Here is a 70,987-nt window from a genome sequence, read left to right on the forward strand (position 1 = left end):
GTAAGTGTCCAATAAAAACAGAGGGATCCTTTAGGACTGGTTGTTGTTGTTGTTGGGAGGTGTTTTATTTTGTTTTGTTTTGCACAAACAATTGTCAAGGTGCTACTAAATGTGTTTGAAATTTGGGGTGGGACTCAGACCAAGGAATGGGTCAGGAGAAGCGTCACCGCACCATGGAAGCAAATAGGTCAAATGGAGGGCTGGGGTCGGTCCCTTCCCTCCTTGGCATTGTTATTTGTTGGCAAGTCAGCTTCATAGGATCATAGAATCATAGGATCCTTGAGCTGGAAGGGACCCCAAGGGTCATCCAGTCCAACCTCTTGTCATCCTTTTCTCTATATTTAAGGAGGAGGATGGAAGCCCACCTTGTTCATGCAAGCAGCAGATAAAGGAGGCCTTGTGGTACCCAAAGGACAGGGCACTACAACTCACTTTGCCTTGATGCGTGCCCTGACTATGGGGACTTCATTCTTATTGGGGCGTGCGGTTGCAGCTGGTGGATCCCATATTAATGGGGTGGTTAAAGTCTCCCGGGTTGAAAGGAGCTACTCATGGTGTTGGAACCTGCTCTCTCACGCTCCCCCTCCAAGTAAAATATGCTATCTGGGGCATTCTGGGAGCGGTAGTCCCCCCAAAAGCATTTTCCTCAAGCTGTGCATGGAATCACACAACATTATTCTCTTGTGTCAATTCTTTCATGTACAGCAACGACCTGAACTTCCACGGTTTGAAGTGTCCACCGATTCCAGAATTTGGTCAGCTCTGAAGCCCAGCGAACCGGTAAATCTAGAAAGGGGAAGAGGGACAGTTTGGAGGGAGAACATCCCCATTTATTTATTTTAAACAAGTTCTCTAGAGCACTGGTGCTTCACTATGGGCAAAGCATTCCAGGATTCCATAGGATGAGGCTACACCACTTAAGTACATTATTTCCACAGTGTGTATGCACCCCTTGTAAAGCTACAGACCCCAGGACTCGACAGGATGGAGCTGCATCACTTAAAGTGGTGTCAAACTGCATTATTTTGACCAGAGAAAGGAGAGCAGACAGAGGGTTGACAGCACTGGCCTCTGGAGTCTCCCATAATAATGCCCAGATATAGGATGGGGGCACCTGGCTTAAGGAGAGACTTATATGTGTGAAAGGGATCTGGGAGTCCAAGTAGACCACAAGTTGAACATGAGTCAACAGTGTGATGCGGCAGCTAACAAGACCAATGCAATTTTAGGCTGCATCAATTATAGAATTAATAGAATTAGTGTCTAAATCAAGGGAAGCAACAATGCCACTCTATTCTGTTTTGGTCAGGCTTCTCCTGGAATAATATTGTCTACAGTTCTGGGCACCAGAATTCAAAAAGGACATGGAGAAAGAAACTGTAGCCTTGTGTCCAAAGGAGGGAGGCTAAAGTGGTGAAGGGTCTGGAAACCATGAATCCCTATGAGGAGAGACTCAGGGAGCTGGGGATGTTTAACCTGGAGAAGAGACGGTTAAGAGGTGATATGAGAGCCCTGTTTAAGTATTTGAAGGGATGTCATAGTGAGGAGGGAGCAAGCTTGTTTTCTGCTGATCTAGAGAATAGGACTGAAAGCAATGGATGCAAGGTCCAAGAAAAGAGATTCCAGCTGAACATTAGGAGGAACTTCCTGAGAGTAAGGACTATTCAACAGTCCTGTTTAAGTAGAATCATACAATTATAGAATCACAGTGTTGGAGGAGACCCCAAGAAGGGCCTTCCAGTCCAACCCCCTTCTGCTGACATGCAGGAACTCCCAGTCAAAGCATCCCCATGGACAGATGGCCATCCAGCCTCTGCTTAAAGACCTCCAAGGAAGGAGACTCCATCAAAATCTCTAAGGAAGTGTATTCCACTGTCAAACAACTCTTACTGTCAATGAGTTTCTCCTAATGTTGAGATGGAATCTCAATAATAACATTTTTTTACTTATATTGCCCTGCCTTCCCTACGGATCGAGGCGGGGTTACAACCCAATAAAAAACCATACAGATACAATAAATGAAATACAGTAATTTCCAATAAATACATCATGTCTGCAATAGTGATATCACTTAAAAATAACTTATTGATATACAGGGGTTTTACACAGAGTCATCATTGAGGGTTAGTGGCTGAATATCCTAAACAGGTTCGGATGGATAGGCCTGCCGGAAGAGCTCCGTCTTGACTGCCTTCTTAAAAGTGTCTAAAGTGGTAATAAGACGGATCTCTTCCAGCAGACCATCCCACAGTTTAGGGGCAGCGGCAGTGAAGGTTCTTTGGGAAGTCCTAATCAATCTAGTTGTTTGCGTTTCCAATAAATTCTTCCCAGATATCCTGAGAGTGCGGGCGGATTATGTAGGGAGCAACGTTCCCGCAAGTAACTTGGGCCCAAGCCATGTAGGGCTTTAAAGGTAATAACTGTAGTTTGCATCCATTGGGTCCTGTTCTCTGGAGCAGCAGAAAACAAGCTTGCTCCCTCCTCAATATGACACACATTCAAATATTTAAACAGGGCTATCATATCACCTCTTAACCATCATGTTGAGGATGGAGGGAACTTGTTTTCTGCTGCTCCAGAGACTAGAACATGGAAGAAAGGATTCAAGCTATAGGAAAAGAGATGCCACCTTTTCCACATTTTCTCCCGCTGTTGGATCTGTTCAACAGTGGAGCGGCCTCTCCATCTTCAGAGGCCTTTAAACAGGTTGGATGGGACTCTTTGAAGAATGCATTCACTCTGTATATCTGCATGGCAGGGAGTTGGACCGGATGGGCCCTGAGCCCCTGAAGATCCCTTCCGAAGGGCTTGCAAAGATGGGGATGCCGCGGCTTTTTTGACGGAGCGTCCCATCTATAGTCCAGTCTTTCCTACCTGTGGCATCGCTAGGGAGGGGCAAGGGGCACGGACCACATCAGGTGGCACTTGAAGAGGGGGTGACACCACTGCCCCCCAAACTTTTGCATGTTGGCAGAAATAGGCTGTGGCAATCGCCTGCATCTCTTTAAACGTATTGAAAATATGGGGTGAGTGGCTGAATGCCAGTGAGAGAAGAAAAGAGACGCTCCAGGTTTTGTTTTGTTTTTTAAAAAAACCAATACATTTCAAATTTTAAAAATCTTAATTTAAAAAAATATATATATTAAAAAAACCAAATTCTCTAAAAAACATGACTTTTTATTAAATGTTCACTTTAACCACATGAAAGTATGTATATGTAAATACATTTATTCTGTGCATATGATGTTGTGATGAGTAGACAAGCGGAATAAAATTTAGGCGTGAAATGGCCTGTCATTGAGGAATGAATGGGTTCAAGTGGGTTCACTCCAGTTGCAGTTAGCAATTGCAGAAACAACTCGTATCTTAAGAATCAACAACTTCATCATAAGCAGTTTTCTTCTTCTTTCTGATGCATGAGAGAGAGGAGAAGTTCGAGAGGACAGTGGTTTGCCAGGCAGTTTAAAAAAAGACAAAAAGCTTTGGGTCATCTAATTCCAGATGTTTTGGAAGAAGATAAAATATCATTAATATATGAAGACACTCTGGTGTTCTTCCTGACATGCCAGTCTTATGGAGTCATGTTTGATTCGGTCATTTGGGCATGGAGTTGTGGCTGGTGGGTCTCATATCAATGGGGTGGTTAAACTCTCCTGGGTTTAAAGGAGCTATTCATGGGGTTGGGACCTCCCCTCTCACAGTAAAATATGCTATCTGGGGCATTCTGGGAGCTGTAGTCTCCAAACAACCATTTCCCCCCAAGCTGTGCATGGGTCCACACAACATTAATCTCTTGTGTCAATTGAAGGAAGGACAGCAGCCACCTCCTGAACGCATACGGTTTGAAGAGTTCATCAGTTCCACGCTTTGGTCATCTCCGAAGGCCAGCGACCCAGTAAATCTAGAAAGGGGAAGAGGGACAGTTTGGAAAGAGAACATCCCCATTTTCTTTTTATAAGCTCTTTAGCCTTTTCAGCCCAAGAGTGTTGGTGTGTCATCGTACTACACATCCCAGCATCCCACAGAATTAATAGAATTAGTGTCTAGATCAAGAGAAGCAACAATGCTGCTCTAATCTGTATTGGTCAGGCTTTACCTGGAATAAGACTGTGTCCAGTTCTGGGCACCACAATTCAAAAAGGATGTGGACAAACTCGAGTGTGTCCAAGGGGGGGGGGGGTCTAAAATGGTGAAGGGTCTGGAAACCATGGAGCCCTATGAGGAACAACTCAGGCAGCTGGGGATGTTCAGCCTGAATAAGAGAAGGTTAAGGGGTTATATGATAGCCCTGTTTAAATATTTGAAGGGTTGTCACATTCAGGAGGGAGGAAGCTTCTTTTCTGCTGCTCCAAAGAATAGGACACAATGGAGCTATGAATGCAAAGTACAGAAAAAGAAATTCCACCTCAACATTAGGAAGAACTTCCTGAGAGTAAGGGCTGTTTGACAGTGGAACTCACTCCTTCCTCGGAGTGTAGTGGAGTCTCCTTCCTTGGAGGTCTTTAAGCAGAGGCTAGATGGCCATCTGTCGGAGATGCTTTGATTGAGAGTTCCTGCATGGCAGAATGAGGTTGGACTGGATGGCCCATGCAGACTCTTCCAACTCTATGATTCTATGATTCTATGTTCCCTCGGAGTGTAGTGGAGTCTCCCTCCTTGGAGGTCTTCAAACAGAGGCTGGCTGGCCATCTGTCAATAGGGATGCTTTGACTGAGAGTTCCTGCATGGCAGAATGGAGTTGGACTGGATGGCCCTTCTTGGAGTCTCTTCCAACTCTATGATCTTATGATTCTATGGTTCTATGTCAGTGGGGGAAATGAATCCACTCTGGGTTTTAGTTCAAGCTTCAAGCTGCCTAAGCTATTGGCCCCATTTGGGGGAATAGCGTTCAAGACCTAGGAGCGCTTTTTGAAAGTTCAGACCGGAGGCTGGAGAGGGGTGTCCCCAGCACCCCGGCATCGAAGCCATTGGTCATCTGGGTTCCCTCCATGAGCTCTTTGACCCTTGTGAACCTGGGCTGCATTTTGTGTGGGACTTTAATTTGCCCTTTTAAAAACTAGCCGTGGGCCTTGTCCAAAGCACTCCTCCTTAATGCCTGTTCCTCTTGCAGGACTCAGTTGCAGAAGAGAGACCTTGGAATGGGACTTCCTTCTACCAGAAACTGCAACGTTTGAGAGAGGTATGTGAAGAGGTTGCAAATGCCAGGTGGCCATTTCCAAGGAATCACTTGCCATGAACAAAAGTAAAAACTATTTTGTGGGTTCTGGATGTCACTGTGGATTTGAGATGTTACTGCACACTTATTTCATGTTTGTCCGTATACATTTTCAGTGCAGAGGAATCTAAAGGTAAATGGAAAGGCAGGGATCAATTCAGGATCCCTTGACCAGACATCAGTACATTCAGCCCTCCGCATCTGCAGCTTTGACTTTTGCAGATTTGATTATTCACAGATTTGAATTAATATGTTCTCTCTAGGAATTTCTAGGTCCTCCAGCACAACTCTGTGGTCAACTTTAAGCACAAGTCACAGTGAAGGATGTAGAGCAGTGGTTCCCAACCTGTGGGTCGGGACCCCTTTGGGGGTCGAACGACCCTTTCACAGGGGTCGCCTAAGACCATTGGAAAACACATATTTGCATGTAGCAATGAAAATAATTGTATGGTTGGGGGTCGCCACAACATGAGGAACTGTATTAAAGAGTCACGGCATTAGAAAGGTTGGGAACCACTGATGTAGAGATTCCTAGAGAGAACACTTCTTGCAGGTCCTCCAGCGCAATTCATTGGTCAACTTCCAGCAGATATTGATCCCAAGCATGCGCTGGAGGACCTAGAGATTCCTAGAGAGGTGTTCTCTCAGGTGTGTGTGTGTGTGTGTGTGTGTGTGTGTGGTTTTTCCACTTTCATGGGGGTCCTGTGCCCCTAAACCCCAAAGAATGTGGAGGGACCACTGTATTAATAATTTATTTTCATTTAAGGAAGTAGATCTGCATTTCTCAATGCAAGGCTTTCTCTAACCAATCTGCCCCTGGCCTTTTGAGGTCCATGGTCTCTCTAACGTTTCTTTCTCCTGCAGGAAATGATTTCAAAACTAAATGCCAGGGAGGCGATTGGGACCGCATAGATGTTTCCTAGTCTTGACGCAGGTATGGGGTCTCCGAATGGGTCTAAACACCAGTGCATTCTCACTGTATGCTCCTTTGGGCTTTTGCTGGCTTTTGCCAGTGGCCCTTGCTTCTGCATCCACTTGTTCCATTCTTTTTCTGGCAGTTTCTTGGATCAGCACTGTGGATCTATCTAGGGCCACATCCGCACTGCAGAAATAATCCAGTTTGACACCGCATTATCTGCCGTGGAATCTGGGAACTGTAGTTTGCTGTGGCACCGGGGGTCTCTGGCGGAGAAGGCTAAATGTCTCACAAAACTACAAATCCCAAGATTCCTTAGCATTGTGTCATGGCAGTTAAAGTGGTGAGGTTTATCAGACGCAAGTTTTGGACCCTCATTTCTGCTAAGGAAGTGAAATGAACGTTGCGAATTGACCTTATAACGCGATGGTTTGCCACATTGTTTGCTTTTCCATCATTCCCCCGAAGCGTGATGTTAGTGCTATACAAGGCGATTTGCATGATGCGAAACCATGCACAGCGGATCTGTTTACTACACCAGCGCCTTTCTTTTATATCGAACATTTTGCATCAAAATCTTTGCGCATGCCCTTTGGAGGTTTTGGTGGTTTCGTGACCTTTGTGCTTCCGGGGGAGCAAGGGGGTCCCCCCCATCTCTAGAATCCTATTTAGCGGAGGGGAGGGGGAGAAGGAAAGAGCCAAAGGAAAAAGGGGAATCTTGATGCAAAGGGTGACAGAAGGCAAAAGGGGAAATCTGGGTGGCTTTAGGACTGCAAAGGGCTGTCATAGGGAGGTGGGGGGGATGGAGAAAGTGATGGAGGAGGAGGAGGAGGAGGAGGAGGAGGAGGAGGAGGAGGAGGAGGAGGGAGGAGCTGTGGGAAGGAGGGAGCCATGGAGGGCATCCTATAATGGAGCAGGAGAAGGAGGATGAAGGAGCCAGGGCAGAGAGGGGTGAGGGTCGGAAGGAAGGAAGGAGGAGGAGGAGGAGGAGGAGGAGGAGGATTGCCCAGGGAAATAGGGCTGTGGGGCCAGGCTGGGGGATGTAGGGAAATGGATGCAGCAGAAGCAACCTCTTTTGACAATTTATGCGCATGATTTTTTGGGTGCTTGCTTTCCTCTTGCTCCTGGAACTTAAGAGCCATTGTTGTTGTTGTTGTTGTTATTGTTTGTGTTATATGCAGATGCTACAGTCAGAATGCCTGCGCTGCATTTCCCTTTTATTCCCAATTGATTGCATGGGTCAGTTGGAATTGACAGGTCTCTCTCTCTCAGCCTCAGTGGAAGGTAATGGCAAAGCTCCTCTGAGAGAATGTAGCAAGAGGACAAGGGTCAGTTCAGGCCAGGTCAAAGGCAAAGTCAAAGGCAGGGCACCAACGCAGCTCCCATCAGGAACTTCCCTCCCTTTAAAAAAAAATTATTTTTGGCAAAATGTGCGCATGTTTTGTTTTGTTTTTTCTTGAGGAATATATATATTCTTGCCCTTTGCAACATTTTCCCTTTGCTGGAAGTCAGCAAATGAAAGGGAAAGGGAACAAGCTGCCAGCCACGTTATATAGAGACTTTTTTTCCTTGGAGAATCCATCCTAAAATGCGAATGTTACAATCGAATGTTACGTTTGTTGCTGTTGTCAATTAGGCAATTGGCAAAACGATACATGCTTTTGCAAGGAATGCAGGGATAGCTCTGAAGTGCTTTTAAAGTCATAAAAGAATGCATGACAATCGCATCCTTTTCTGGTATTTACGAGGTGACGAATTTATTATTATTATTATTATTATTATTATTATTACATGTGCAAGAGGCATTCTGGGGTGGCAAGGAATGGGGGATACAGGATGCATTAACTTGCATTTTGGGGTTGAAAATGGGGCCAAGGGCAGATCATAAGAGGTGTGTTTGACAAAATGAGCATGCTTTGGGGCATTTTGTGCCTGGCTCTTTAACAAAAAGGAGGGGGGAAGGGTTAGGGTTAGAAGGGGCTGGACTGGATGGCCCTTTGGGGTCCCTTCCATTTCTAGGGTCCTATTTATGCCTTCAGAAAAGAAGAAGGGGCTGGGCTGGATGACCCTTTGGGGTCCCTTCCATCTCTCTGGCATCCTGTGTACTCCTTCAGGGCAGAAGAAGGGGCTGGATTGGATGGCCCTTGGGAGTCCCTTGCATAGATTAGATTTACCTATAGGTACAGACCCCACTCCCCCCCCCCACATATACATATACCTATACATAAACATATAGAACACGCACACACACACACATATATATACACACACACACACATACACACACATATACCCATATATATATATATATGTATGTATTCACACACACACACACACACACACACACACCTCTTTATAAATACAGGCAGACAAGACAGATATACATGTATAAACACATATATGTCAGAGACACATACTAATAAACATCTCTCTGCATATTCACAGTATCCACAATAGCTGATAACACACACGCGTTTTTATATTCACATGTACTCCTTCAGGACAGAAGAAGGGGCTGGACTGGATGACCCTTTGAGGTCCCTCCCATCTCTCTGGCATCCTATGTATTCCTTCAGAAGAAAAGGGGACTTGATGACCCTTTAGGGTCCCCTTCATTTATAGCATCCTATGTATTCCTCCATCACACTTCAAGGCAAAACACACACACACACACATATATGCACATTTGCATTTGCGCAAAGAATGTATCTCTGCACATATTCACTCAGAACACACATTTATTTATATATATATATATATACACTCAAAACCCCCTCCCCCGGGGTTGCCCTGAAAAAGGAAGGCCACCGGAAGGGAATGGGGTGAAAAAGCAGCTCAGCATCATGGGAACTTTGCAATCAGTAACTTTGCGTCGCATTGCGTTACTCCCTACCACACCAAACCATTTCTCAAGGATAACGGGAGACAACTGCTGGACTTTCCTTTTTCCCCGTAATGCCCAAAAAGGGGAGGAATGATGCTAAAACTACGGAAGCGTTGCACAACGGGCTCCCATAGAAATGAATGACGTCTGGAAGAACATCGTGTTATCGCTTTATTGCGCAATGTTGGTTGCACAAAAGTGACTCTTTGGGCAGGAAAAGTTGCCAAAAACTCGCGTCTGATAAACTCCGGTGTCAAACAGGATCATTTGTACAGTGAGGATGGAACCTAAAACGCTACCAGCATCTGGCTTAAGTGCTGATGTAGCAAAGCCATCCATTGTGCTTACCAAAAAGTTAGTTCCATTGAGGCAGGAGAATTATCTAGAAAGGACTGCTTTCTTATGAAAATGATGCTCTCCCAGACCAGGCACAATCTTTATCCAGCCTCAATTATCCCTCATTTTCACTTGCTTTTACAATGTCCCAGTTTCTCTCTCTGCCGTCCAATTTCTCCCTTCGTCCTCGGTTTACTTCCAGTCCCAGGATCCTGGCAACCTCCTGACCTGACCATAAGAGCTGCCCAAGAGTGGGATAGACTGCTTCAGCAGCTGGTGGACTCTCTTCCCTTGGAGGTCTTTAAAAAGAAGTTGGATGGGCAAGAATGCCTTGTGGACTCCTGGGTGGCGGAGGGTTGGAGTAGATGACCCTTGGGACCCCTTCCAACCCCACGATCCTGGCAACTTCCTTCTTAGTGCAAAAGTACCATTTCACTGAGGAGCTTTTTTAGTGTAAGAAAAGTAGAATGGACTGCTTTGGAAACATGGTACTCTCCATCTTTGGAGGTCTTTAGGAGAGGTTGGATGGGCATCTTTCAGGGATGCTTTAGTTGTGTGTTCCTTCATGGCAAAAGGGGGTGAACTGGATGACCCTTGGGGTCCCTTCCAATCCCATGATTCTCACAAATTCCTGACCATAAGAGCTGCCCAAGAGTGGGATAGACTGCTTCGGCAGCTAGTGGACTCTCTTCCCTTGGAGGTCTTTAAAGAGAGGTTGGGTGGGCATCTCTCAAGAGTGCCTTGTGGACTCTCAGATGGCGGGGGGTTGGAAAAGATGACCCTTGGGGTCCCTTCCAACTCTGTGACTCTGCAGTTAGAAAGAAAGAGGGCTAAACAGGGCAGAAGGACATTGCTGGAGAGTGGGGAGAGTCCCCAGATTGTGTGCCAGCCCCTCAGCAACAACCCAGTATCCCTTCCATACTATGCAGAGCTGCTCTAGCGTGATCCACAGCCTTGTCACAGGATAAAATGGTGCGCAGAGGGAGTGATGTTGACCAGAGTCTGACGTGGGGCTGAGAGAGGCTTTGGCGTGCAAAGAACGTGAAGGCCTGTTGTTCCACCGCTCCGTGCAAATATTGACACAAGTGAGACAGGGGACAGTCCTTATCTTTGTTGTCCCTTGGCATTCCTCGAATCCTAGATTTCTCTGGATAAGGCCAGGCTTATGAGGCTCAGCGTAGCCATGTTCGTCTCAAGAACCAGGAGAGATATCTCCAGGTCTAAAGGACCCAGTGGGTCGGGAAGGAAATGGCTGGAAAATGGCTCCTTTCCCTGACCATAAACATTAACTGGATGCAGTCAGAGAGGAAGGTAGTGGCGGGCCGATCTAATGTGGCCGGGAAACAGCAGAGTCGGACTCCATCTGCACTGCAGAATTGATGCATTTTAATACTGTTTTAACTGCCATGGCTTGATGCAATGAAATTCTGGGATTATGTAGCTTTGGGAAATATTTAGCCTTCTCTGGCTGTGTCCACACTGAAGAATTAATACAGTTTGGCACCCCTTTAACTGCTGTGGCTCCATGCTATGGAGTTCTGGGATTTGTAGCTTTGTGAGATATTTAGCCTTAGCTGCATTTGTGCTACAGAATTAATGCAATTTGTTATGGCTCAATGCTATGCAGTTTTGGGATTCATAGCTTTATGAGGAATTTAATCTTCTCTGCCAGAGAGCTCTGGCGCCACAGGAAAACTACAGATCCCAGGATTGCACAGGCTGGAGCCATGGCAGTAAAAATGGTGCCAAAGTGTTGTTGTTGTTTGTTAATTGAATGATGCCCTCTATGCAACAATGGCTATTGCGTAACATGTTGTGTATCACATTAAATGACATTGCAAAGGGTGTCTCCTTGGTTTAAGGTTTGGCCCTCAAAGCTGAAGGGTGGATTGGTCCTCTTCCAGAAACCCTACAACTGAGCCACCTTCCCATTCTTCTCTTTTCTTTGCAGATTTTGACGCCCGAGGACCACAAGGAAAATGCACAGACAGCCATTGACAGAGTTTTCATTTAGAGAGAGCCCACATTGCACAGTTATACCAGTTTGATGCCATTTTAACTGCTGGGGTTCTCACCAATGGAATCCTGGGATTGGTAGTTTTGTTGAGGAACTTTGCATTCTTTGCTAGTGACTCCTAGAAAAGGCTATGGCTTGGGGGAGCACTCTAGACAGGTTGACCAGATGTCCTCCTTTTCCAGGACATGTCCTACATGTCAATCTGCAGTCCAAGGGGAATTTCAAAATATCCTCCATTCTGAGCACAACTGACAAGCCTGAATTGATGTTTATATGAATGTTTAGCTTTATCTTGGAGCTTTTATTTTGTAATACCTGCCATTTTTTCCCCTTGAATGCCCTACATTTTGCAGTGCATTGTCCTCCTTTCCAGTGAGGTGGACCTCTGGTCCCCCTGACTCTAGAGAAGTCTAAGTACCCTATGAACTGCAAATCCCAGGATCCTCTAGTTTTAAATGGTACCCATCTCCTGTAATGCATAGTCTAGATGCAGAAGCACAGCAGAGCCATTTATTTCCTTCTTTAATTCATGGCTCACAGTATTTGGAACAAAATCTCGGGAGCAAGGAATGCCATTTGGCAGCGGGATCGTTTTCTTCATAACCTTTACCTGTCATTAAGGCAATGTCAGCTACAAATAAAAATGTTTTCTTTTAACAAAATGGAGGTGTGATTGCGTGGAAGAGAAGTGTTCTTGTTGCTTTTCTCCAACCTGGTGCCCTGAACACGAGTGGGAATCATCTGTCCCTCCAGATGTTCTTGGGCTGCAATTCCCAATGGACCTGGGTCTACTGTTCTGTCCTCCTAAATCAATATCCTCCTAAATGAAGTCATAGTGCCACTCTGTTCTGCTTTGGTCAGGCCTCACCTGGAATAACGCTGTGTCCAGTTCTGGGCACCACAATTCAAAAAGGACATTGAGAAACTGTGTCCAAAGGAGGGCAACTAAAATGGTGAAGGGTCTGGAAACCATGAAGCCCTTTGAGGAGAGTGTTAGGGAGCTGGGGATGTTTAGCCTGGAGAAAAGAAGGTTAATAGGTGATATGATAGCCCTGTTTAAATATTTGAAGGGATGCCATATTGAGGAGGGAGGAAGCTTGTTTTCTGCTGCTCCAGAGAATAGGAGACAATGGAGCAATGGATGCAAGCTCCAGGAAAAGAGATTCCTCCTAAACATTAGGAGGAACTACCTGATGGTCAGAGCTGTTGGCCAGTGGAAGATAATGCCTTAAAGTGTGGAGACATCTCCTTCTTTGAGATCTTTAAGCAGAGGCTGGATGGCCCTCTCTCAGGGATGCTTTGATTGAGAGTTCCTGCATGGCAGAAGAATGGGGTTGGGCTGGATCAGGGCCCTTCTTGGGGTCCCTTCCAACTTTGTGTCAGAGTGAGGACCAGAATCCTGGACAATCAATCAGTCAGCTTGTTTATTGAAACAACAGGACTTTATTGAAGGTTCCAAGATCAGCGATGTCACATCACTCAGCTTCTAAGCTGAGACTGACCCCTCCCAGCCAAAGCAATGCATAAGTTTCCCCCGAAGCCAAAGCACTCCACCCCTAGCAAAAGCCCGCACAACAGGACCCCTCCTTCCCAGCACTAGTTCCCATCCTCCATCCCAATCCCCTGAGAAACGAAACTGCATTCCAAGTCTCTGCAGGCCAGCTTCCCAAGGACACTAGATAACTCACACCTGGTCCAGCCTCGTATCTCTACAAGCTATGCGAAGCGCAACCCATCCCCCCAGCATCCACAGTAGAATACATCTGGTAGACTACTGCAAGATTCTAACAGATGCCCATCTGCCTTCCTTTGTGTGTTTGGAGGAGGGCAGGACTGCCGTCCAATTTCCCCATAAAACATCTCCTACGAATGTCACAACCAAGATGCCAGCCCAGGTGTGTTTGTGTGTGTTTGTGTGAACTGTGCCCCTGACACAGTGCTGCAACACAAGGCTCCCTTTGGTCATCTTGGCTTCCAGGGAAGCCTTATGGGCTCTAAGACCAGGCTGACCAAACACCGTCCTCCTTTTCCAGGACACATCCCCACATTTCCAGGAGGAATTCCAAAATGTGCTCCATTTTGAGCAGGACTAAGAACCAATCTTGCCAAGAATCCCTTGTGATAGGGTCACCATAAGTCAGAAATGATTTGAATGCACACAACAACAAGAAGAAGAAGTATGAATTTGCCAAGTTTATATGAGTATCTTTAGCTTTTATATGGTCATGTCCTCCATTTTTCTAGGATGTCCAACATTTTGAGGTGCCTTGTCCTCCTTTGCGGTTAACATATCTGGTCACCTGTCTAAGGCCTATATTTTTTGATGGATCCTCTGCAGAAACTGGATTTAAAGTGAAAACAACCCACTAAAGTGAGTGGTTTTTCACATGACGTTCAGTATTAAACTGAACAGAAAGTAAAACATAATGCGACATTAAAAGGACTTTATCGCACACAGGAAAACTGGTGGCAAATTGGTTAAATCCCATGCAGAAACAGGATTTAAAAGTCTGCAAAACACCTGCAAAAGCGGATTGTTTTTCAGATGACGTTGATGTCAATAAGAAATAACGTGACATTAATCCGAACGGAAAGTCAACAAAACCGACTCCTTTTAACTTTCGGGGAACATCTGAAAGTAAAAAGGAGAAGGGTTTCATCAACTTCCCGTTCGAATTAACATCGTGTTGTTTCTCACTGACACAAAATTTGTCTGAAAAGCAACCCGCTTTTGTGGGTGTTTTGCAGACCTTTAAACCCTGTTTCTGCAAAGGATTTAACCCATTTGCCCCCAATTTTTCCTGTGTGATAAAGTCCTTTCACAGCCAGGCACAGAAATGGGGGAAATACCAGGTAATTCTGAGCCCCTTCCTGGGCCAAATGGTAGGGCCAGCCCCACTTTGGTTCGCCAGCCACTTCTGAACATGGGCCTCATTCCCACTACCTTTTAAACCAGACTGGAATTGGTTTCAACCAGTTCAAATGACCCTGGCTCCCACTTAATCTGAATCGCTGAGGCCATTCCAAGAGGAGCGCAGTGTGCTAGAACCATTTAACCTGCGTCTTTTTGACACTGATTTTTTCGATAAATCGAATCTGCGCATTTGTGAACCACATGTGGATCGGAATCAATTTAAATTTCCCCTTCGGGAATGAATCCTTGAATCGATTCACTCATGAATGGGAACCACAAGTGAATTATTTTAGAGCAAAAAATGCGATCGGGGCAAATGTAGTGGGAACCATGCTCCGCTATTGCATTGATCCATCGATTCCGATTGCACACTGATTTTATCTGCAAGTGGGAATGGGACCAAGGAGGTCCCTTCTCTTTGGTGGAGCACGAAGACCCTTTATGTCTGCTTTCCCAATCTCTCCATTCCTGGGTCTCTCCTTGCCCCTCGCTTACTCCCATGGCCAAGTTCCTTCCATCCGCTTCCCTTCACCCCAAAGCCAAGGGGGTCACCTTGGTGCCAAATGGAAAAATCCCAGAGGTAGATTCACTTCGACTGGACAGCGGGACCGGCGTCAAAGAGATCCCTCTGGTCTGTCCTCCCTGAGCTCATCCCTTTCTCTCCAGAACATTTGCTAATGTTTAACCCGGGATTTGGGATCTCCTCCCCTTCGATGTCCCAAAGGGGGCCAGAAAAGCACAGCTGGAGGAGAGCGCTCCAAGGGACCTTCCAAGATGAGCGCCTGGATGCTCTGGGCCTTGGTGGCTTTCGCACTCGGAGCTTCCCCAGGTTGGGGACATGGGACAGAGCCCGGAGGGGCTTCTCTGGAGGAAGAGGTGGGCTTGATGTGGAGGTCAAGAGGGGTTTGGGGCATGGATGGGACATCCTGAGCCCACCCTCAGGACCCAGTGCCTCTGAACAGACGGAGAAAGCCAGCAGCAGCTTTCCTTGTGTCCTTGCCTAGGCCTTCGCATGCGCTTTTACTTGCATTTGTTTTTAATTCTTGTCAGCTGCCTGGAATTCCAGTTTGGGGGGAAAGTTGGGATATATATGGATAAAGTAGAAGTACTGTTGTTGTTTTATGCTCTCTGTTGTTGTTGTTGTTGTTGTTGCTGCTGTTGTTGTTCCAGTTTAGGGGGAAGTTGGAGAATGGATATTTGTGTATCTGTGTGCATATGAGAGAAGAATTGTTAACACTAGGCGTTATTATTATTATTATTATTATTATTTTAAAACATTATTAAGTTTTATCAAATGACAAACTTAAAAACAAGAGAAATAACAGACTTTGGGAATGAACAAAAAGAATGTCCACCCAAATAATATGTTCTTTCTTTTTAATTAATAAAATCTTTTTAAAAATTTAAAATAGTAATAATAATAATACGTTCTTTCTAAGTTGTAAAAAGATGCAGAAAGGGAAATCATACAGATCATTTTGCCACAGTCGAGCGTCCAGCGTCCAAGATGCCCTTCCAAAAACCAGCTCCATTATCATTATTATCGTTATTACTATTATTATCCTGCCTTTCCCCCGAATATCGGGACTCAGGACGGCTGACAACAAATTTAAAACAATACAGATTGAAAACAACTACTTTAAATTTAAAATAATTCTTTCTCCTTCTCCTTCTTCTGTATATTGTTTATCTGCTGTTGTTCCCCATCTCGATCGATGGAGAGAGACAGGAAAGAAAGAAAGAAAGAAAGAAAGAAAGAAAGAAAGAAAGAATAATGATCCTCTTTATCCTCTTTCTCCTGGACATATCATTATTCACACCATCATATAATGTTTTGTGTTATCTTCGGAGAGGCATGATGTTTCTCTGTGATGAAAGGTCTGGTCTTGGAGGCACCACAATGGGATCAAAGGCGCTCCAGAGATATTAAGACCACCTTTGTTTCCTCTTCTTCTTGCAGAGAAGCCCCCGAAAGGGAGACCTTGGCAGCGTCCGGTTGTCCAGGAGCACCCAGCACCAGAAGCACCGTCCAACCATCTACCGGACCGGGAGCCTTTCGGCCCTCAGCAGAGGCCTGGTGGCCAATGTGGTCAGTGTCCGGCCGGCTGGCCCCAAGAGGGTTCAGTGGGTTTGGCCAAAGCCCTTGTTGGCCTCCTGGCCAAACATTTCCAGCATTGGGAGGGTTGGTTTGCATTTAGGAGGCCCTGCCAGACAGATCCCGCCTGCTCTTGGGGGCTAAGCAGGATCAGCCTTGGTTGGTCCTTGGATGGGAGACCGCCAACAAAGACCAGGCACTGTTAGGCTCCATTTCAGAAGAAGGAATGGGCAAAACCACTTCTGAGTTTATCTCCTTTGAAATGCATGGGGTCACTATGGGTCAACAGCCAACTTGAAGAAACAGAGACAAGCAATAATATTAATAATAATTACTATTATTATTATTTATATACCACCTTTCCAAAGGATCAAACGGTTTATAAATTTACATAAACAAATACATAAACACATAAACAATTTACATAAGCAAATACATTCCTGTTTATGGATTCCCCCATTTAGCTGAATCTGTTGTTTCTATTGTTATTGCGACTGTTTTTAGATACTGTTTGTATTGTTTTTATCTTGATGTATTTTTACTTAAACTTGTACGCCGCTTTGATCAAAATTGGAAAAGCGGGATATAAATAAACTAATTATTATTATTATTATTATTATTATTACATAAAATACCTAAACAATGCATAACGTATGCAAGCTAAAATGCCAACCCTCACCCCTTAGCTGAAATGCAACCATCAAATTACAATTTAATTCATGAAATATTTAAAAGAAATAAACTTAAAATAAGCAAATTAAAAACTTAAATTTGCCCTAAAGGCAGCAGATCTCATCTGATCCTGGGAGCTAAGCAAGATTGCGCCTGGTTAGTCCTTGGATGGGAGACTGCCATTGGATTCCAGCTGCTGAAGGCTGTGTTTCAGAGGAAGGAACGGGCAAAACCACTTCTGAGGCTTCCCGGTCTAAGGAAATCTTACAAAATTCAAGGGGCCGTCATAAGTCGACAGGTGAACACACACACACACACACACACACACACACACACACACACACCAGAAGCTCTAGTTCAGGGTCCTGATTCTAGCACTGTCTGAAAGGAGATGCTGGAACAGAGCAGTCCAAGGACAGTCCAGTTTCTTCCATTGTGGACCTTCTGCTGAGAGTGTGATGGGTTTCATGGTTTGAGTGTTGGACCACAACCCTGGAGACCAGGGTCTGATTCTCCATTCAGCCATGGAAACCCATGTGATATCGTAGAGTCACACACTCTCAGCCCCTGAAAACCCAGATCAGGCCCCACCTGGAATAAAGCCTTCTGAGGAATGGCTTAGGGAGCTGGGGATGTTTAGCCTGGAGAAAAGAAGGTTGAGAGGTGATATGATGGCCCTGTTTAAGTATTTGGAGGGATTTCTCATTGAGGAGGGAGCAAGCTTGTTTTCTGCTGCTCCAGAGACTCAAACACAGAACAATGGATGCAAGCTCCAGGAAAAGAGATTCCACCTAAACCTTAGGAGGAATGTCCTGACAGTAAAGACTGCTCAATAGTGTAAGACTCTCCATTGGAGATTTTGGTGGCGTCTCCTTCTTTGGAGGTCTTTAAGCAGAGGCTGGGTGGCCATCTATCAATGGTTTGAGTGAGAGTTCCTGCATGGCAGAATGGAGTTGGACTGGATGGCCCTTGGGGGTATCTTCCACCTCTAGGCTTCTAGGATTCTAGGGTTACCATAAGTTGGAAGTGTCTTGCTGGCACACACCAAGAAGACCTTCTGATGTATCATTTGTCCACCAGTAAAGCTTATTAGGAGGGACAGCATGGCATAGTGGTTTGAGCCTTGGGCTACAACTTTGGAGACCATGGGTTCAGTTCCCCTCTTGGCCATGAAACCCATTGGGTGACTTTGGGCAAGTCACATATTCTCAGCCTCAAAGAGAGGTAAAGGTAAAACAAATCTGAACAAATATTGCCAAGAAAACCCCATGATGGATTCAGAGTGTTACTACAAGTTGGAAACAACTTCCAGGCCCACAAAACATGTGAGCATGATGTGTGTCTGTTTTCATTGTTGGACAAAACCTTGGAAGAGGGGCTGAAATCGCACCCATTTCCAGCTCAGAAGGGTAGTTTTGCCCCATCCTTTACTGCTGGGAAGGCATGACTCTCTCTTCTCTCCTCCTTCGGACATTCGCTTGGGAATCTCAAGGTCTTCCTTTGTGCTTTCTCTGCAAAATATCTCACTTTTCAGGAACAATCTGCTTTGTGTGCGTTTTAAAGCCCCCTTTGATCCCAGGTTGCGCAAAAGGGAGTTGTGCACACTAAAGGCATCGCCTCCTGTGTCACGCAATGCTAGTGGCGCCCAGCAGCAATTTTTTAGGTTTTGTATGCAGTGCAAAGGAGAGGAAAATGTTTTTCTCTCTAAATCCACACTGAGTCATAAGATGAGTCCGATGCAAAAGATACCTGTCTCTGGCTGTGAGCATGCAAATAGACAAAGGGAATTGGGAGACGCAGAAGGACTCTGGTCAACCATTCGAAAGAGAACATGAAATAGAAAGGTGGGATACCTAATAAATAATAATAATAATAATAAATGTTTTATTTGTATACCACCCTTCCATAAGATCAGGGCGGTTTACAGCATTAAAATACATACAAATTCCAATAAAACCAAATAAAAATTACAAAGCAAACAAATAAAAACAACAACAAATGCCCCCGGGTTAGCCAACCATTGCTTGTGCGGTCTTGCGGCGGGGGGCCTATAAGGACTTAATCGGGGAATGCGATTTTAAACAGGTGAGTCTTCAACTCCCGTTTGAATTGGGCCAGGGAGGTAACTGAGCGGAGCTCTATGGGCAGCGTATTCCAAAGGGCCGGGGCGGCGATGGAGAAAGACCTCCTAGAAGTGGAGGATAACCTCGCCCCAGGAACCCTAAGGAGTTGCTGCCCAGATGTTCTGAGGGTGCGAGGCGGAATGTATGGGGAGAGGCGGTCCTTCAGGTATCCTGGGCCCAAGCCATTTAGGACTTTATAGGTCATTACCAGCACCTTATATTGCGCCCGGAAGCGAATGGGCAGCCAATGGAGGTTTTTTAAAACCGGTGTTATATGGCTGGCCCTGGACGTGCCAGTGACCAGCCTAGCAGCCATGTTCTGCACCATTTGAAGCTTCCGGGTTTGGTATAAGGGCTGTCCCATGTAGAGTCCATTGCAGAAATCCAATCTCGAGGTTACCAGGGCATGTACCACAGTTTCAAGGTCCCTCTGGGCCAGGTATGGGCGCAGCTGGCAAAGAAGCCGAAGCTGATAACAGGTGCTCTTGACCGTCGCATTCACCTGAGCAGTCAGGTGAAGCGACGAGTCAAGAAGCACCCCCAAACTGCGCACGGAGTCCTTCACAGGGAGCGTGACCCCGTTCAGGACAGGTGGAACCACCGCCATTCCTGGACCAGGGGAACCTATCACGAGTACCTCCGTTTTCTCTGGATTCAGCTTGAGTCGGTTTTCCCTCATCCAGCCCATTACTGACTCCAGACAGGCCACGAGAGGAGAGACGCCATCCTCAGTCACTGCATCAGTCGGAGACATAGAGAAAATTATTTGGGTGTCATCAGCGTACTGATAACCCCGCGCCCCATGTCTCCGGATGATCTCTCCCAGCGGTTTCATGTAAATGTTAAATAGCATGGGAGACAGAATGGCTCCTTGAGGGACCCCAGTTTTAAGGGGCCTCTCATCGGAGCACACGTCTCCCAGCTGCACCATCTGGGACCTCCCAGAGAGGTAGGACCGGAACCACTGGAGCGCAGTGCCCCCGATTCCCACCTCTGCCAGGCGTCCCAGAAGGATACCATGGTCTATGGTATCGAAAGCCGCTGAGATGTCCAAGAGCACCAACAGGGACACGCTTCCCCTGTCGATGCCCAGACGGAGATCATCGACCAAGGCGACCATGGCCGTCTCAACCCCATAACCCGCCCGAAAGCCAGTTTGAAATGGGTCCAGATAATCCGTTTCATCCAAGACCCCCTGAAGCTGGATTGCAACCGCCCTCTCGATCACCTTCCCTAGAAATGGCAGCAGTGAAACAGGCCGATAATTATTATACACCAGGGGGTCGAGGGAGGGCTTTTTTAACAAAGGTTTTACCACGGCCAATTTAAGAACAGATGGAAATTGCCCTTCCCTTTGGGTTAGGCCCTGAAAAGCACCAGTTGAGCCACAGATATTGGTGGCTGGTGAGGGCTTATCATTAAGGCATGGAATCTGTTCTTGCAATTTGTATGGATTTTAAAGGAGAGAGCCAAGGTGCTGCACCTCTTTTGGGGAATAGGGATCAGCGCCTAGTGCCTTTAAAGTCTCCCATTGTCAAAACCGGACTTGTCGCCTCATCTCCATACCCACAAGGTTTTGCATTTCTATTGCCATTCTCACACGCAGCTTGTTTATATAGGTCTGTCCCTGCACCCTCCACTTCATGCAAGTCAGGAAGTAGTGGCTTGTTCCCACCATGATTTAAAGCGCATTGCTGATCGGTTTATACAACCGTCGTTCCCATTTGAAACTGGTTCTGATTGTACTTTGATTGATTTCTGTTGCGATAAAGCGAGGCAAACGCAACTCCCCCCCCCCCAGTTTTTCCAGGCACTAGTTTTCTAGCAGTTCTTTTGGACAGAATCGATTCACTTTCTTATAAAATTAAAAATAAAATTGATAGAAGATTTCGTACATTGATTTTGCAACTACTTGCAATCAGTAAAATAAATAGTTGCAAAACCAATGAAATGAATCTTCTATCAATTGTGTGTGTGTGTGTGTGTGTGTGTGTGTGTGTAGTTCCCAAGGTGGGGCCACCCAGGCTGCTGCTTACACCACTGATGACACACAGATGATTGATGTGTGTTTCTAAGTGGTGCAAACTAATGGGGATGACAATTGTGCCAAAAAAGAAGCAATTACAAAGGGATAATGAAAAGATCCACTTTCATAGTGGGAACGACAGACCTTTTGGAATTGATTTATCAACATGGAGCAAAGGCGAATCTCAAACAGGATTAAATGTAAGTGGGAATGAGCCCCTGGTCTATGAAAGCTCAGGCTCCCAGCTTCTTACTTTCAGTTGGTCTAATCCTGCATCTGAGGAAGCAGACTCAAATCTATGAAAGGCCATATTCCCGGCTTCCTTCTTTCATTCAGTTGGTCTCAAAGGTGCTACAAAATCCCTTTGCAGACTGATTTTCCAGATGAATATGGCTAGGTCTTTGAATTCAATGGTCCCTAAAATCTGGAATGGATTTCCTCCCTCTGGCAAAGATGGGGACCATCACAAGCAAGAGGTGACCGCTATCCTTTTCCTTTTTCATGGCACAGAGTGAGCTGAAGGAGGTCGGAGCAGAAGAAAATGCCCAGCGCCAGGAGAGGGAAGCTGGCAAGACCCATGGGGCCTGTTGGGGATGCTGCAACCATACCGGAAGCAGGCAGGTAAGAGAAGGAGGCGTTTGCAGGACGATGGGGCACATTGCCATTTGGGGATTCCTAGCACCATTTGGGAGGTGAGGGGGGAAAGGCATGGACACATGGGCGAGCATTTGTGCTCAGGCTGAACCCCACCAGAGGATCTCCCTTTCTCCTCTCCCTTGGTCCTCAGCGTCTTAATGTTCACCTTTGCACCAACCATGGCTGCATTGGAACCAAAAAATCCCACCCTGCTGTTTCTTAAGGGATTGGAACAACTAGCAACAATTCAGAAGTGAAACCAAAAGTAAAAGAAGTGCATGCACTGTGTAGTTACATCAGTCTAATACCACTTGTAAAGCACTATGTAAAGCCTTTGGCGCTATATAAATGTAATAACAACAACAACTTGATCTGGAAAGCCAACATAGTATCATGGTTTGAGTGCTGGACTAGGACTCCTCTGGGAGACGGGACAAGCTTGCTAGAGGAGATGAGGCTTAAGTGCTGTTCTGGGCTTGGGCAACATGCTCTGTGTTCAAATCTCTTCTGGCGGTCGTTCCACAGAAATGCTTTTAATCTCTCTTTCCTTCTCTGACCAAACTAGCCCTCCAAAGGGGACTCGGGGGTCTTGGGCGTCACCCCTTCACCTGAACCGCCAAAGAGAAACACCACTAAGGGATACCACCGTCCGGGCGCCTACACTCCCATGGGGAAGCTGCACCGCTTGCGTGGGCCTGAGAAAGATGGGCAGGTGGGAGCCATTCCTGGGGTGGCAACTTGGGACCACCAGAAGCTACGGTTTGCTCAAGGAAATCCCTTGGCCTGGGATTCCTAGGGGGATTTTGCAGAATTTGAATCCGTCCCCAGACTGGGTTGGGTTAGCCCTTGGATCACTCCCAGTTAAATCGGCAGGATTAAAATGCCTCCGCGTTCTGGAATGGGTTAGTTAGCCAGTGGGTCATTCCCAATCAAATTGGCATAATTCAAATCCAAGCATGACACGGGCTGGATTAACCAATGGATCATTCCCAGTTAAATCTGCCAAATTAAAATCCAGCCATAATGGGTTGAGTTAAGCAATGGATCCTTCCCAGTTAAATCTGCATAATTAAATCTGCATAATTAAAATCTGGCCGTAACGGGTTGGGTTAGACAATGGACTATTTCCAGTTCAATGTGCAAAATTAAAATCCCTCCATGACCTGGACTGGTTTACCCAGTGGATCATTTCCAGTGAAATCTGTAATGGTTGCAATTCTCCTGCTGCATGGAGTGGGTCCCCAGTGGCTCATTCCCAATTAGCTCTGCACAATTAAAAGCCAACCATAAGGAGATGATCATTCCAAATGAAACCTGCACAGTTCAAATCTAACCATAACGTGGCTTCCATTAACCAATGGATTGTTTCCAATGACACTTAGATGGTTCATGTCAGGGGAGACTGTGTGGTGTAGTGTTTTCAGCGCTGGACTACAACTCTGGAGATCAGAGTTCGAATCTCTGCTTGGCCATGGAAACTCACTGGGTGGCACTTCCTCTGCCTCAGAGGACAGCAATGGCAAAACCCCTCTGAACAAATCTTACCAAGAAAACCCTGTGATAGGTTTGCCTTAGGGTTGCTATAAGTCAGAAATGACTGGAAGGGACCCCACATCAATCAATTCCTCTCAGAGACTGGAAAATTATTCCCCCAAAAAAGTGCATTTAACTTAGTACTGATTTGACACACACACACACACACACACACCCCACAATTAATATATTCCTTATAAATATTGCACAGAAATGAGCAAAGTAACATCTTATCATACTATTATTTTTTTACACATTGTTTAAAAATGGCCAATAATCCCCTTTCGAGGAATATTTTTGCAACAACAAATAAACAGTAACTCATTTTGCAAGAGTTGGGCCACTTAGATAATTTTTTTAATTAATATGTTAAATTGCAATCTTCTTGCTCTTTACTGCTCAAAAATGTAATGTGTTGCAGGTAGTACCATTGCCATTAATTTGTTACTTCCAAAATGCAGCATTTTGCACTAAACATCTTTTATGCAGTACAGTGGGCCCTTGTGATCTGCCGGGGTTCGGTTTAAAGGACCCCCTGTGCATCCCAAAATCTGTGGATGCTCACGTCCCATCAAAAATAATGGCATAGCAAAATGGCATCCATTATATCAAATGGCAAAGTCAAGGCTTGCTTTTTGGAATTCATACTTTTTTGGAATATTTTCAAGCCATGGATGCTTGGAATCCATGGATAAATCGGGCCGACTGTAGTTCTGAAATGCAACCCCACGCAAAGTGCATTGCAGCAATTCAATCTAGGCAGTGGCCTGCATTCCTCACAAAGAGAGAGGCAAAAGGGTTGCCAACTACGCAGCTGCCTCACTATCTAGGAGCACTCTTAAATTCTTAGCCATCCTTCAAAAGACCTTATAAATGGCAGGCCCCCCAAGAGACCCTGGTCTTATTAACAGCCCAGGTCTTGCAAAGTCAGGGCAGCAGCCTTGGCTTCCTTAATGGAGTCAATACGTCTATAGGGCAAAGTCCATTATCATCCAAAACCCACAAGACAGTGACACCTTTATTGGGCAAGGAAAGCTAGATTGGCTCCCGCCTCGTTCCTCTTCTTTTGGCAGATCAAGACCTTGTTTGAAGTCGAAGGCTTTCATGGCTGGCATTCATAGTTTTTGTGGGGTTTTCGGGCTATGTGGCCATGTTCACGATCTTGTTTGTTTGTTTGTCTGTGTCAACAGAGGCAAAGTGCTGGGTTTCCCATGTGCCATTTCCCTTTCCGTGGCCCACTGTCCTTTTGACAGGGTTTAATTTTGTTCATACTTTGATTGCATTTTTGATTTTTGCATGCTGTTAATTTTTAGCTAGGCTTGTTTCAACTGTTGCAAGCGCCTTTGGATTCCGAAATGGGGAAAACGGCCGGATGTTAGACAGCAATGGAAGACACTTCTTCAATGGAGGGTGGTGGGGTCTCCTTTTTTTTGGGGGGGGGAGGCCTTTAAACGGAGGCCGGATGGCAATCCGTCAAAGGGAGGGCTTGGATTGTGAGTTCCTGCATGGCAGAAGAAGGGGGCTTTAATAGATGGCCAACTCTAGGGCCTCATTCCCACTGCGGTTTGAATCGGTTTAAATGACCCTGGTTTGCATTTTAACCAAATCGCTGATGCGGTTCAAGGGGGGGGGCAAGCGCTAGACCCATTTCACCTGCGTCTTTTTGACTCTGATTTTTCCCCGCGTCTTTTTTACCAAATCAATTCAATGCAAGTGTGAACCAGATGCAGATCGGATTCGATTTCATGAATCAAATTTAAGAATTGCGTGTGAACCTGATGTAGATCAGGATCAACTTATTACAATGTGTTACAGGATCACAAGGTGGGCATTTTTTGTGGCGCGGTAAAACGGAAATGATAACCCGTGTCAGCACCCTTCCACCCTCCCAAAATCTCTTGGACCCACGCCAAGCGGAAGTACGTAAATGCGATTCCAGTGATGGACAGATAATAATAATAAAAAATAATAACCCGCAAGAAATGATTCTATTTAAACCGATTCATTACTCAATGTGAACCACAAGTGAGTTATCTTCCTGAGGAAAGAGTTTAAATAGAACTGATTCACACATCGGTATGAACCACAAGTAGGCTATTTTGATGCCAGAAAATGCGATTGGGCAAATGTAGTGTGAACCACGCTCCGATCTGAAATTGATCCATTGATTCAGATTGTAAACCAATTCATTTGTAAGTGGGAATGAGGCCTAGGATTCTATGATGATGATGATGATCATAGAATCATAGAGTTGGAAGAGACCCCCAAAAGGGCCCTGATCCAGTCCAATCCCCTACTTCTGCCATGCAGGAACTCTCAATCACAGCATCCCCAACAGATGGCCATCCAGTCTCTGTTTACAGATGCCCATAGACTTCTCCCATCAACTCCCTGCTCTCTTCTAGGCTGGATCCTTTCCCTGGACAAAGAGGAATGGCCACCAGCCACCCAACGCCACCCAGGACCGCTGCCAAGGATGCTGCGGGAGAAACAGTACTGCTGTTGTCAAGCCTCCAGGGAGGAGAGATGAAGGAAAGGGGTCCCAGACCTCTGGGGTAAGGATGCCTATGAGGACATGCTCAAAAAGACATGGAACGTGGGGGCCTGGATTCTGCTAGGAATTACATGACAGTTGGACTGCACCTCCCAGCACTCCCTGGGGACACAGGGACATGCAGTTTCATATAGCTATATTTCATGCACCTGATAGAGGAGACAGATGAAAGAAAGGAGTGATAGTATACATAAACCATCAAATAAGATTGAAGGAAATTTTTAAAGATAAAGAAGGACATCGGTTGGGGGTTGAAATTATTTGTAAAGATTTTAAAAAATCTTATTGGTAGAAATATATGCCCCCCCCAAAGAAAATAAAGGAGACTTCTATTTGAAAATACATAACAAAATATCTGAGTTGGAATATGAAAATATGGTTAATTTAGGGGACTTCAATCGGGGTAATAATCCGAAAATAGATAGAGAATCGAATAAAGTAAAAGAAAAACAGGGCAAGCTTCCCAAATCCTTTTTTGAATTAGTGGAGGATAGGCAATAATGATAGCTGGGCCAGATGGGGAAAGGAGCAAAGCAGGGATGACCACCGGCCGGAGCGTCTGCTGACCATCTCCTGTCTCCTTCTTCAGGGCAGCTCCATCCAGAGGCCTTGGAGGCCCGCCTTGGAGAGCGACAAGGTCCCAAACAAATGGCCTTCCCAGAAAGGAGAGGAAAGCAGGTGGCCCTCTTTCTCCATTGACCCCGTTGAGCCTTGGAGACATCAGAGGGGCCCATGAAGACCCAAAGGGCCAAGTGGACGGTGGCCACAAATGGCCAGAGAACATGGAAAGTGACATGCCTTGAAAGCTTGGAATCTAAGTGCCGGTCAATGTAGTTGGATCCGGTGTGCAAAAAAGACTTGTATCTCAAGGCTGGAAAGAGAAAACAATCACCACAGACTGGTCCATACTCAGGAGATCTCACCACTTTTGCAACACATGGACATGGATTTTGTAGATGCTGGATTTCAGATTTTGAGATATGCTTATATTAATATGGATGCCTATCCCATATTCATATCCCATGCATTCCCTCCCAACACACATTTTCCTTCCTTTTCTCTCCCCACTTTCTTGGTACAATGGGCTCTCGTATTCCGCCAGGGTTTCGTTCCAGGAGCCCCTGTGGATACCAAAATCCATGGATGCTCAAGTCCTGTTAACACAATGAACCTGTTAAAATATAAAAGTATAAAAATATTACATTTCCAGTAGGCCATTGGGGTTTGATTACAGGATCTCCCATGGTCAGCAAAATCTGTGGATGCTCAAGTCCCATTCTATACTGTACAATGGAACAATAAAATGGTGTCCCTTCTATCAAATGGCTGCTGGAGAGGAGTAGCCAGGGTCCACTCAGGGTCCCTTGAGGAGAGAGGAAAGCAAATAGAGAGTAGGGAAGGCTTTTAGTGGAGAAGTAATATCTGTATCATGATCATCATCATTATTAAACTTATTTGTATCCCACTCTTTTCCCAGAACTGGGACTTTGCATGGCTTGCTTCTGACATTTTTCCAACGTCCAGCTCACCAATCCTATGTGGCCCATTAACACCAGGAGCCTGTTGTCTCTTTTCCTCCTTTTTACCTGATTCAATATGAAGTGTTTCTTTTCTATTGTCTCACTTACTGTACATACTCAACGGTAAGTCAATTTTGCATACAGGTTGAGGGCAGGTTTTGGAGGCCAATATGATTGATGTTTATGTGACCTGTGGATAGGTCACGAGTAAAACCTAGGGGCATGTAACAAAGGATCTAAAGCAAAGAAAGCAATGCTGAATCATAGAATCATAGAATCATAGAATCGTAGAGTTGGAAGAGACCACTAGGGCCATCCAGTCCAACCCCATTCTGCCATGCAGGAAATCCAAATCAAAGCATCCCTGACAGATGGCCATCCAGCCTCTGTTTGAAGACCTCCAAGGAGGGAGACTCCACTACACTCCGAGGAAGGAGTGTGTTCCACTGTCGAACAGCCCTTACTCTCAGGAAGTTCTTCCTAATGTTGAGCTGGAATCTCTTTTCCTGTAGCTTGCATCCATTGTTCCGGGTCCTGTTCTCTGGAGCAGCAGAAAACAAGCTTGCTCCCTCTTCAATATGACATCCTTTCAAATATTTAAACAGGGCTATCATATCACCTCTTAACCTTCTTTTCTCCAGGCTAAACATACCCAGTTCCCTCAGTCGTTCCTCATAGGGCAAGGTTTCCAGACCCTTCACCATTTTAGTTGCCCTCCTTTGGACACATGGCTCCAGTTTCTCAATGTCCTTTTTGAATTGTGGCGCCCAGAACTGGACACAATATTCTAGGTGGGGCCTGACCAAAGCAGAATACAGTGGCACTATTACTTCTCTTGATCTAGACACTATACTTTTATTGATGCAGCCTAAAATAGCATTGGCCTTTTTAGCTGCCGCATCACACTGTTCACTCATGTTCAACTTGTTGTCTACTTGGACTCCTAGATCCCTTTCACACGTAGTTTCATTCAGCCAGGTGTCCCCCATAATCCTATATCTGTGCATTTTATTTTTCCGCCCTAAGTGCAATACCTTACATTTCTCTGTGTTGAATTTCATTTTGTTAGCTTTGGCCCAGCTTTCTAGTCTATTCAGGTCATTTTGAATCTTGATCCTGTCCTCTGGAGTATTAGCTATTCCCCCTAATTTGGTGTCATCTGCAAATTTGATAAGTATGCTCCCAATTCTGTCATCCAGGTCATTGATAAAGATGTTGAATAGCACTGGGCCCAGGACAGAGCCCTACTGGACACCCCACTGGTCACTTCTCTCCAGGATGAAAAGGAGCCATTGTTGAGCACCCTTTGGGTTCGGCCGGTCAACCAATTACAGATCCATGTAACAGTTACCTTGTCTAGCCCACATTTTACAAGCTTGTTTGCAAGCATGTCATGGGAAACCTTGTCAAAGGCCTTACTGAAATCAAGATATAGTATATCCACAGCATTCCCTTCATCTACCAAACGGCTAATTTTATCAAAGAAGGAGATAAGGTTTGTCTGGCATGACTTCTTTCTCTGAAACCCGTGTTGACTTTTGTGATTATGGCATTGCCTTCTAGATGTTCACAGACTCTCTGTTTAATGATATGCTCCAGAATCTTTCCTGGGATCGATGTCAGACTAACTGGACGATAATTGTTGGGATCCTCTTTCTTCCCCTTTTTGAAGATGGGGACAACGTTTGCCCTCCTCCAGTCGGCTGGGATCTCTCCTGTTCTCCAGGAGTTTTCAAATATGATTGCCAATGGCTCCGATATTACATTTGCCAGTTCTTTTAATACCCTTGGATGGAGTTCATCTGGTCCCGGAGACTTAAATTCATTTAGATTAATAAGGTGTTCCTCTACTCTCTCTTTACTTATTCTGTGCTGAAATTCCCCTATTCTGTCCTCTGCTCCATTATCCTCAGGTTGAGCACCCTTTGCCTTTTCTGAGAAGACTGAGGCAAAGAAGGTCTTGAGTAATTCTGCCTTTTCTCTATCTCCTGTTAGCATTTTGCCATCTTCTTCACGCAGTGACCCTACCGTTTCCTTCTTCTTCCTCTTGCTGCGGACATATCCAAAAAAGCCCTTTTTGTTGTCTTTAACCTCTCTAGCAAGCCTGAGTTCATTCTGCGCTTTAGCTTTTCTGACTTTACCCCTACAAATGCCTGCTATTTCTTTGAATTCCTTTTTCGTGATTTCCCCCTTTTTCCATTTCTTATACATGTTCCGTTTCAAACTTAGTTCGGTTGAAAGTTCCTTAGTCATCCATCCTGGTTTCTTGAGACACCTCCCGTTTTTCTTTCTCACTGGAACTGTTTGAAATTGTGCCTTCAGTATCTCCCTTTTGAGAAAGTCCCATCCGTCCTGAACTCCTTTATCTTTTAGTATTTCTGACCATGGAATCGCCCTCAGTACTTCTCTAAGTTTACTGAAATCCGCTCTCCTAAAGTCTAGGATGCGTGTCTGACTCTGCCTGGCTTCTCCTCTCCATTGTATAACAAACTCCAGGAGAACATGGTCGCTTCCACCTAAGGATCCCACCACTTGCACCCCATTAACCAAGTCATCCTTGTTGGTTAGGATCAGATCTAAAATAGCTGACCCCCTTGTTGCCTCTTCCACCTTTTGGGCCATGAAATTGTCTTCCAGGCAAGTGAGGAATTTGCTAGACCTTGAGGATTTTGCTGAGTTTGACTTCCAGCAAATATCAGGATAGTTGAAGTCGCCCATCACTACTACATCTCTCCTTTCTGAGTGTGTGGTCATCTGTTCTAGAAAGGCATCATCCAATTCCTCAGTCTGACTTGGGGGTCTGTAGTAGACTCCCACTGTAACATCCTTGTTGTTTCCCTCCCCTTTGATTCTTATCCAGATGCTCTCCACCTGGCTTCCATGATTGATGTCCAGGATCTCTTCACTGGTGTAAATATCTCTGACATATAGTGCTATTCCTCCTCCTTTCTTGTTTGGCCTATTTCTCTTAAAAAGGTTATACCCCTCTATTTCCACATTCCAATCATGAGACTCATCCCACCAGGTTTCAGTGATGCCTATTATATCATATTTCCTTTGTTGTACTAGGAGTTCGAGTTCATCTTGCTTATTTCCCATGCTCTGTGCATTAGTGTAGAGACATCGCAGACCATGGTTCCCTTTTACTTGCTGCCTGTGCAAGTTTTTTTGCCTCCCACTGCTGGGTCCTTGCACTGTTTGCCTTGTTTCCTCTGTGTCAGTTTGACTATTTTCGCCATCCCTTTCGCCTTCCTTAATATTGTCTCCCTTCCCCTCGGAACTCAGTTTAAAGCCCTCCTGATCAAGTTCTTGAGACTGTTGGCAAAAACACTTCTTCCAACTGGCGTGAGATGCAACCCGTCTGTTGCAAGAAGTCCCTCCTCATGGAACCGCAGCCCATGATCGAAGAATCCAAATCCTTCTCGGCGGCACCATCTGTAAAGCCAGTTGTTCACATCTGCTATTTTCCTCTCCCTTCCTGGACCATGCCCTTCAACTGGCAGAAGAGACGAGATGACAACCTGTACATCCATTCCTTTCAGCTTCCTACCAAGCGCCTCGTAATCCCTTTTGATGTTCTGAATGCTGTGTCTTGCAGTATCATTAGTTCCCACGTGGACCAAAAGGAAGGGGTATTGGTCAGTAGGCTTGACCAGTCTTGTCAGCCTCTCTGTCACATCACGGATCTTTGCCCCTGGAAGACAACACACCTCTCGAGACTCTTGTCAGACCTACAAATCAATGCTTCTGTACCCCTCAGCAAGGAGTCCCCCACTACGACCACACGCCTCCTCCGAGGCTTAGCAGCGACTGTTCCCTCGGGTGGGACTCTCGGGCTCCCCTGCTCTGTCCCAGAAGTCTGTCCATGCTGCTCTTCTTCATCCTCCTTGATAAGGGAAAGAGCTTCGAATCGATTCTCTAGCTTCAAGCTCCCAGAACAATTCCTTCTTGGCTTACTTCTCTTTGTGACATTCCTCCAGCTGTCTGCCTCCTCTGTTTGGCAAATGACCTCTTCCACCCTAGCATCTTCCTCTGCGTGGTACTCATCTAAGATGGTTAGTTCTATTGAGTTCAGGAAATCCTCTTGTTCCCTAATATGCTGAAGTGTAGCTACTCTGGACTCCAGCTGCTGCACTTTCTCCTCCAAGAGTGCTACCAACTTGCACTTGGTGCATGTGAAGTTCTCCACTTCTGTAGGCAAGAAGAGAAACATCCCACAAGAGTTGCAGGTGACTGCGGCAGATCCCTCGTTGTCCATACTGCAAAGTCTTTAGTAATAAATATAACAGTCAATCTACTGGGAATACTTCTTTAAAGGTAAGTACTGGCTGCTATCTTACACTTAAAGGGAAGGTTCTGTTTCAATATCTGATTCTAACCTGATGCCACTTGAGCAGAGTTGTTGAGTTAAAGAAAACTAAAATTAACGGCGCGCGGCTCTGGAAGGTGGTATATAAAGCTAGTCTGCTAGCTCCGCCCCCTTGTGACTCACAGATGTGACTCACAGAAGCTCCGCCCCTTCAGCAACGAGCACACGGTCTCAAGCACACGGTCTCAAAATGGCTGCCAAGCAGCTCCTCTCCTTCTCCTCTCTCTGGCCGGACTGTTCTGGAAGGCTCTGGAAGTTGGTATATAAAGCTAGTCTGCTAGCTCCGCCCCCTTGTGACTCACAGATGTGACTCACAGAAGCTCCGCCCCTTCAGCAACGAGCACACGGTCTCGAGCACACGGTCTCAAAATGGCTGCCAAGCAGCTCCTCTCCTTCTCCTCTCTCTGAAGAACCTGCAAAATTCCATCCATCCGCATAGCTGTCTGTGCTGAGCCTAAAGGCCAGATGGAAGAGAGAGCAGAGGGAGGCCAGCACTTCCTAGGAAGAGGATACACTTACCTTCCATCAGGGAAGGTCCCCCACCTTTCTTTTCTTACAAACATTAGAGTAGAGTACATACATTGATCCGTGGGAAAGTCAACTTGGGTTTTTGGGGTCAATTTTTTCATTAAAAATTCTAGCATGAGTATATAGTACTTTTATCTTTGGGAGAGAAGGTTTTGGGGTAAGAAAGAGGGAAGCAGTCTGAGGAGGATTGCTGGAAGTGGAAGGAAGCACAGGAGGAGTGAGGATGGGAAAATCCAAGAGATGGATAGAGATGGGGCCAGATAGGTCTCTTCCAACTCGAGGTTAAGAAGGTTGATATCATAGGCCTGGTTAAGTATTTGGAGGGATGTCACATTGAGTCCAGAGACTAGGAGACAATGGAGCAATGGATTCAATGTAGAGGAAAAGAGATTCCAGCTCAACATTAGGAGCAACCTCCTGACAGCAAGGAGTTTATCAAACGAAGGAGATCAGGAATTGATCACATGAAGATCCCAGGCAAATTGTGTAATTACACAAAACCATTTCGTGAAGTCGTACAAAACCCACCCTTAAAGTGGTCACAAAGAAGCATTAACATCTTTTTTTACTTTCAGGATTTCAGGAACAATGCATGTCCAATAATCTCCACTGATTTGTGCCATGGCATGCGACAATCAGTCACACAATCACTCCCCATTTTCACTGTTCTTTGCAGGATGCTTTAAATGCACTTTAATTGCTCTTTAATGCCCAAATTAGCCCCAGTGTGATCAGCTTCTAAAATCTGTTTGCGAGTGGAAGATGCTCCCTTGGAGATTGTGGTGGGGTCTCCTTCTTTGGAGGTCTTTAAGCAAAGGCTGTAGGGCCATCTGTCAATGGGGATGCTTTGATGGAGAGTTCCTGCATGGCAGAATGGGGCTGGACTGGACCAGGCCCCTTCTTGGGGTCTCTTCCAACCCTATGGCTCTTTCTTTCCATGATCCTACATCTCTCCGCCTTTTCTAGCATGATGGTCTTTTCCCTTGAGTCCTGCCTTCTCTTGACGTGACCAAAGTACAACCACCTCAACTTTCTCCCCTTGGCTTCAAAGGAGATTTCTGGCTTGATCCTTTAATTTGTGCCATTCCTGTTTGAGACCTCAGTGCAAGAGACAATGTGAAGGAGGAAAGTTGGGGGAAGGCAGGAGAAGGATGGAGGCGCCAGGGCTCCCTCTTTCGCAGACCTAGCCATCTTGGTCTGGGAAAACAGATTTGTAGCACCTTTGAGAGTAAATGAAAGAGAGGCGTTGGCAGCAGGAGCTTTTGTAGACTCAAGTCTATGGAACTTCATGCTACCAGTTTTTCTCTTTCAGTCTCAAAAGGGCTAGGGATCCCTTTGCACACTCCCTCATTCTAAGCATTTGCACACTGATCCCTTGAAAAGCACTTCTGCTGTGATCCAAAAGAGAGCAGAGGAAGAGTGCATTGGGTTTTCCCTCTCTCCCCATTGTTGCATTTACACTTTAATGGCATTGGTTCTCATGTTTGCTTTCTCACACTTGAAAGACAGCAGTGCCATTTACACAACCTTGTTTGCTCCATCTCCTCCTCCAGGACTGAGGTCTCAAAATAATCCCTTCATTACATCTGATTGCAAAGTGACAATATTATGGAGGGGAGACCAACCTTCTTGCCAGTTTGGGAAGAGGAGCGCACATCACCCCACTTACAAAAGGGATTTTTCTCACCCCCACATTAGCATTTGTCTGGTTCTGATTTTGTGTATTTACTCTTTAAACTTTATTTGCTCTCTACTCTTTCAATCTTTCTGATTCCTCTGTTTTCTCTGAACATTAATCCTTAGTAGGATGTGGGACTGACAATGTGGGGCTGTCTTTTTGAAATGGGTTTAGAAATGCCATTGCCAACCAGTCCACATGGCATATGGAGGGCTGTTGCCCAAGGGCAGCTGCAGGGAACAGAGAACTCCTTTGTTGAAACAGCTTTGCTGGATCTCAGTTTGTTTCCAGGCAGAATTCAAAATGCTGGCTATAAAGCCTTAGAAGCGACCACTGGTCCTTTCTGGTTATCTAGTTTGAACGGTCTGCCTGCTTGCCATTTGGAAGCTCCACTGTAATGTTTGCTCATTCCTGCTGTAACCACTGTGCATATTTTGTGTCCTGGTGTTTGATATAACTCAGCCCTCCTGAAATGGTTGTGTGTGGTTAAACCAATCTGGCCAGAAGCACTTCTGTCAAGGTTCAAAGAGCCTTATGCACAGGAATACTGGGAGCATGTGTGGGTCCTGGAATGAGCCTTTGGAGCATAACTGGTGGCAAAGTGGGGACATTTGCTGCTCCCAGCTGTTGGGTGGGATGGGGAGCATTTACAGCAATGCAGTTGCAAGAAGCAAAGTATCTGGTTGGATCCATGGATGCAAGAGACTGCATTTATGCTTTGTAGAATGTTTTATAACCAGGTTGCTTTGTGCAGAGTATCCTTCCCAATAACTGCGATCTCACTGCAAATACAAGGCTAGAGAGAGAGAGAGAGAGAGAGAGAGCCATAATCCAGTGCTACATCATACCCCTTTATCTGAGTTTGTCTCCCTATGCCTGGGACGCGCATGCAGGCGTGTGGTGCGGTGATGTGATTAGGAATTCTGTCATTTCCAATATACACACCACTGCGGATGCTTGCAAGGGGAACATGATCTTGGCTTTGCTGGAAGATGGTTCTTACTTTCTGATAGAAGGAGGTTTGACAGTATCGAAATAAATTCTCCCGGTTTCTGGGAAATGCTGTGACTGAACAGAAAGTGAAAGCACCGCAGCATTATGATTGACAGCATGTCCTGGGAATTCTAAATAGCCATCCACCGGATTCCAAGTGTATCCCTTACACCAAATTGGTGTCCAGTTTGACCTGTGTTGAATGCAGAAGGGCATTGAGGGAGGATGACAGCCCCGCTGGTCAGAAGAAGCTTTTGCTTTATTAGTACTGGAACAGTCACCCACTCGGTTCAGAATCTATCCCTTACTAGTGTCAGCTTTGAATTCATCCTTTTATAGAAGCACAGAGTCTGGAAAAGACCACAAAAGCCATACAGTCCAACCCCATTCTGCCATGCAAGAAGATACGATCAAAACACTCCCAATAGATGGGAGTCTGTGAACATCTAGAAAGCAATGCAATAATCACAAAAAGTCAACATGGGTTTCAGAGAAAGAAGTCATGCCAGACAAATCTGATCTCTTTCTTTGATAAAATGACCATCTTGTTAGATGAAGGGAATGCTGTGGATGTAGTATATCTTGATTTCAGTAAGGCCTTTGACAAGGTTTCCCATGACATTCTTGCAAACAAGCTTGTCAAATGTGGGCTAGACAAAGGAACTGTTAAATGGATCTGTAACTGGTTGACCGGCCGAACCCAAAGGGTGCTCAACAATGGCTCTTTTTCCTCCTGGAGGGAAGTGACCAGTGGGGTGTCCAGTGGGGCTCTGTCCTGGGCCCAGTGTTATTCAGCATCTTTATCAATGACCTGGATGACAGAATGTAAGGTATTGCACTTAGGGCAGAAAAATGAAATGCACAGATATAGGATGGGAGACACCAGGCTGAATGAAAGTACATGTGAAAGGGATCTGGGAGTCAAAGTAGACCACAAGTTGAACATGAGTGAACAGTGTGATGCGGCAGCTAAAAAGGCCAATGCTATTTTAGGCTGCATCAATAAAAGTATAGTGTCTAGATCAAGAGAAGTAATAGTGCCACTGTATTCTGCTCTGGTCAGGCCCCACCTAGAATATTGTGTCCAGTTCTGGGCACCACAATTCAGAAAGGACATTGAGAAACTGGAGCGTGTCCAAAGGAGGGCGACAAAAATGGTGAAGGGTCTGGAAACCATGCCCTATGAGGAACGACTTAGGGAGCTGGGGATGTTTAGCCTGGAGAAAAGAAGGTTAAGAGGTGATATGATAGCCCTGTTTAAATATTTGAAAGGATGTCATATTGAGGAGGGAGCAAGCTTGTTCTCTGCTGCTCCAGAGAACAGGACCCGGAACAATGGATGCAAGCTACAGGAAAAGAGATTCCACCTGAACATTAGAAGGAACTTCCTGACAGTAAGGGCTGTTCGACAGTGGAATGCACTTCCTCGGAAGGTGATAGAGTCTCCTTCCTTGGAGGTCTTTAAACAGAGGCTGGATGGCCATCTGTCAGGGATGCTTTGATTTGGATTTCCTGCATGGCAGAATGGGGTTGGACTGGATGGCCCTAGTGGTCTCTTCCAACTCTATGATTCTATGATTCTATGATTCCATTCCCCAGCTTCTCCCTCTGTTCCCCAGCTGCCTCCTTCTCCGTTCCCCGCCTTCCTCCTCCTCAGTTCCCTGACTTCCTTCTCCTCATTTCCCCGGCTACCTCCTTTACCATTTCTCAGCTTCTCCCTCTATTCCCCGGCTTCCTCATTCTCCGTTTCTCAGCTTCTCCAGCTTCCCCCTTCTTCATTCCCCAGCCTCCCCCTCTGTTCTCCAGCTTCCTCCTCCTCTGTTCCCCGACTGCCTTGTTCTCCGTCCTTGGCTTCCTCCTCCTCCATTACCCGGCTTCTCCCTCCATTCCTGGCTTCATCCTCCTCTGTTCCCCAGCTACCTCCTTCTCTGTTCCCCGGGTTCTTCTTCCGTTCCTTGGCTGCCTCCTTCTGTGTTCCCCAGCTTCTCCCTCCATTCCCTGGCTTTTTCCTTATCCATTCCCTAGCTTCTCCCTCCATCCGCAGCTTCATCCTCCTAAAATCCTGGCTGTCTTCTTCTCCGTTCCCCAACTTCTCCCTCTGTTCCCTGCCTGCTACCTTCTTCGTTCCCTGGCTTCTCCCTCTGTTCCCAGGCTTCCTTGTCCTCTGTCCATGGCTTCCTCCTTCTCCGTTCCCCACCTTTTCTCTCCGTTCCCTGGCTTCCTCCTCATCTGTTAGCCGGATGCCTCCTTTTCTGTTCCCCAGCTTCATCCTCCTCTGTTCCTGGCTGCCTCATTCTCTGTTCCCTGGATTCATCTTCCTGCCTCGCCTTCCTCTACTCCTCCTTCTCTCCTAGAACCAATTACTGACATTTATTTTGAAGCAGTGCAAACTAATGGGGACAACAATCATGCCAGAAAAGAAGCAATTATGCTTGGATAATGAAAAGATTCAGTTTAATAGTGGGAACAAGGGACCTTTTGGAATCGATTAACAGCACAGAGCAATGCCGAATTGGAAATCGGGTTAAACTCCAAGTGGGCATTAGCTCTTTGTTTACTGAAATCCGCTCTCCTAAAGTCTAGGATGCGTGTCTGACTCTGCCTAGCTTCTCATTTCCACTGTATAACAAACTCCAGGAGAACATGGTCACTTCCACCTAATGATCCCACCACTTGCACCCCATTAACCAAGTCATCCTTGTTGGTTAGGATCAGATCCAAAATAGCTGACCCCCTTGTTGCCTCTTCCACCTTTTGGACCATGAAATTGTCTTCCAGGCAAGTGAGGAATTTGCTAGACCTTGAGGATTTTGCTGAGTTTGACTTCCAGCAAATATCAGGGTAGTTGAAGTCGCCCATCACTACTACGTCTCTCCTTTCTGAGTGTGTGGTCATCTGTTCTAGAAAGATATCATCCAATTCCTCAGTCTGACTTGGGGGTCTGTAGTAGACTCCCACCGTAACATCCTTGTTGTTTCCCTCCCTTTTTGTTTTTAAAAAAGTTTTTTAAACTTTCTTGCTTTTTAAAGCATTTGGAAGTTTGGTTTAATGTTGTTTTATAACCTTGTATATTTTATTACATGTACTGGTTTGTTTGTTTTATATTCTATTTTATTTTTCATATTCCACCTGTATAATTGGTTTTATAATTTTATTGAATAGTTTTATGTCATTACACCTTCCTTCCTTCAGTGTGAATGTGTATGCACATATTTTAGACAGCACACAGCACATATTTTTGCTGTGGCAGGGTTACGCTGTTTTTAGTTGTTGTACCTGTACCTGTAAAGCGCCATGTAAATTGGTGATGCTATAAAAATCAGTAACAACAACAACACTGCAGAGTGAGCATTGGATTGCTCAGGTATTTCAATTGCATACAAAAACAAACACCTTAAAGTAAAACTACAGCTTGGTGCTTGCTCCGTATTGTAGAGCAGGTTCATTGTTTTAAAACGTATTTTATATCACCGTTCAAAAGTTGTACTTAATGTTTTTCCTTGCAGTAATGTACCTCTCATACAGACTTTTCATTTCAGAGATCAAATGGAACATTGTGCCAGCTTTTGGAAGACCCACATAAAGTATGAGATTGTCTTAGAAGACAATATCAGAGGGACATATTTGTAAACACGGTGCATTTTAAAAGCCACACAGAGTGACATCTCAGTGATGTTGAACATGGAAAAGAAGGTTAAGAGGTGATATGATAGCCCTATTTAAATACTTGAGGGGATGTCGTATTGAGGAGGGAGCAAGCTTGTTTTCTGCTGCTCCAGAGAATAAGCCTGAAACAATGGATGCAAGCTCCAGGAAAAGAGATTCCAGCTCAACATTAGGAGGAATCTCCTGACAGTAAAGGCTGTCTGACAGTGGAACACACTCCTTCCTTGGAGATTTTTGTAAAGTCTCCTTCTTTGGAGGTATTAAAGCAGAGGTTGGGTGGCCATCTGTCAATGGGGATGCTTTGACTGAGAGTTCCTGCATGGCAGAAGAAGGGTGTTGGACTGGATAGCCCTTGGGGTGTCTTACAACACTATGATTCTATGTTTCTTCCCAACAGAGTCTGGAGGAGCAAAGGTAGAGGAAAGAGAGCTGCGGATTCTCCTCGTGGGGAAGTCCGGAGGAGGGAAAAGTTCTTCCGGAAACACCATTCTCGGCCAAAGGAGGTTTCCAACCGGACTTTCCCCCAAGCCAGTGACCCTGACATGCCATAAAGAGGAACGGGCAGAGGACTGGAAGGGGAGGAAGATAACCATCATTGACCTCCCAGCCATTTTTGATGGCATTATTGCAGAAGCACAGAAGTCCCAGGAGATCCAGAAGTGCCGAGATCTGTCCAGCCCAGGTCCCCATGCTCTGGTGTTTGTGACCCAAATCGGCCGTTTCACCCAGGAAGACATCATAGCTCTTGAGAAGGTAGAGGAGGTCTTTGGCCCGGAGGCCACCAAGTACATGGTTGTCTTATTCACCCGCAAGGAAGACTTAGAGGGGGAAAGTCTAGAAGATTATGTTGGAAAATCGGGCAACCGGCCCCTTCAAGATTTGGTCCAGAGGTGTCAGGGCCGCTTCTGTGCCTTCAACAACAAACTGACAGGGGAGGAAAGTGCCCTTCAAGTGGAGGAGCTGCTCTCTCTGGTAGAGAAGGTGGTCCAGGAGAACCAGAACCAAAGGGAAGGCATCACATGAGGCATCTTTGGAGGAACATGAAATGGGGGAATCTGCAAGCAAACGTGGGAAGAAGGACCTCCCCAAACCAGATAAATCCCGTGAAGCAAACCAAGGGAAACCCATTCCTCTTGGAGGTAAAGTCTTTTCAGTGTTTTTGATTTAAAATATTAACATCTCACTCCGTATCAAGAGAACGTAAATTAACTCAGTTGAAATAGAAAGCAAGCTTAGTCCATCTTCAACAGAACACCCCTTCAAATACTTAAACAGGGCTATCATATCACCTCTTAACCTTCTCTTCTCCAGGCTAAATATACCCAGCATCTCCCTAAGTCTCTTTTCATAGGGCTTCATGGTTTTCAGGCCCTTCACTATTTTAGTCTCTCTCCTTTGGACACATGGCTCCAGTTAATCCACATCCTTTTTGAATTGTTTTGCCCAGAACTGGACACAGGATTATTCCAGGTGAGGCCTGACAAAAGCAGAATAGAGTAGCACTATTACTTTCCTTGATCTAGACACTATATTTCTATAGATGCAGGCTAGAATTGCATGGGCCTTTTTAGCTGCTGCATTGCACTGCTGACCCATATTCAACTTATGGTCTACTTGGACTCCTAGATCCCTTTCACACATATAAGCCTCTCATTCAGCCAAGTGTCCCCCATCCTATAGTTGTGCATTTCATTTTTCTCCCTAAGTGTAGCACCTTACATTTCTCCCTACTGAAATTCCTTTTGTTAGTTTTGGTTCAGCATTTTTATCTATCAAGCTCATTTTGAATTTTCATCCTGTCCTCTGGCATATCAGATACTCCTCCTAATTTAGTGTCCTTTTTCTTCCCAACAGAGTCTTCCCAGAAGACCTTAATGTGTGGGATGGACTGTATGGAAGAAGGCGCTCCTGTAGGTAGTCTGGACCCAAGCCATGAAGGGCTTTAAAGGTGATAACCAACCCCTTGTACTGCGCAGCCAATGAAAGGATTTTAATACAGGTGTTATATGGTTGGATCTTGGTGTACCTACAACCAGTCTGGCTGCCATATTTTGCACCAATTGAAGTTTCCGAACTTGGCAAGAGGGTAGCCCCATGTAGAGCATATTGCAGAAGTGAATCAAGAGGTTACCAGCGCATGTACCACTGTTTCTAGGTTGTCCGGCTCCAGGAAGGGGTGCAGCTGGCAAATCATCTGAAGCTGTTAACAGGTGCTCCTGACCATCGCATCCACCTGAGCTGTCCCTTTTACATCGCTTGTGAAACAAGCGATGTGAAAGGGATCTAAGAGTCTTAGTGGTCCACAGACTGACTGAATGTGAGTCACCAGTGTTATGTGCAGCTGAGAAAGCCATTGCAATTCTAGGCTCCATCAATAGTGTAGTGCAGTGGTCCCCAAATTTTTCTCAACTACTGCCCCTTTTCCTCTTGGGTGACAACCCTCGTATCCTGTCTCCCCCCAAACACACATATTTCTTGATACTAGGTATACACTTCTACTGCAAATCTTAAACAGGGTCCCAAATCCAAAAGCTCCTTTAGGGGGCTGGGCTGGATGGCCCTTGGGGTCTCTTCCAACTCTAGGATCCCACGATTCTAATATATTAAAATTTCAAAACATTAAAATATCATCATTGTCATCACCACTGCCAAACCTGAGCCTCCCCCCCTCTCTTTTGCATGCAGAATAACAGCATCTTGATGGAAGTCCAATCAATATGAATGAAACCCAAACATAAGATATGTCAGAAGTAGAAACAGCAGAAGTCACAGTGATTAGAACAAGTCAGAAAGTGACTATAAGACCTAAGTGAGGTAGACCTGTGCAGGAAAAGAAGTCTGTTTAGCCATAGGAAATGCTGTGAAGTCTTAGAGATTTCAAACCAAGTTTAAAATGTCCAGGGTACTCAGGCCCACAGCCTCAAATATGTTGATGCTTTCTGCTGACAAGCCAACATTAGAATAAGTTTTCTTTGGAAAGCCCCACAAGTGTGAGATGCAGAGTTTTGAATCAGCGATTGAGGGTGAGTTTATATGTCTGCCAGAGGCTTTGGCTGCTGAATTGCTTCCGAAGGGTGGTTTTGGAAGGATGCCACATAAGACTGGTCTAACTGCTTCCTTGGGGCAGACGCTGGTCTCCCAACCCAGAATCTGCCCAGGGCTGAGTGATGGAATAAACTTGAACTAAACTTCAGTCAACTACAGGCTCCGTGTTTTAAACCTTATTTCTCTTTCTCCAACAACAGCCACAGCAAAATTTCTACCTATTTGCCTACTCACACCGATATGACACATCGATTGTGTAGCATTGTTCATAGCTCAAATACGTATTCTCCAACTATATCCTTATGAGAGAGGCCAACCTCTTCTTTCTAGAAAGACAGATGAAGCTGAAAGATAGCAAGCTTTGCAATCTTCTCAGGTCTTAAAAGGGAAATACCCCCATAATCTAATGGGAGAAGTCCCGTTTATTGGCCATTTTTCAGTTTTCTAACTGATGTGGTTCAGTCAAGGCTTTCCTTGAGTAACTTGTTTCCAGTCTACATTTGTGTGATCTATTGTACATTTTATGCTTAAATACCCTAAAGGCACCAGGTCTTGTCTGGTCTTGAAAGCTAAGCAGGATCAGTCCTGGTTAGTACTTGGATGGGACACTGCCAAAGAATCCCAGGTACTGTAGGCTTTATTTCAGAGAAAGGGACTGACAAAACTACCTCTAAGTATTCCTTGCCTTTAAAAACCCTATGAAAATCCATGGGGTTGCCATAAGTTGACAGGCAACTTGAAGACACAAACACACACATGCACACTATTCATCTTTATGGTTTCTGTGGTAGAATTCAAAGACATAGCCATGTTAGTCTGGAAAGTCAGTTTGCAAAAGGATCTTGCAGCATCTTTGAGACAAACTGAAAGAAAGGAATTGGTAGCATGAGCTTTTGTAGAGTTCAGCCTAGCTCCTCTTATGCTTCTGAGGAAGTAGGCTTAAGACTACAAAGGCTTATGCTACCAACTTCTTTCTTTCAGTTAGTCTCAAAGGTGCTGTGAAATGCTTTTGCATACTGGGTGCTATGGGGTCAACTAAAATTGACTAGTGCAAGCACAACAATACTTTAAATCTCAATATATATAAACTACAATACATTAAATCTGATCCATATGCACTATCTCAAAATTTCCCTTCATCCCATGAGATGTCAATGCAGGACTTGATTGCAGGACTCTGGGCTGCCACTTACATCAGCGATGATGTGCAGATGGTTGACTTGCATTTGGAAGCGGCACAAACCAGTGGGTACGACAATTGTGCCAAAAAAGAAGTGATTACAAGGGGATAATGAAAAGATCTGCTTTCATAGTGGGAATGATGAACCTTTTGGAATTGATTCACCGACACAGAGTGAAGGTGAATCCCAAACCAGTTTAAATGTAAGTGGGAATGGGGCCTGAGAGTCTCTACAGCACCTGAGATACAGCACATCAGGCTGCCTTAGAAACACTGGACCAGAGGACCCACAACAAGGCTCCTTACAAGTTACTCTAATTTTACAGAGTAGAAGTGGGATGGGGGGGATTGGGGCAAGGTGGGGTCATGCGGCCCTCCTGACACTGTAGACCTTCCACTCCTCTCCCTCCTCACCACTGGCTTTGATGCAGCCCAGCGCCAATGGAAAGATCATGATGCCAAGTTAAGGCAATAACCCACACATCTGTATGCCTCTCCCTTATATCTGTGCAACAAAAAAGTCCTTGGAAAGGAAAGTTGATCTCTCCACCAAGAAAAAAGGCTGCTAACATCCGTAGGAAAGACATTTCAGAGAGGCAAGGAAAAATGTATGGTCAATAATGAGGGATTTGTACTAGGGTCTCCTATTCCAGGTCTTGCACTCTAACCATCTTATTATACCATGGAGCCTGACAAGACTTGTTAAGCCTACCAACCAGAAACAGAAAGGAAAACCTACACCACCTTTTAAACACAGAAATATAAACCTGACAGAATCCATGCAGCATACATGGTTCTGACAACCCCTTCCTTTTGGTCCAATGATACTGCAAGACACAGCCTTCAGAACATCAAAAGGGATTAGAGGCGCTTGGTAGGAAGCTGAAAGGAATGGATGTACAGGTTGTCATCTCGTCTCTTCTGCCAGTTGAAGGGCAAGGTCCAGGAAGGGAGAGGAAAATAGCAGATGTGAACAACTGGCTTCGCAGATGGTGCCGCCGAGAAGGATTTGGATTCTTCGATCATGGGCTGCGGTTCCATGAGGAGGGACTTCTTGCAACAGACGGGTTGCATCTCACGCCAGTTGGAAGAAACGTTTTTGCCAACAGTCTCAAGAACTTGATCAGGAGAGCTTTAAACTGAGTTCCGAGGGGAAGGGAGACAATATTAAGGAAGGCGAAAGGGATGGCGAAAATAGTCAAACTGACATAGAGGAAACAAGGCAAACAGTGCAAGGACCCAGCAGTGGGAGGCAAAAAAACTTGCACAGGCAGCAAGTAAAAGGGACCCATGGTCTGCAATGTCTCTACACTAATGCACAGAGCATGGGAAATAAGCAAGATGAACTTGAACTCCTAGTACAACAAAGCAAATATGATATAATAGGCATCACTGAAACCTGGTGGGATGAGTCTCATGATTGGAATGTGGAAATAGAGGGGTATAACATTTTAAAGAGAAATAGGCCAAACAGGAAAGGAGGAGGAATAGCACTATATGTCAGAGATATTTACACCAGAGAAGAGATCCTGGACATCAATCATGGAAGCCAGGTGGAGAGCATCTGGATAAGAATCAAAGGGGAGGGAAACAACAAGGGTGTTACGGTGGGAGTCTACTACAGACCCCCAAGTCAGACTGAGGAATTGGATGATATCTTTCTAGAACAGATGACCACACAGTCAGAAAAGAGAGATGGAGTAGTGATGGGCGACTTCAACTATCCTGATATTTGCTGGAAGTCAAACTCAGCAAAATCCTCAAGGTCTAGCAAATTCCTCACTTGCCTGGAAGACAATTTCATGGTCCAAAAGGTGGAAGAGGCAACAAGGGGGTCAGCTATTTTAGATCTGATCCTAACCAACAAGGATGACTTGGTTAATGGGGTGCAAGTGGTGGGATCCTTAGGTGGAAGCGACCATGTTCTCCTGGAGTTTGTTATACAATGGAGAGGAGAAGCCAGGCAGAGTCAGACACGCATCCTAGACTTTAGGAGAGCGGATTTCAGTACTTAAAGAAGTATTGAGGGTGATCGCTGGTCAGAAATACTAAAAGGGAAGGGAGGTCGGGACGGATGGGAGTTTCTCAAAAGAGAGATACTGAAGGCACAATTTCAAACAGTTCCAGTGAGAAAGAAAAATCGGAGGTGTCTGAAGAAACCAGGATGGATGACTAAGGAACTTTCAACGGAGCTAAGTTTTAAATGGAACATGTATAAGAAATGGATTTGTAATTGGTTGACCAGCCGAACCCAAAGGGTGCTCAACAATGGCTCCTCTTCATCCTGGAGAGAAGTGACCAGTGGGGTGTCCAGTGGGACTCTGTCCTGGGCCCAGGGCTATTCAACATCTTTATCAATGACCTGGATGACAGAATTGGGAACATGCTTATCAAATGTGCAGATGACACCAAATTAGGAGGAATAGCTAATACTTCAGAGGACAGGCTCAAGATTCAGAATGACCTGAATATATTAGAAAGCTGGGCCAAAGCTAACAAAATGAACTTCAACAGGGAGAAATGTAAGGTACTGCACTTAGGGCAAAAAAATGAAATGCACAGATACCTGGCTTAAGGAGACAACATGTGAAAGGGATCTAGGAGTCCAAGTAGACCACAGGTTGAACACAAGTCAATGGTGCAACGCAGCAGCTAAAAAGGCCAATGCAATTTTAGGCTGCATCAATAGAAGTATAGTGTCTACCCACTATTGATGATTGGTGGTTAAAGGTTATAGAAGTTAAAGATATGGATTGTTTAACGGTACGGTTTAATGATAGCTTGAATGATAACTCTAAGGAAATAAGTGAAAGAGAAAGGGAATGGGACCCAATTATAAAACATCTTACCACAAGATGGGAAGTGGATCTGTAGGGAAGCGGTATACAGATTGCAAGATAGATTCAAAGAGGGTGTTACCCATGCTTCTCCATATAAATTTTGGTATAAATGATAACCCTTAATGACCCCTAGATGAACTCTAATAGCCTGTCCTCCATTGCCAGCAAGGCATGAGGACATGTACACACATCCCTGAGGGGCACCCACATCATCATATCTAGAGAGTTGCATAAAAGGATTATCATAGGACCAGGAAGGCAAAGGTTTGCCTTGCCTGAGCCTCTTACCCCCTCCTTGAGTCTGTTGTCGGAGCAGCTTAAGACCACTAAGACAATCAGACAGGGACATCCAGGTGAAAAGAAAGTCATTAAACACCTTTGTTCTCACCATCAAGCCCCTTTGCCAGAAGCAAGATTTTGCCTATAAATATCATCAGATTTGCCTGTTCACGGGGCCAGTCTGGATTTCAGGGGGAAGCTCTGTCCCCTTGAACCCTGACCTGGCTCCTGGCTCCTGGCTCCTGGCTCCTGGCTCCTGGCCAGTCATTCCATGGCTGAGCCTCATGCCATCCTCATCATATTCCATTTGGATTCCTGGAGGGAGTCTACATTCTGGTACGTATCACCCCAGTGATGCCTAAAATCCTATTCCATGCTAACCCCTGCTTTTCCTGAACCTTGTATGTGTGTGTGTATGCTAGTGAACTGTATGTGTTTTTCCCCTTATAAATACATTGGTTATTAATTCTAGAAGTCTGTCTCAGCTCCATTTATTGGAATCCCCTGGTCGACTCCGTATACACAACGGGAGACGATTCTGCAAGGGCCGTCGTAGCAGGCCCTCCTCTTGCAAGATTTGAGCTAATAACAACAATAATAAAATCCCCCTAAACGATCCCTTGGCTACAAGGGGACTATGTACAAAAGTATAGAAATGTAAGGTTTAAAACTAAATATAGATACCTTAAGATAAATAAATCAAGGTTATTTGAAATATGTGGTATCTAGTACACTTAAAAGCAGGGGTAGGCAACCTTTTTGAGCCGGGGGCCGGGTTGCTGTCCCTCAGACAACTGGGGGGGGGGCGAAGCCGGGGGGTGGAGCTTCCACCCCCGGGGGCGGGGCCGTGTGCCAGGGGTGGAGCCTTCACCATTTGGGGCGGAGCTTACACCATCCGGGGGCAGAGCTTCCACCCCAGGGGCCAGGCCACCTCCTCTTTGCCGGCCCCTGACGGGGCCCCAGGCCCTGTCACAGGCCGGGAAAGAGCCAGCGGGGACCGCCAGTGCTGGAGGCCTCCCCGTCTTGCCGGCCCCTGACGCCAGAGGCCTGCTGCTGTCGCCAGAGCCCTGGGCGCCGCCATTTTGGGGGGGAAATGGCAGCAAAATCTTGCGCGACCTTCTGCTGCCATTTTTTGCCCAAAATGGCGGTGGAAGGTCGCGCGAGATATCGCCACCATCTCCCCCCCAAAATGGCGGCGCCCAGAGCGGGGAAAAGCCACAACTGGCGGCGGCGACGGCGGTGGCAGGAGGAGCCAGGGGGCGGTTCAAAGGCCTCCGCAGGCCGCATCCGGCCCACGGGCCGGAGGTTGCTGACCCCTGCTTAAAAGGAGGCGTCTTAAGTAACGTAGGTTAGATCTGAAGATTGTTGAAGAAAACGTATATATACGGATGTTCAAATTAATTTGTATTAGTAGTTTTTTTCTTTTTCTTGTATTATATTGTATTAACTTTTTTTATAATATTCAATAAAGATTATTGGGGCGGGGGAAGAAGTATAGTGTCTAGATCAAGGGAAGTAATAGTGCCACTATATTCTGCTCTGGTCAGGCCCCACCTGGAATATTGTGTCCAGTTCTGGGCATCACAATTAAAAAAGGACATTGAGAAACTGGAGCCATGTGTCCAAAGGAGGGTGAATAAAATGGTGAAGGGTCTGGAAACCATGAAACCCTATGAGGAAGGACTTAGGGAACTGCCTGGAGAAGAGAAGGTTAAGAGGTGATATGATGATAGCCCTCTTTAAATATTTGAAGGGATGTCATATTGAGGAGGGAGCAAGCTTGTTTTCTGATGCTCTAGAGATCCTGGTACATGGAGCAATGGGTTCAAGACTACAGGAAAAGAGATTCCACCTAAACATTAGGAGGAACTTCCTGAAAGTAAAAGTTGTTCAACAGTGCAACACATGATGGCTCTCTTGTATGTCCTGTTTGATGTCCAGTAACAAAAGCAAAAATGTTAGGCCCACCAGAGATGCCAACTTACACCACTGTCTGAGGGAGACACTCTCAGAAGTAGCTAACAATAGCAGAGTATGGAAGCACCAGTTCAGTTTAAGTGTTGGCAATGCACTGACTACATTTGAATAAACTCACAGTCACTGTTGATATTCTTTCAAGTACTTAGAGGTTCTTTATCATAAGTTGCAATAATAATATTTACAAGTATGTGTACAAACACTGAAGGCCAGGGACAGTCTGGGGATTCGATGAGCATAGCATCCACCCCGTGGCCTAACAGACCTGGCCGAGCTGATGCTCCTGGTCTCGGAGCTGGTGTTGGAGTCTCCCAGGCTTTTGATCCTGGGGGACCTCAACATCCCCTTCAAGTCCGGCTTATCAGATCTGACAGATGCAGCTTAAGAGTTCATGGAGTCCATGACCACCATGGGCCTTTCCCAATTAGTCTCAGGTCCAACACATTGTGCTGGTAATACACTCAATGTGGTCTTTAGTACAGATCAGGAATATCTGTGGGCAGAGGTAATTCAAGCCTCCAGCCTATCATGGACGAACCATTTTCTAGCTGATGGAACCCAAAAGGTTCCAGGAAGCCCTAGAGGGTTTTATGGTTGGGAACAACTGTGATTCTGTCGAAGCCTTGGTTGATACCTGGAATAAGGAGCCCTGGTGGCGCAGTGGTTAAATGCCTGTACTGCAGCTATTCACTCAAAACCACAAGGTTGCGAGTTCAAGACCAGCAAAAGGGCCCAAGCTCGACTCAGGCTTGCATCCTTCCGAGGAGGGAGCTAAAATGAGTACCCAGACTGTTGGGGGCAAATTAGCTTACTTGCTAATTAGCTTACTTTGCTGTTCACCGCTATGATCCTTGGAATAGTGGTATATAAATAAAACAAATTATTATAACGATCTTTCCAGGACCATAGGCACCATTGCTCCCAAGTGTCCTTTCCAGTCCACTTCAAATAAGAAACCATGGTACACTCAAGATCTTCGTAAAATGAAGTGGACTGCCCAGCGACTAGAGCGCCATTGGCAGAAACATCCCTGCTTATCTGAGAAGACATGCCATGGAGACTATCTAGATTCCTATGGCATGGCAATAGATGTAGCAAAGAATTATTTCTATGCCGCACGCATTGCATCTGAAAAGTCTCATCCAGGATTGCTGTTCAGGGTGGTTAAAGAGTTAACCCAGCTGTCTCCCACCTTGAATTCTTTATTGGTACCAACTAAGGCCTGCTGTGATGCTTTTAATGACTTCTTCGCAGATAAAATCTTTCAGATAACGGCTGATCTGGATGCTGGCATTTTAACAGAAACAGAGATAGAGGTATCTAGTGACTCCACTGTATTAAACTGGATCATTTTGAGTCTGTAAATACCGATGAAGTGGACAAGCTCCTTGGAAGTGTAAGGAGAATGACATGCCCCCCTCAATCCTTGCCCATCATGGCTGACCGCCCAGGGAGGGGATGCAATAAAAACATTATTACAACTTATAATCAATGCATTGGGGAGGGAATATTCCCATCTAAATTAAAACAAGCGATAGTTAGACCGCTTTAAAAAAAACACTCCCTCGACCCCTGGTGAGAAACAATTAAAGGCCAGTCTCCCTTCTATCATTCTTGGGCAAAGTGATCGAGAGGGCAATTGCTCTCCAGCTCTAGGCTGTCTTGGATGAAGCCAATTATCTGGACCCATTTCAAACTGGCTTCAGGGCAGGATACAGAGTGGAGACAGCCATGGTTGCCTTAGTCAGTGATCTCCATCTGGGCATCGATGAGGGAAGTGAGACCCTGTTGGTGCTTTTGGACCTCCCAGCGGCCTTTGATACCATTGACCATAGTATCCTTCTGGAACACCTGAGGGAGATAGGTATCGGGGGCACTGCCTTGCAGTGGTTCAGGTCCTACCTGTCGGGCAGATTCCAGATGGTGTCGCTTGGGGACAGCTATTCTTCCAGGGGGGAGCTCAAATCAGGCGTCCCTCAAGGCGCAATTCTCTCCCCAATGCTGTTTAACATTTACGTGAAGCCGCTGGGAGAGATCATCCGGAGACATGGAGCACAGTGTTATCAGCACACTGATGACATCTAAATATATTTCTCTATGTCTCCTACTGCTTCAGTGTCCAAGGAAGGCATCTCTCCTCTGAATGACCGTCTGAGGGAAAATAGATTCAGGTTGAATTCAGAGAAAACAGAGGTACTTGCAATAGATACCCCAAGTCCAGGGATGGAGATTTGTCAGCCAGTCGTGGATGGGGTTGCACTTTCCCTAAAGGACGAAGTTCACAGTTTGGGAGTACTCCTGGATCTGTCTCTGCAGTTGTCATCTCAAGTAGATGCAATGGCCAGGAGTGCTTGGTACCAACTTCGGCTGATACGCCAGCTGGACCAAAAGGACCTTGAAGCAGTGGTACATGCATTGGTAATCTCCCAGTTAGATTTCTGTAATGCGCTCTACATGGGGCTACCTCTGTGCCAAGTTCGGAAGTTTCAAATGGTTCAAAATATGGCAGCCAGATTGGCCACCAGAATACCTAGGTCGGCCCATATAACACCTGTGTTTAAAACTCTTCACTGGCTTCCGATTAGCTTCTGGGCGCAGTACAAAGTGTTGGTTATTAACTTTAAAGCCCTATATGGCTTGGGCCAGAGTTACTTGAGGGAATGCCTCTCCCCACACAATCTGCCCCACACTCTCAGGACATCTGGGAAGAATGTATTAGAATACCATAAGCCCAGGTTAATGACCACTTCCCATAGATAGTTTATGGCTGCAGCCCCCAAACTGTGGAACAACTTATCGGAAGAAATCTGTCTTATTACCACCTTAGATGCCTTTAAGAAGGCACTTCAGTTGAGTGAATGAGGAGTGTTGAATGAAGGGTAACGAATGTTATTGAGAAGGTAAGAGTGGGAATTGAAGTAGTATTGGGAAAAGGAATGAAGTTGTGAGTGAGAATGAGTAGGGAAAAGAAAGATTAAGTAAGGCCCTTTCCACAAGGGCCTTTTAGTACATACTGTGTACGTACTAGGGTTGCCTGGGGGCATCTCTTCCAGACGCCCCCAACCCTAGTATGTACACAGTACATACATAATGGCGGCATCCATTCTTCATGGGTGCCGCCATTAGGACGTCACGATCATGCCGTCTCCAAACGGGGCGGCGCGGACATGATGTCCTGGCACTGCGGAAGGGCGCCTGTGGCACCCTTTCCACAGTGCAGGAAGGAGCTCCGAAATGGATCTCCTTCCAGAATTTGCATCACTGGCGCAGCCTCTACACGGCTGCGCCAGTGACGCAAATGAGAAAAGGGCCAAGTGGCCCATTTCTCAGCGTCCCCACCACCATCGGATGTCCTTGGGACATGAAACCCCAAGGACACCCCTTTCCATTCCGCAGGGAAGCAGCCTTTTGCCACTTCGCCGCAGCCTGGAAAGCAGCGGATTGGGGCCTCAAAGGCTGCCGTTGTGGCAGCTGAAGCCCTGATCTGACAGGGAAAGGGCCAGGTACAGGCTGCCCAAAAAGGGTGATCTGTAATGCACCTAAGTTGGATGATGTAAGAAGAAGGTTCGTAAGAAGAAGAGAAGATGGGGGATAGAAGAAAGAAAAAGGTCATGACGAACGTGATCAAGAGGATTAAAGAAGAAAAACAAGAGAAGAAACAAATACAATTAACCATCAAACTCTAAAATGGACAAAGATTGAGATAATTGGTACATGACTTCTTTTATATGTTATATGTAAGCAAATGAGCAAATGTAATAATGGATGTTTTTGGGTTGTTTTTTAATCAATAACATTTATTTTTAAAAAAGGCACTTAAAAGGATCTCTTCCGGCCGGCTTCTCCATCCGACTTCTTATAGGAGAAGAAGCTTCACTTCTGGGTATGATGTATGTTTACTAAATGTTTTAGATGTTCTAGATGTTTTAGCTATTTCATTGAATTAATAATAATGTCAGTGTTTTATTGATTGTATTTTATATCTGTACTGTGTTAATTTGTCAATGTAATCCCGCCTGAATCCACAGGGAGAGGCGGGAAAATACAAATAAAAATTATTATTATTATTATTATTATTATTATTATTATTATTATTATTACAAACTCTCCCCATGACTCCTCTCAACATTCACCATCTGTGGTATAATAATCCAGCCATCAAATCTCTCCAACCCACTATCTTCATCAACCCACAAATGCAAGCCTTTACATCATGTCAAGGGCTGTGAGTTAGCAATCTCTGCCATACAAAATATGTTTGCCATTGTTTAAAAGAACATTGTTCTAACAACACAGTCCCTCAATGGGGAGTGGTGGAGTCTCCTTCTTTGGAGGTCTTTAAAGAGAGGCTGGATGGCCATCTGTCAATGAGGATGCTTTGATTGAGAGTTCCTGCATGGCAGAAGAAGGGGGTTGGGCTGGATCAGGGCCCTTCTTGGGGTCTCTTCCAACTCCACAATTCTATGATTCTACGAAAGCTCATGCTGCCAACTTCTTTATTTCAGTTAGTCTCAAAGGTGCTACAAGATCTTTTCACATAGAGATAACTTTGAATTCTAACATGAGGATATACAGTAGGTGAACACCCATAGATCAGTTAGTAACCTTAAATAGTATTGTAACCCATCTATTTTGTGTGCACACCTACAAATCGCCTGTTGAATTATGGCAATGACATGTATTTCATTTGTTTTTCTTATGCAAAGGATCCTCAGAAGCAGTTTTGCTAGTTCCTTCCTCTGGACCTAGCAGGACCTACCTGTGGTCAATATATAAATATACCACTCTCTAAAGACAGCTTCCCATCAGTCTTTGGTGCACGATCTCTCATGTTGCAATAAGAAATGAACTCGCTGTCCTGGACAAACAGGGGGAAAACCAAATGATGGGCCAAACCTGACACCTGTCACAAAGATGATGGGAGGCTATTTGGAGCTCCCAGAACCTGCTGTCACTCACTCATCCTGAAGCCCCAATGCTTTCGATTTCTATATAGTCATCCCACTGACCAGAAAGCGGGCAGGATTTCTTCCAATGCTGCAAACTCCTCTTCTAACTCCTCTCTGTGGGGCCAGAAGGGTGTGGACTGGAGGGAAATTTCAATGGGGCAGCAGAATTCCTCTTTGGGAAGGCAATACTCTGCTCACTCCACAAACCCTGAATGCAACTCCCAGGCAAGGGAGGCCAAATGCAGGTGGCTGGTGGACTCTGGGCCTTTCTGGGCTGGAGAAGGGCAAATGAAGGAGACAGATGGGCATTTGAAATGGGGGGAAGCAGGGATATTATGCCATGGGGGGGGGGGAACATTCCCACCAATTTTCACGTTGTTATTTGTATTTTCTTGTTGGTGTTCTTACTCACCTTCAAGCTGGCTTTGACTCATGCTTCTCTATCCTCTGCTTCTCTGCAACCCCATGTCCATAACCTCTCTGATGGAGGCATCTCACACAATCTCACACATAATGGGTTACGCTGCACCTGCGCAGGACATTCTACAGTGCTCCAAAGCATTTCAGTGGTAGCCCTCCCACCGCCGGCCGCCCTACGTATAGGGCCTCCTGCTAAAATGGCCAGTTCCTGTTTGCCCACAGCTGCAGCTGCATGGATAGGAACAGCATTTGTGTTTCCTGATTCTTTACGGAGGGTTTCTCAACAGATTCAGCCTTCATTGGTGTTGGCTCTCAGGGCTGATCAACCTCACTGGCTTTGTTCAGGACGTGTGTCAAATATGGCACCAGGATTCCTGGTCGGGACGGGCATTTGAAATGTCCTCAGTGTTGGGCAATCCCCACATCATTGCCTCTTGTGCTCATGGTTTTGCACCACTCCAAAGGGCCAATGCAACAGGGAGCTTCATTGTAAAGCCCTCCTGTATGAACAGGCCCTGCAACCACAGGAGACCCAGAGCCTTCAACTGAGTCAGATTCTCGACACCGATCCTTGATCTCGAAACTAAGGACTTGGCAACTATAGAAGGAAAGTCGACTTCGGTTCCAACATCTTCTGGACACTCGAGGCACAAAACCCAACACTCCTTGGTGGAGTCTATGTGAACGCTAACTAAAAAGGATCGCATCCATATCAATGGTAGAGCAATGCATCCTCGGCCCCCAACTCCAGGCAGGTTGCTTGGCGTCAAGATGCAGTAATCACAGAAACACAAACATAATAATAAAAAGGAGACGCTTTCGACAGAACACAAGAAGCTATATAAATATGCCACTCTAAAAACAGCTTCCCGCCAGTTTTTTGGTGCATGATCTCTCATGTTGCAAGAAGAAATGAACTTGCTAAAGGTCTCTAGAGTGGTATTGTTTATCTGTCCCTTTCCGCCACAACACCCGCTATTTGCACAACTGAGCTAGTCCTCATAGGACAGGATGGGGGCCACTGGAAGGAGACCTTGGGGCCACACTATTGCAGATATTTCAGGAAGGCACTCCAGGAAGAGCCAAGAAGTGAATGGAAAGCTCAGCAGCTTTATTTAAAAGACAGCTTTTGGCTTCAGAGGAGTAATCTCCTTGGTCTGAAGCAAAGGTATCTAGGCAGCATACCTTTTTAGAGGAATTCAGACAAAGAGCTTACAAGCCATAGATTGATTGGATACATAGGATACAAACACTTACACCCCTTTCCCACCAAACCTTGATTCGGGGTATGTGACCCTCGTTCCCATTTGAAACCACTTCCGATCCTCATTTGATCAATTCCGGTTGGAATGAAGCTGGGCAAACGCAAATAAAACGAGGTTTCTTGGCACTTGTTTGGAAGTGGTTTTTCTGAGAAGAATTGATTCTGAAGCTTGCCTAATAAGTGGGAACGCCAGATCAGAATCGATTCCTTTATTTTGCAGTAGAATTGATCAAAAAATTAATATATTGTTAAAGCAACCACTTTTTTCAATTATTTCTATATTTTTTAATTGTCCCTCACCGCCCTCCTCCTCCTCCTCCTCCTCCTCCTCTTCCTCCTCGGGTCCCCCAGACCTGTCTTGCTCTCTTTTCTGCAGTGCCAAGTTCCCATTAAAGGGGAAATAATAATAATAATAATAATAATAATAATAATAATAATAATACCTCTCCATTGATGCCCCCTTGTTGTGTGGGAGAGGCTTGCGTACCCTAATGAAGCTGTGAGCTATGCTGGCGGTGGTATAATAGCCACCGGCAGGGCCTCCCATGCCTGACAGGTCGCAACCGAAGGGTCTGACCAAAAGCACCAAAGGGCAGGATGGGCTCTCTAGCCTTATGGCAACCATCCTAGGAGAAGGAAAACTCTAATCCCAAACCCGGACGGGTGGTGCTCATCTAACCCTGTAAGGTCAACCATCTCAGAGAAGGAAACTCTAATCAAACCTACGACCCGAGGACCTCACTGCCACTGTCCATGCTTGTCAAGGCCTCAGCAGTCGAACCTCTGGTTTAAAGGGTGAGGCCAGTTCTGTGCATGCTGCGCTCCACCAGAAAAATCCATTGCACAGGCTCCAAGGATACATCCAATCTCCGAAAAAGCCCTGTAGCGATAGGCGAGGGACGAAACAGCAGGTGTAAAGATGCACTGGAAGCCACAGACCCAACCCTGCATGCAGGCGGTTCAGGACTTTGGTCGCTCGAAACTGACCGGGGATGATAGTCTTGTTCGGCAGCATCCTGAATGACCAAGCAGCCTTTTTTAAGGAGAGCACTGCTTGCTCCATATGGAGAGGGGCCTAGAAAAGGTGGCCTAAAGAAAACTCATCCCCAACAACCCGGTTGGCTAGCCGCAGCCAACGGGAATCTTCTGATGCGGTCAAACAAAGACAAAGAGACAAAGGCACACACCAGCTTCCAAAGGTGCAAACAGACTAAGGCTTGCATGCTGGAACATCAGAACCATGCAAGATTCTGCAAACAGTGGACATCCTGAGCGTCGTTCTGCCCTAATAGCCCATGAACTGTCATGACTTAACATCGACATCGCTACCCTTAGTGAATTTCGTCTCCACGAGGAAGGCAGCCTTAAAGAACACGGTGCCGGCTACACACTCTATTGGTCTGGCAAACCCAACACTGAAAAACATCTTTCAGCTGTAGGCTTCATGATCAAAAACTCCATTGCCTCCAAACTCGAAACCTTGCCAACAGGACACTCTGATCGCATTATCTCCTTACGCCTCCCACATGTTCTCTTCAGTATATATGCCCCAACTATGCAAGCTGACCCTGCGGAGAAAGACAAATTCTACTCAGACCTACATCACCTTATACAAAAAGTCCCTGCAGAAGACAAAATCATTATCCTAGGTGACTTCAATGCCAGAGTAGGAAAGAACTTCAAAGCCTGGATAGGTGTTTTAGGCAAGCATGGTGTTGGAAACTGTAACGATAACGGATGTCTCCTGCTAGAATTTTGTGCAGAACAGCAGCTGACTATTACAAACACCATCTTTCAGCAGAAAGACAGCCTGAAGACAACCTGGATGCCCCCCAGATCCAAACACTGGCACCTCATTGACTACATCCTAGTGCGCCAGAGAAATATTCGCGATGTCCATCATACCCAAGTGATGCCCAGTGCAGAATGTCAAACAGATCATCGCCTCGTAAGATGCAAACTAAATCTTCATTTTAAGTTCAAACCTAAGAGGGGTGGCATCCTAAAGAGGAGACTCCAAGTCAACAATCTTCAACAAGCTGCCATGAGAGACAACTTCCAGGCAAATTTGCAAACAAAACTTGAAGACCATCCTGTAGACTCTTCTCCTACAGCGCTTTGGCAACTTATCAAAAACAGCATCCTGCAATCTGCGGAAGAATCCTTGGGGTTCTCCCTCAAGAAAAACCAAGACTGGTTTGATGAAAACAACCAAGAGATCCAGGATCTGTTGGCAAAGAAGAGAACTGATCACCAGGCACACCTCGCCCAGCCATCCTGCCATGTAAGAAAAGCAGCCTTTTGCCTTGTATGTAGTCAACTCCAACAAAAACTCAGAGACATTCAGAACAAGTGGTGGATCAATTTAGCAGAAAAGACACAACCTTGTGCAGATCTGGGTGATTCCAGAGGCTTTTATGGAGCTCTTAAAGCAGTGTTTGGACCTACACATCAGACCCAAAGCTCCCTATACAGTACAGATGGTCAAACACTAATCACAGATAAAGCTTCCATTCTGAACCGATGGACTGAACACTTCCAAAGCCTCTTTAGTGCCAACCGAGTAGTCCAAGACTCAGCTATTCAACAGATGACACAACAACCAATGAAGAAGGAATTGGACATAGCTCCCACTTTGGAAGAGACCCTTAAAGCCATACAGCAGATGAAAAATGGCAAGGCTGCCGGGATTGATGGAATTCCACCTGATGCTTGGAAACATGGAGTTTAGCATGCACTCCATGCTAAACTCCACAAACTCCTTGTGAGTTGCTGGGAAAAAGGCAAACTGCCATCAGATCTCCGAGACGCAGTCATCATCATCACCCTGTACAAGAAAAAAGGAGCAAAATCGGATTGCTCGAACTACCGAGGTATAACACTGCTCTCCATTGCTGGAAAAATCCTCGCAAGGGTACTGCTGAACAGATTAGTTCCTGCCATTGCAGAAGAACTTCTCCTTGAAAGCCAATGTGGCTTCAGAGCTAATAGGAGCACCACAGACATGGTATTTGCCCTCAGACAACTGCAAGAGAAATGTAGAGAGCAGAACAAAGGACTCTATGTAACATTTGTCGACCTCACCAAAGCCTTCGACACTGTCAGTAGAAAAGGTCTGTGGCAGCAGATCCTGGAACGACTAGGATGCCCCCCCAAATTCCTCCAAATGATCATCCTGCTACATGAAGGCCAGCAAGGTCAAGTCAGATATGGCGATGCTCTCTCGGAGCCCTTTCTAATAACTAATGGTGTAAAACAAGGTTGTGTTCTTGCTCCGACTTTATTTACAATCTTCTTCAGCATGATGCTCCAAAGGGCTACGGCAGATTTCAAAGAAGACGGCATTTACATACGCTACCGTACTGATGGTAGCCTGTTTAACTTAAGCCGCCTGAGGGCCCGCACTAAGACTCTAAACTATCTAGTCCGTGAGCTGCTTTTTGCTGACGATGCTGCCCTCGTTGCCCTTACGGAAGCAGCTCTGCAACGCCTCACATCTTGCTTTGCAACAGCTGCAGAGCCCTTTGGGCTGGAAGTCAGTCTGAAGAAAAGGGAAGTTCTCTACCAGCCTCACCTCAGGAAGAACACTACCATCCCCACATCACTGTAGGCACATCTGTGCTTAAGTCCGTCCAGCAGTTCACCTACCTGGGAAGCATCATCTCCTCAGACGCCAGGATTGATAAAGAGATCGATCACAGACTGGCAAAGGCACATAGCGCATTCGGAAGGCTTCACAAAAGAGTCTGGAGTAACAAACACTTGAGGCGAAGCACCAAAATCAGTGTGTATAGAGCCATTGTACTGTCTATTCTCCTCTATGGGTCTGAAACATGGGTCACCTATCGCCAACACCTACGACTCCTTGAACGCTTTCATCAGCGCTGTTTACGCACAATTCTAAATATACACTGGACTGACTATGTGACGAATGTTGCTGTCCTTGAGAAGCAGGGATCACCAGCATTGAGGCCATGCTATTGAGGACGCAGCTGCGCTGGGCAGGACACGTTTCTAGGATGGAGGACCATCGCCTCCCAAAAAGAGTATTCTACGGTGAACTCGCCACGGGTCAAGAGTGTAAGAGGGGCGCCCCAAAGAAGAGATACAAGGGCTCCCTGAAACAACATCTCAGGCTTGGCCAGATAGATCACCAACAATGGTCCTCCCTGGCCTCGCATCGGGAGGCATGGAGACGCACTATCCATGACGCTGCAGCCTCCTTCGAAAGCTCACGCCGAACGAGCCTCAAAGAGAAACGACAACGCAGAAAGAACCTCATCCTGGAAACATCACCCAAGGAGACCTTCTGCTGTGCTTTCTGCAACCGGACCTGTTTATCCCGAATTGGCCTTTTTAGTCACCAACACGCTTGTACAAACCGAGGGACCAGGAGTCCTTCCTGGATCTTCGTTCGCGAAGCAAAGCCAGAGAGAGAGAGAGAGAATAAGAATAATATTTGTATACTGCCTTTGCCTGTATTGGATCAAGGCAGGAAACAGCAAAGAGGAGAACAATAAAAACAAAACACAAACAACAATAGACAAAAGCATAACAGGAGATTTCGGATCCCAATTCCCTGTCTCCCTTCCATCCTAAAATAACATGGAAAACAATTCCCAATAAAAGGGGAATAAAATCGGTCAAGATCAGAATCCGGTGGGAACAGCTGGACCAGGGGTCCTCAAACTCCAGCCCTCCAGATGTTTTGGACTTCAGCTCCCAGAATCCCAGAGCATTGGCCAAGCTTTCAGAGAGGGCATTATGACGTAGGAAGGAAATTTGCATCTGGGCGGTGATTGGCTGAGAGGCAAAGAGGAAGGAGGAGCCTTTGGGGGGCTCTGAAGTCCATTCAGATTGGCTGTAGAATCCTGAGGCAGGAAGGAAATTTGCATGTGGGTGGTGATTGGCTGAGAGGCAAAGAGGAAGGAGGAGCCTTTGGGGGGCTCTGAAGTCCATTCAGATTGGCTGTAGAATCCTGAGGCAGGAAGGAAATTTGCATGTGGGCGGTGATTGGCTGAAGGGCAAAGAGGAAGGAGGAGCCTTTGGGGGGCTCTGAAGTCCATTCAGATTGGCTGTAGAATCCTGAGGCAGGAAGGAAATTTGCATGTGGGCGGTGATTGGCTGAGAGGCAAAGAGGAAGGAGGAGCCTTTGGGGGGCTCTGAAGTCCATTCAGATTGGCTGTAGAATCCTGAGGCAGGAAGGAAATTTGCATCTGGGCGGTGATTGGCTGACAGGCAAAGAGGAAGGAGGAGCCTTTGGGGGGCTCTGAAGTCCATTCAGATTGGCTGTAGAATCCTGAGGCAGGAAGGAAATTTGCATGTGGGCGGTGATTGGCTGAGGGGCAAAGAGGAAGGAGGAGCCTTTGGGGGCTCTGAAGTCCATTCAGATTGGCTGTAGAATCCTGAGGCAGGAAGGAAATTTGCATGTGGGCGGTGATTGGCTGAGGGGCAAAGAGGAAGGAGGAGCCTTTGGGGGCTCTGAAGTCCATTCAGATTGGCTGTAGAATCCTGAGGCAGGAAGGAAATTTGCATGTGGGCGGTGATTGGCTGAAGGGCAAAGAGGAAGGAGGAGCCTTTGGGGGGCTCTGAAGTCCATTCAGATTGGCTGTAGAATCCTGAGGCAGGAAGGAAATTTGCATGTGGGCGGTGATTGGCTGAGGGGCAACGAGGAAGGAGGAGCCTTTGGGGGGCTCTGAAGTCCATTCAGATTGGCTGTAGAATCCTGAGGCAGGAAGGAAATTTGCATGTGGGCGGTGATTGGCTGAAGGGCAAAGAGGAAGGAGGAGCCTTTGGGGGGCTCTGAATTCCATTCAGATTGGCTGTAGAATCCTGAGGCAGGAAGGAAATTTGCATCTGGGCGGTGATTGGCTGAGAGGCAAAGAGGAAGGAGGAGCCTTTGGGGGGCTCTGAAGTCCATTCAGATTGGCTGTAGAATCCTGAGGCAGGAAGGAAATTTGCATCTGGGCGGTGATTGGCTGAGAGGCAAAGAAGAAGGAGGAGCCTTTGGGGGGCTCTGAAGTCCATTCAGATTGGCTGTAGAATCCTGAGGCAGGAAGGAAATTTGCATCTGGGCGGTGATTGGCTGAGAGGCAAAGAGGAAGGAGGAGCCTTTGGGGGGCTCTGAAGTCCATTCAGATTGGCTGTAGAATCCTGAGGCAGGAAGGAAATTTGCATGTGGGCGGTGATTGGCTGAGGGGCAAAGAGGAAGGAGGAGCCTTTGGGGGCTCTGAAGTCCATTCAGATTGGCTGTAGAATCCTGACGCAGGAAGGAAATTTGCATGTGGGCGGTGATTGGCTGAGGGGCAAAGAGGAAGGAGGAGCCTTTGGGGGCTCTGAAGTCCATTCAGATTGGCTGTAGAATCCTGAGGCAGGAAGGAAATTTGCATGTGGGCGGTGATTGGCTGAAGGGCAAAGAGGAAGGAGGAGCCTTTGGGGGGCTCTGAAGTCCATTCAGATTGGCTGTAGAATCCTGAGGCAGGAAGGAAATTTGCATGTGGGCGGTGATTGGCTGAGGGGCAACGAGGAAGGAGGAGCCTTTGGGGGGCTCTGAAGTCCATTCAGATTGGCTGTAGAATCCTGAGGCAGGAAGGAAATTTGCATGTGGGCGGTGATTGGCTGAAGGGCAACGAGGAAGGAGGAGCCTTTGGGGGGCTCTGAAGTCCATTCAGATTGGCTGTAGAATCCTGAGTCAGGAAGGAAATTTGCATCTGGGCGGTGATTGGCTGAGAGGCAAAGAGGAAGGAGGAGCCTTTGGGGGGCTCTGAAGTCCATTCAGATTGGCTGTAGAATCCTGAGGCAGGAAGGAAATTTGCATGTGGGCGGTGATTGGCTGAAGGGCAAAGAGGAAGGAGGAGCCTTTGGGGGGCTCTGAAGTCCATTCAGATTGGCTGTAGAATCCTGAGGCAGGAAGGAAATTTGCATCTGGGCGGTGATTGGCTGAGAGGCAAAGAGGAAGGAGGAGCCTTTGGGGGGCTCTGAAGTCCATTCAGATTGGCTGTAGAATCCTGAGGCAGGAAGGAAATTTGCATCTGGGCGGTGATTGGCTGAGAGGCAAAGAAGAAGGAGGAGCCTTTGGGGGGCTCTGAAGTCCATTCAGATTGGCTGTAGAATCCTGAGGCAGGAAGGAAATTTGCATGTGGGCGGTGATTGGCTGAAGGGCAACGAGGAAGGAGGAGCCTTTGGGGGGCTCTGAAGTCCATTCAGATTGGCTGTAGAATCCTGAGGCAGGAAGGAAATTTGCATGTGGGCGGTGATTGGCTGAGAGGCAAAGAAGAAGGAGGAGCCTTTGGGGGGCTCTGAAGTCCATTCAGATTGGCTGTAGAATCCTGAGGCAGGAAGGAAATTTGCATGTGGGCAGTGATTGGCTGAAGGGCAAAGTGGAAGGAGGAGCCTTTGGGGGGCTCTGAAGTCCATTCAGATTGGCTGTAGAATCCTGAGGCAGGAAGGAAATTTGCATGTGGGCGGTGATTGGCTGAAGGGCAAAGAGGAAGGAAGAGCCTTTGGGGGGCTCTGAAGTCCATTCAGATTGGCTGTAGAATCCTGAGGCAGGAAGGAAATTTGCATGTGGGCAGTGATTGGCTGAAGGGCAAAGAGGAAGGAGGAGCCTTTGGGGGGCTCTGAAGTCCATTCAGATTGGCTGTAGAATCCCGAGGCAGGAAGGAAATTTGCATGTGGGCGGTGATTGGCTGAAGGGCAAAGACGAAGGAGGAGCCTTTGGGGGGCTCTGAAGTCCATTCAGATTGGCTGTAGAATCCCGAGGCAGGAAGGAAATTTGCATGTGGGCGGTGATTGGCTGAGGGGCAAAGAGGAAGGAGGAGCCTTTAGGGGGCTCTGAAGTCCATTCAGATTGGCTGTAGAATCCTGAGGCAGGAAGGAAATTTGCATGTGGGCGGTGATTGGCTGAAGGGCAAAGAGGAAGGAGGAACCTTTGGGGGGCTCTGAAGTCCATTCAGATTGGCTGTAGAATCCTGAGGCAGGAAGGAAATTTGCATGTGGGCGGTGATTGGCTGAGGGGCAACGTTGAAGGAGGAGCCTTTGGGGGGCTCTGAAGTCCATTCAGATTGGCTGTAGAATCCTGAGGCAGGAAGGAAATTTGCATGTGGGCGGTGATTGGCTGAGGGGCAACGAGGAAGGAGGAGCCTTTGGGGGGCTCTGAAGTCCATTCAGATTGGCTGTAGAATCCTGAGGCAGGAAGGAAATTTGCATGTGGGCGGTGATTGGCTGAGGGGCAAAGAGGAAGGAGGAGCCTTTGGGGGGCTCTGAAGTCCATTCAGATTGGCTGTAGAATCCTGAGGCAGGAAGGAAATTTGCATGTGGGCGGTGATTGGCTGAGGGGCAACGAGGAAGGAGGAGCCTTTGGGGGGCTCTGAAGTCCATTCAGATTGGCTGTAGAATCCTGAGGCAGGAAGGAAATTTGCATGTGGGCGGTAATTGGCTGAGGGGCAAGGAGGAAGGAGGAGCCTTTGGGGGGCTCTGAAGTCCATTCAGATTGGCTGAAGAATCCTGAGGCAGGAAGGAAATTTGCATGTGGGCGGTGATTGGCTGAAGGGCAAAGAGGAAGGAGGAGCCTTTGGGGGGCTCTGAAGTCCATTCAGATTGGCTGTAGAATCCTGAGGCAGGAAGGAAATTTGCATGTGGGCGGTGATTGGCTGAGAGGCAAAGAGGAAGGAGGAGCCTTTGGGGGGCTCTGAAGTCCATTCAGATTGGCTGTAGAATCCTGAGGCAGGAAGGAAATTTGCATCTGGGCGGTGATTGGCTGAGAGGCAAAGAGGAAGGAGGAGCCTTTGGGGGGCTCTGAAGTCCATTCAGATTGGCTGTAGAATCCTGAGGCAGGAAGGAAATTTGCATGTGGGCGGTGATTGGCTGAGGGGCAACGAGGAAGGAGGAGCCTTTGGGGGGCTCTGAAGTCCATTCAGATTGGCTGTAGAATCCTGAGGCAGGAAGGAAATTTGCATCTGGGCGGTGATTGGCTGAGAGGCAAAGAGGAAGGAGGAGCCTTTGGGGGGCTCTGAAGTCCATTCAGATTGGCTGTAGAATCCTGAGGCAGGAAGGAAATTTGCATGTGGGCGGTGATTGGCTGAGGGGCAACGAGGAAGGAGGAGCCTTTGGGGGGCTCTGAAGTCCATTCAGATTGGCTGTAGAATCCTGAGGCAGGAAGGAAATTTGCATCTGGGCGGTGATTGGCTGAGAGGCAAAGAGGAAGGAGGAGCCTTTGGGGGGCTCTGAAGTCCATTCAGATTGGCTGTAGAATCCTGAGGCAGGAAGGAAATTTGCATGTGGGCGGTGATTGGCTGAGGGGCAAAGAGGAAGGAGGAGCCTTTGGGGGGCTCTGAATTCCATTCAGATTGGCTGTAGAATCCTGAGGCAGGAAGGAAATTTGCATGTGGGCGGTGATTGGCTGAGGGGCAAAGAGGAAGGAGGAGCCTTTGGGGGGCTCTGAAGTCCATTCAGATTGGCTGTAGAATCCTGAGGCAGGAAGGAAATTTGCATCTGGGCGGTGATTGGCTGAGAGGCAAAGAGGAAGGAGGAGCCTTTGGGGGGCTCTGAAGTCCATTCAGATTGGCTGTAGAATCCTGAGGCAGGAAGGAAATTTGCATCTGGGCGGTGATTGGCTGAGAGGCAAAGAAGAAGGAGGAGCCTTTGGGGGGCTCTGAAGTCCATTCAGATTGGCTGTAGAATCCTGAGGCAGGAAGGAAATTTGCATGTGGGCGGTGATTGGCTGAGGGGCAACGAGGAAGGAGGAGCCTTTGGGGGGCTCTGAAGTCCATTCAGATTGGCTGTAGAATCCTGAGGCAGGAAGGAAATTTGCATGTGGGCGGTGATTGGCTGAAGGGCAACGAGGAAGGAGGAGCCTTTGGGGGGCTCTGAAGTCCATTCAGATTGGCTGTAGAATCCTGAGGCAGGAAGGAAATTTGCATGTGGGCGGTGATTGGCTGAGAGGCAAAGAAGAAGGAGGAGCCTTTGGGGGGCTCTGAAGTCCATTCAGATTGGCTGTAGAATCCTGAGGCAGGAAGGAAATTTGCATGTGGGCAGTGATTGGCTGAAGGGCAAAGTGGAAGGAGGAGCCTTTGGGGGGCTCTGAAGTCCATTCAGATTGGCTGTAGAATCCTGAGGCAGGAAGGAAATTTGCATGTGGGCGGTGATTGGCTGAAGGGCAAAGAGGAAGGAAGAGCCTTTGGGGGGCTCTGAAGTCCATTCAGATTGGCTGTAGAATCCTGAGGCAGGAAGGAAATTTGCATGTGGGCAGTGATTGGCTGAAGGGCAAAGAGGAAGGAGGAGCCTTTGGGGGGCTCTGAAGTCCATTCAGATTGGCTGTAGAATCCCGAGGCAGGAAGGAAATTTGCATGTGGGCGGTGATTGGCTGAAGGGCAAAGACGAAGGAGGAGCCTTTGGGGGGCTCTGAAGTCCATTCAGATTGGCTGTAGAATCCCGAGGCAGGAAGGAAATTTGCATGTGGGCGGTGATTGGCTGAGGGGCAAAGAGGAAGGAGGAGCCTTTAGGGGGCTCTGAAGTCCATTCAGATTGGCTGTAGAATCCTGAGGCAGGAAGGAAATTTGCATGTGGGCGGTGATTGGCTGAAGGGCAAAGAGGAAGGAGGAACCTTTGGGGGGCTCTGAAGTCCATTCAGATTGGCTGTAGAATCCTGAGGCAGGAAGGAAATTTGCATGTGGGCGGTGATTGGCTGAGGGGCAACGTTGAAGGAGGAGCCTTTGGGGGGCTCTGAAGTCCATTCAGATTGGCTGTAGAATCCTGAGGCAGGAAGGAAATTTGCATGTGGGCGGTGATTGGCTGAGGGGCAACGAGGAAGGAGGAGCCTTTGGGGGGCTCTGAAGTCCATTCAGATTGGCTGTAGAATCCTGAGGCAGGAAGGAAATTTGCATGTGGGCGGTGATTGGCTGAGGGGCAAAGAGGAAGGAGGAGCCTTTGGGGGGCTCTGAAGTCCATTCAGATTGGCTGTAGAATCCTGAGGCAGGAAGGAAATTTGCATGTGGGCGGTGATTGGCTGAGGGGCAACGAGGAAGGAGGAGCCTTTGGGGGGCTCTGAAGTCCATTCAGATTGGCTGTAGAATCCTGAGGCAGGAAGGAAATTTGCATGTGGGCGGTAATTGGCTGAGGGGCAAGGAGGAAGGAGGAGCCTTTGGGGGGCTCTGAAGTCCATTCAGATTGGCTGAAGAATCCTGAGGCAGGAAGGAAATTTGCATGTGGGCGGTGATTGGCTGAAGGGCAAAGAGGAAGGAGGAGCCTTTGGGGGGCTCTGAAGTCCATTCAGATTGGCTGTAGAATCCTGAGGCAGGAAGGAAATTTGCATGTGGGCGGTGATTGGCTGAGAGGCAAAGAGGAAGGAGGAGCCTTTGGGGGGCTCTGAAGTCCATTCAGATTGGCTGTAGAATCCTGAGGCAGGAAGGAAATTTGCATCTGGGCGGTGATTGGCTGAGAGGCAAAGAGGAAGGAGGAGCCTTTGGGGGGCTCTGAAGTCCATTCAGATTGGCTGTAGAATCCTGAGGCAGGAAGGAAATTTGCATGTGGGCGGTGATTGGCTGAGGGGCAACGAGGAAGGAGGAGCCTTTGGGGGGCTCTGAAGTCCATTCAGATTGGCTGTAGAATCCTGAGGCAGGAAGGAAATTTGCATCTGGGCGGTGATTGGCTGAGAGGCAAAGAGGAAGGAGGAGCCTTTGGGGGGCTCTGAAGTCCATTCAGATTGGCTGTAGAATCCTGAGGCAGGAAGGAAATTTGCATGTGGGCGGTGATTGGCTGAGGGGCAACGAGGAAGGAGGAGCCTTTGGGGGGCTCTGAAGTCCATTCAGATTGGCTGTAGAATCCTGAGGCAGGAAGGAAATTTGCATCTGGGCGGTGATTGGCTGAGAGGCAAAGAGGAAGGAGGAGCCTTTGGGGGGCTCTGAAGTCCATTCAGATTGGCTGTAGAATCCTGAGGCAGGAAGGAAATTTGCATGTGGGCGGTGATTGGCTGAGGGGCAAAGAGGAAGGAGGAGCCTTTGGGGGGCTCTGAATTCCATTCAGATTGGCTGTAGAATCCTGAGGCAGGAAGGAAATTTGCATCTGGGCGGTGATTGGCTGAGGGGCAAAGAGGAAGGAGGAGCCTTTGGGGGGCTCTGAAGTCCATTCAGATTGGCTGTAGAATCCTGAGGCAGGAAGGAAATTTGCATGTGGGCGGTGATTGGCTGAGGGGCAATGAGGAAGGAGGAGCCTTTGGGGGGCTCTGAAGTCCATTCAGATTGGCTGTAGAATCCTGAGGCAGGAAGGAAATTTGCATGTGGGCGGTGATTGGCTGAAGGGCAAAGAGGAAGGAGGAGCCTTTGGGGGGCTCTGAAGTCCATTCAGATTGGCTGTAGAATCCTGAGGCAGGAAGGAAATTTGCATGTGGGCGGTGATTGGCTGAGAGGCAAAGAGGAAGGAGGAGCCTTTGGGGGGCTCTGAAGTCCATTCAGATTGGCTGTAGAATCCTGAGGCAGGAAGGAAATTTGCATCTGGGCGGTGATTGGCTGAGAGGCAAAGAGGAAGGAGGAGCCTTTGGGGGGCTCTGAAGTCCATTCAGATTGGCTGTAGAATCCTGAGGCAGGAAGGAAATTTGCATCTGGGCGGTGATTGGCTGAGAGGCAAAGAAGAAGGAGGAGCCTTTGGGGGGCTCTGAAGTCCATTCAGATTGGCTGTAGAATCCTGAGGCAGGAAGGAAATTTGCATCTGGGCGGTGATTGGCTGAGGGGCAAAGAGGAAGGAGGAGCCTTTGGGGGGCTCTGAAGTCCATTCAGATTGGCTGTAGAATCCTGAGGCAGGAAGGAAATTTGCATGTGGGCGGTGATTGGCTGAGGGGCAAAGAGGAAGGAGGAGCCTTTGGGGGCTCTGAAGTCCATTCAGATTGGCTGTAGAATCCTGAGGCAGGAAGGAAATTTGCATGTGGGCGGTGATTGGCTGAAGGGCAAAGAGGAAGGAGGAGCCTTTGGGGGGCTCTGAAGTCCATTCAGATTGGCTGTAGAATCCTGAGGCAGGAAGGAAATTTGCATGTGGGCGGTGATTGGCTGAGGGGCAATGAGGAAGGAGGAGCCTTTGGGGGGCTCTGAAGTCCATTCAGATTGGCTGTAGAATCCTGAGGCAGGAAGGAAATTTGCATGTGGGCGGTGATTGGCTGAAGGGCAAAGAGGAAGGAGGAGCCTTTGGGGGGCTCTGAATTCCATTCAGATTGGCTGTAGAATCCTGAGGCAGGAAGGAAATTTGCATCTGGGCGGTGATTGGCTGAGAGGCAAAGAGGAAGGAGGAGCCTTTGGGGGGCTCTGAAGTCCATTCAGATTGGCTGTAGAATCCTGAGGCAGGAAGGAAATTTGCATCTGGGCGGTGATTGGCTGAGCGGCAACGAGGAAGGAGGAGCCTTTGGGGGGCTCTGAAGTCCATTCAGATTGGCTGTAGAATCCTGAGGCAGGAAGGAAATTTGCATGTGGGCGGTAATTGGCTGAGGGGCAAGGAGGAAGGAGGAGCCTTTGGGGGGCTCTGAAGTCCATTCAGATTGGCTGAAGAATCCTGAGGCAGGAAGGAAATTTGCATGTGGGCGGTGATTGGCTGAAGGGCAAAGAGGAAGGAGGAGCCTTTGGGGGGCTCTGAAGTCCATTCAGATTGGCTGTAGAATCCTGAGGCAGGAAGGAAATTTGCATGTGGGCGGTGATTGGCTGAGAGGCAAAGAGGAAGGAGGAGCCTTTGGGGGGCTCTGAAGTCCATTCAGATTGGCTGTAGAATCCTGAGGCAGGAAGGAAATTTGCATCTGGGCGGTGATTGGCTGAGAGGCAAAGAGGAAGGAGGAGCCTTTGGGGGGCTCTGAAGTCCATTCAGATTGGCTGTAGAATCCTGAGGCAGGAAGGAAATTTGCATGTGGGCGGTGATTGGCTGAGGGGCAACGAGGAAGGAGGAGCCTTTGGGGGGCTCTGAAGTCCATTCAGATTGGCTGTAGAATCCTGAGGCAGGAAGGAAATTTGCATCTGGGCGGTGATTGGCTGAGAGGCAAAGAGGAAGGAGGAGCCTTTGGGGGGCTCTGAAGTCCATTCAGATTGGCTGTAGAATCCTGAGGCAGGAAGGAAATTTGCATGTGGGCGGTGATTGGCTGAGGGGCAACGAGGAAGGAGGAGCCTTTGGGGGGCTCTGAAGTCCATTCAGATTGGCTGTAGAATCCTGAGGCAGGAAGGAAATTTGCATGTGGGCGGTGATTGGCTGAGGGGCAACGAGGAAGGAGGAGCCTTTGGGGGGCTCTGAAGTCCATTCAGATTGGCTGTAGAATCCTGAGGCAGGAAGGAAATTTGCATGTGGGCGGTGATTGGCTGAAGGGCAACGAGGAAGGAGGAGCCTTTGGGGGGCTCTGAAGTCCATTCAGATTGGCTGTAGAATCCTGAGTCAGGAAGGAAATTTGCATCTGGGCGGTGATTGGCTGAGAGGCAAAGAGGAAGGAGGAGCCTTTGGGGGGCTCTGAAGTCCATTCAGATTGGCTGTAGAATCCTGAGGCAGGAAGGAAATTTGCATGTGGGCGGTGATTGGCTGAAGGGCAAAGAGGAAGGAGGAGCCTTTGGGGGGCTCTGAAGTCCATTCAGATTGGCTGTAGAATCCTGAGGCAGGAAGGAAATTTGCATGTGGGCGGTGATTGGCTGAGAGGCAAAGAGGAAGGAGGAGCCTTTGGGGGGCTCTGAAGTCCATTCAGATTGGCTGTAGAATCCTGAGGCAGGAAGGAAATTTGCATCTGGGCGGTGATTGGCTGAGAGGCAAAGAGGAAGGAGGAGCCTTTGGGGGGCTCTGAAGTCCATTCAGATTGGCTGTAGAATCCTGAGGCAGGAAGGAAATTTGCATGTGGGCGGTGATTGGCTGAGGGGCAACGAGGAAGGAGGAGCCTTTGGGGGGCTCTGAAGTCCATTCAGATTGGCTGTAGAATCCTGAGGCAGGAAGGAAATTTGCATCTGGGCGGTGATTGGCTGAGAGGCAAAGAGGAAGGAGGAGCCTTTGGGGGGCTCTGAAGTCCATTCAGATTGGCTGTAGAATCCTGAGGCAGGAAGGAAATTTGCATGTGGGCGGTGATTGGCTGAAGGGCAAAGAGGAAGGAGGAGCCTTTGGGGGGCTCTGAAGTCCATTCAGATTGGCTGTAGAATCCTGAGGCAGGAAGGAAATTTGCATGTGGGCGGTGATTGGCTGAGAGGCAAAGAGGAAGGAGGAGCCTTTGGGGGGCTCTGAAGTCCATTCAGATTGGCTGTAGAATCCTGAGGCAGGAAGGAAATTTGCATCTGGGCGGTGATTGGCTGAGAGGCAAAGAGGAAGGAGGAGCCTTTGGGGGGCTCTGAAGTCCATTCAGATTGGCTGTAGAATCCTGAGGCAGGAAGGAAATTTGCATGTGGGCGGTGATTGGCTGAGGGGCAACGAGGAAGGAGGAGCTTTTGGGGGGCTCTGAAGTCCATTCAGATTGGCTGTAGAATCCTGAGGCAGGAAGGAAATTTGCATGTGGGCGGTGATTGGCTGAGGGGCAACGAGGAAGGAGGAGCCTTTGGGGGGCTCTGAAGTCCATTCAGATTGGCTGTAGAATCCTGAGGCAGGAAGGAAATTTGCATGTGGGCGGTAATTGGCTGAGGGGCAAGGAGGAAGGAGGAGCCTTTGGGGGGCTCTGAAGTCCATTCAGATTGGCTGAAGAATCCTGAGGCAGGAAGGAAATTTGCATGTGGGCGGTGATTGGCTGAAGGGCAAAGAGGAAGGAGGAGCCTTTGGGGGGCTCTGAAGTCCATTCAGATTGGCTGTAGAATCCTGAGGCAGGAAGGAAATTTGCATGTGGGCGGTGATTGGCTGAGAGGCAAAGAGGAAGGAGGAGCCTTTGGGGGGCTCTGAAGTCCATTCAGATTGGCTGTAGAATCCTGAGGCAGGAAGGAAATTTGCATCTGGGCGGTGATTGGCTGAGAGGCAAAGAGGAAGGAGGAGCCTTTGGGGGGCTCTGAAGTCCATTCAGATTGGCTGTAGAATCCTGAGGCAGGAAGGAAATTTGCATGTGGGCGGTGATTGGCTGAGGGGCAACGAGGAAGGAGGAGCCTTTGGGGGGCTCTGAAGTCCATTCAGATTGGCTGTAGAATCCTGAGGCAGGAAGGAAATTTGCATCTGGGCGGTGATTGGCTGAGAGGCAAAGAGGAAGGAGGAGCCTTTGGGGGGCTCTGAAGTCCATTCAGATTGGCTGTAGAATCCTGAGGCAGGAAGGAAATTTGCATGTGGGCGGTGATTGGCTGAGGGGCAACGAGGAAGGAGGAGCCTTTGGGGGGCTCTGAAGTCCATTCAGATTGGCTGTAGAATCCTGAGGCAGGAAGGAAATTTGCATCTGGGCGGTGATTGGCTGA

At 47.0% G+C, this 70,987-nt stretch overlaps 2 protein-coding genes and 1 long non-coding RNA gene across 3 annotated transcripts; all 3 read left to right on the forward strand.

Moving 5' to 3' along the window:
* The first annotated feature begins 704 nt into the window (after positions 1-704).
* Positions 705-12,030, forward strand: LOC149310202 (uncharacterized). The gene is made up of 4 exons (XR_016281990.1): positions 705-780; positions 5,111-5,179; positions 6,080-6,149; positions 11,303-12,030. It is a non-coding gene; the product is annotated as an uncharacterized LOC149310202 (long non-coding RNA).
* Positions 12,031-15,019: 2,989 nt separating this feature from the next.
* Positions 15,020-27,400, forward strand: LOC149310203 (uncharacterized). Its single transcript, XM_089533948.1, has 6 exons — positions 15,020-15,158; positions 16,243-16,371; positions 21,709-21,819; positions 22,400-22,546; positions 25,773-25,922; positions 26,511-27,400. Exons 1-6 carry the CDS (start codon positions 15,057-15,059, stop codon positions 26,655-26,657), a joined length of 786 nt encoding a protein of 261 aa, XP_089390074.1. The 5' UTR covers positions 15,020-15,056; the 3' UTR covers positions 26,658-27,400.
* A 10,906-nt stretch (positions 27,401-38,306) lies between these two features.
* Positions 38,307-39,677, forward strand: LOC149310204 (GTPase IMAP family member 3-like; the record flags this gene model as incomplete). The annotated part of the gene is made up of 1 exon (XM_089534032.1): positions 38,307-39,677. A coding segment is annotated over exon 1 (630 nt), but the record flags the coding sequence as incomplete, so codon positions are not given.
* Positions 39,678-70,987: the final 31,310 nt, after the last annotated feature.

This window comes from Sceloporus occidentalis, unplaced genomic scaffold, assembly GCF_023333645.1.
Source record: "Sceloporus occidentalis isolate IW3139 unplaced genomic scaffold, rSceOcc1.0.p SCAF_7, whole genome shotgun sequence".
In the NCBI taxonomy this organism is placed as follows: domain Eukaryota; kingdom Metazoa; phylum Chordata; class Lepidosauria; order Squamata; family Phrynosomatidae; genus Sceloporus; species Sceloporus occidentalis.

Bases quoted from the DNA above. Each gene is read 5' to 3' on its own strand.
- LOC149310203 (XM_089533948.1), top strand. From the start codon at position 15,057: ATGAGCGCCTGGATGCTCTGGGCCTTGGTGGCTTTCGCACTCGGAGCT. The intron at 15,159-16,242 runs GTGGGCTTGATG...TTCTTCTTGCAG, and splicing joins GGGCTTCTCTGGAGGAAGAG to AGAAGCCCCCGAAAGGGAGA. The intron at 22,547-25,772 runs GTGGGAGCCATT...GCTCTCTTCTAG, and splicing joins GGCCTGAGAAAGATGGGCAG to GCTGGATCCTTTCCCTGGAC.